Source organism: Panthera leo, chromosome B1 (assembly GCF_018350215.1).
Source record: "Panthera leo isolate Ple1 chromosome B1, P.leo_Ple1_pat1.1, whole genome shotgun sequence".
Taxonomy (NCBI): domain Eukaryota; kingdom Metazoa; phylum Chordata; class Mammalia; order Carnivora; family Felidae; genus Panthera; species Panthera leo.
The window spans coordinates 36357085-36429173 of record NC_056682.1 but is presented as its reverse complement, the minus strand read 5'-3'; the positions used below and the strand labels follow the sequence as shown (position 1 = coordinate 36429173).

General features: G+C 42.1%; 2 long non-coding RNA genes across 2 annotated transcripts in view; both read left to right on the top strand.

The window, feature by feature from the left end:
* LOC122216889 overlaps positions 1-11099 on the top strand; it is a 16468-nt gene extending 5369 nt beyond the window's left edge. The window contains exons 3-4 of the long non-coding RNA XR_006201171.1: positions 6740-6960; positions 10868-11099. This is a non-coding gene — a long non-coding RNA (uncharacterized LOC122216889). The remainder of the gene's footprint in view (positions 1-6739; positions 6961-10867) is intronic.
* Positions 11100-14992: 3893 nt separating this feature from the next.
* LOC122216888 lies at positions 14993-35037 on the top strand. The gene is made up of 3 exons (XR_006201169.1): positions 14993-15076; positions 15973-16125; positions 33912-35037. It is a non-coding gene; the product is annotated as an uncharacterized LOC122216888 (long non-coding RNA).
* Positions 35038-72089: the final 37052 nt, after the last annotated feature.

Here is a 72089-nt window from a genome sequence, read left to right as displayed (position 1 = left end):
CTTTGTCTTTCTCTGTTAGCTGCACTTGCTTGTGTCCCCTGATCTTTCTGCTCCTCTTTCTCTTTCTTTTTCATCCTCTTTTCCCTCCCCTTTTTTTTTTCTTTCTGTCCCCCTCTAGTACAGTTATCCCATCCTGCTAAGTCTGCCTTTTTAAAACTCCTGGTTCTGCCCTAGCATTTGCTTGAACCTCAAGGAGATGTCTGCTAGACCTTTGCTTCTCCAGAGCCCTGGCTATGACCTCACCATCCCGTGGCTGCCCCTGCCAGAACTGAGCACAGCCAGGGAGGGAGGGGCATTAGCAGTCAGTGTTGCCTGGGAGCAGTTTATGCAGCCTGGTCTCCTTGTTTCATCTAGTGGAACTGGCCATGTAATTAACTCCTCTCAATGGAGCCCACTGGTCCCCAAGCTCCCCTTATACTCACAATTTTACATTTCAAGGAAGTTCCAGGGCCCACATCTGCTCCAGCAGCATGTTCAGGCTACATTCTTGCCACCCCTCAGAGGGACTAGGGTTTGGAATCAGTATCTGTTCTTTGCAGCCCAGAGTTTCCTGCCCCAGGGGCTAGAAATACTTCCCCATGAGTATTTTAGGGAGCAACTTCTCCCCAGTCTATATCCAGGGCCTCTACCCAGTTCTTATCCCACATGAAGACAGAGGAAGCAGCCAAATGCAGCATAGTGCAGTGGAGGGCAGGAAAACAAAGGACTTCAATTCACAGAGCTCCCTCCCTCAGCAGTGCAACCCCTTCACATCACAGAAATGGATTTCTTTGGAGGCTTATATTTTCCATCTTGCAGAGCTCTCAAGAAGACCGATTCCCTCCTTTTGGTCTCACTTTCTAGATCAGGAATATTTCTTGGTTCTTTTTAGCCTTAAAGACCCAATATGAATTTGTAGGAACTAACAATGGGGAAATACCCAAGCAAAGAAGTTTGGGGAAAGGGGAGAGCCATGAAGGGCTATGATTGCTCCTGGTTTAAATTATGTGGCTTTGTGGGGTGCCTGGGTGGCTCAGTTGGTTGTGTCTGACTTCAGTTCAGGTCATGATCTCATGGTTCCTGGGTTCAAGCCCTGCATCGGGCTCTGTGCTGACTGCTCGAAGCCTGGACCCTGCTTCAGATTCTGTGTCACCCTCTCTGTCTGCCCCTTCCCCACTGACACTCTCTCTCTCTTAAAACTAGATGAACGTTAAAATTTTTTTAAAACTTACGTAGCTTTGTTCTCTGCATTATTTTTTTATTGGAATAATGCTTTGTTATCCTGCCCTTAGAGGGATGAAACAGGAGGGCATACTGTGCCCTATGCATAATAGCAGTGAGTTTAAAGATGTCAAACTTAACCCCTCAAAAGGACCCATTTTGTGGCAGAAAAACTGTGCTCTCCTAATCATGTAGGATGAGAGTAGGATTCTGACCTTGAATGTGAACATGGTGGGTCTTCTTATTTGTGTTGTTTTCCTCTTTGTTTTGACTGCTGAGACTCTCTCAGACAAGCCTGCAGTTCACCTCTAGCAATGTCCAGGATGCTGTGGCCCCCTCAGCCAGGCACTAACTTTACCCCGCCCTCATCTCATCACAGGATCCTTGCTTCCCCTCATTCCCACTGGCTTCTCTACAAACATAGATGGAGAATGTGGCAGAGTCATAGCTGCCGTGCCTGCAGGAAATCCTGGGCTGGGGTCTCACAAGACCATTCTTGATATTCACTGGCTTTCTAGAAGGATCCCTTTCTCGTCCACTCTACCACATCCCCCAGGCAAAGGAGGGCAGTGGGCAAAGAGGTCACAGAAAGCCTGCTCAGCCCATCAACTTGCCTGCATGGGCTTCAGACCTCCTTCCTCATTTATTTTCCTCTTCCCTTCTCCAAACTTTTATGACATAGTAAATTCTTTAAGGGCCAAATAGTCCTTGAAAATACCCCAAAGGTGGATAACTAAGCCAGTCCCAGCCCTAGGGCCCTGCAGGCCACCTTTGGTCCACATTTGTCAAACTTCTGAACCCCTAGAAAATCTATGGCAGGGAGGCTTCCACGGCCAACCAGAGAAAACATTTACCCATCTCAGTGCAGTGACAGCAACATCCATCACCCTGTCATTCCAGGCCCATCTATGGAAATGACTGTGAGTCATGCTTCAAGACTGAGAAGGGCTTCTGGGTTCTGAGCCACAGCACTCAGGAGGAAACACTGAGGGCAGAGGAAGAAGGTAGAGATCAGGCCCCTTCCTACCTCTATTTTGGAGTATGTATTTTGAAAACCAATTGCAGGGGAGGAGGATACAAAGAATCTTTTTAGTTGTTATTTGCTTATTCCACATTTACATATAATAACATCTTGCAACTCTATTTTTATATATATGTGTATGTGTTTAAATACATATATAAAATAAAAAATATATACATATATAATAAATTTACACACACATATATGCATACACATACAGGTAAAATATACATGGTCTTTATTTGGCTGTGTATATTCTGAAGCTCTAGAATGAAGATAATATATATCTTTATCATTTTACAGAAGAAAGAGACAAAGATGGTAAGCATGGTTTACCAGAGTAACAGATTTACCTGGTGTACAAACTGAAACTATAACCCAGGTTTCCTGACCTCCACTTCAGATACACACATACCCTCAACACCTCCTCACCTGATGAAAGCAACATGCACCTTCCAGTCTATAGCTCTTCTGGGCAGCCCACGGGAGAATATGTAAGAAGATTTGGTAATAGTTTCAGGATCTAGAAACACAGAGGCAAGAGAAAATAGACAGGTAAAAGTCATAGAGAAATACAGAAGTACAGAAAAGAAAGTAGGAAGCCAGGACTTGGATATCAGAGACAAATTTCTACGCAGTTATTAATAATGAATTATACTACCCCTCCCAGGGGTATTGGCTTCTAATCAGCAAGTCAATTTTCTATGTCATTGTTCATTGAACATCCATCATACACCAGGCACAGAGTTGATCAATATGGAGAAAACATGCATGAATGGGGTATATTTTCTAGTCTCAAAGGTCATCCTAATGAAAAAGACAGATAGCACTTAAACACCACTAATTGACCCCTGATATTAATCATCTCCCTTTTTCTTAGAAGTGCAATTTAGGTTTTAGCTGGGATTAAAGACCATATTTCTCAGCTTCATCTCAAGCTTGAGCCAAAGGCATAAGCAGAAGAGATGTGTGCAAATTTTAAAGAATATGCTGAAAGGGAAAGAATGTGCCCTTCCTCCTTCCAGCTGGCTGGAATATGGAAGTGAATGCTGGACCTTCAGTAGCTACCTTTGACCTTGAGGTAAACTTTGGGTGAAACATATTGCACAGGAGAGCACAAAAACCAACAAGTCTAGGCCTTGATGGGGGCATGGGGAGGGATGGATAGCTACCAGCCCTGGGTCCCACTACCTCCAGGCTTCCTATATGAGTGGGGGAGCTCTACCTGCTTAATATACTTACTTTGGAGCTTTCTGTCATGCTCAGTTAAATGTAAGCCTAACTAGTCAAGCACCCAACAGATAAGTCAGACTACAGTAAGAGCTAATAGCATTGCACAGTGGGAGCAGAGCAAGGATCTATTGACTCTGCCCAGCCAGGTTAAAAAAAGCATCACAGAGAAGATGTGTGAGAGAGTCTTTAAAATGAAGTAGGATTCTCTCTGGTAGACAAGAGGGATGGAGCATTCCAGGTAGAGGAACCGGATCAGGCAAGCATGGAGACAGGAAAGCATGGGGTTTACTTAAGGAATGGGAAGTACCTAAATGCTGGTGAATTCCCTAAGTGGGGAGAGGCCTCCCCATGGCCACCCTATCCCTCCCAGGTACAGCTTGTGGGTGCAGCCCTGGCCCCCAACACCCCTGCTCACTTCTAAGTAATTACACCCCCAGTGCCTTTCTGTCTTGCAGCTGTTCCCACCAGCTGTTGTGACTGCTCTCACTACACCCCTCAAGTCCACGGGGAACAGGCTGCTGGGAAGGGAGGGCTGGGGGACTCCAGGGAGAGCTATTAAACACCTGCTGGGTCCCAGCAGAAAGGTTTAGGAAGGTAATTTCTGGGCTTCCAGGTAATTTGGGTCTTGCAAAGAAAACTGCTACTTTCACAAGCACTGAGAGAACAGAGACTCTGAAATCCAGAACACAAGGCCTCCACCCCTGTGTCAGTGATCCAACACCGCATAACAAACTACTCCAAAACCCAAAGGATTGAAACAACAATCTGATATTTCTCATGATGCTGTAAGCTGTCTGGACTCAGCTGGGCATCCTGCTTCCTGAGCTGCTGGCTGGAGTTATTCACATGGCTACAGTCTTAGGGCAGCTCGACGAGGGCTGGACGACTTGAGGTGGCCTCATGCACTTGCTTGGTGGTTAACTCTGCTGGCAGGCAGGGCCTCTGTCTCTACACTATTTTCTCAGAAGGATAGTCAGACTTCTTTTCAAGGTAGTTTATGCCCCCAAGAGGGGGTTTAGGCAGGATGTGGTCTGCAAGTTCTCTTCCACCTTAGTCTATTGGTCCAAGCAAGATAAAGGGCTAGCTTAGATTCAAGGAGAGGGGAAAGAGATTCCACCTCTTTATGAAAGAAATGGAAAAGTCACATTGCAAGACAATAAGAAACCATGCACAGTGGAAGGATTTTTGTGGCCATCTTTAGAAACAATCTACCCTTTGACCACAATGATTCATATCCCTTGAACGTACTCATAAAACTCTGACCCCCAAAAGGGCCTAATCCCATTACAGTACCTGCTTGAAGTTCAGAACCCTATCATCATCAGAATCAGATCCAGATATGGATGAGAATCCTTGCATGCAATTTCTTAGATGTGAACTAAAAGACCACTTACCTGCTTCTACGCTGCCAACATACAACATGCCCAGGGATGGCAGCCTCCAGTGCTAACTTCCTTCCTCTCTTCCAGCCTCTACTAACAATCTCCTTGCTATCCTTCCAGCCTTTGCCAGTCACATGTTTTAACATTAGTTATGGTAACTATCCATTCCAGGTACCAATTTCTAGAGGCTGAAAAATGGGTGATTCATGTTATGTAGAAGTAGAATGCTTGGCAAAACTGTGTACTATGGTGCCGTGGAATGTAGAAATGATTCCTAACTGTATTAGTAAGTGTTCCCAGAGAAACATAAACAAAGGAAAGATGCCCCTATATTTGAATAGATTTATTAGAAGGAATTGGCTGATGCAACTATGGAGGCTGAGAACTCTGACAACTCACTGTCTGCAAGATGGAGACCGAGGAAAGCCCATGGTATAATTCTAGTCCAAGGCTGCAGGCTTGTGAACCAGGGAAGCCAATGGTATCAATCCCAGTCCAAGGGCAGAAGGTTGATGTAGCAGCTCATGTAGGCATACAGAAAACAAAAAGGGGTGAATTCTTCCTCCCTCCACCTTTTTGTTCTATTCACACCCTCGATGGATTGGATGAGGTCTGCCCATACTGGGGAGGACTATATGCTTTACTGGATTCACCAATTAATTTTTAATCTCATCCAGAAACATCCTTACAAATGTATCCAGAAATAACGTTTAATCCGGGCACCACTTGGCCTAGTCAAGTTGATACAAAATACTGACCATCACGTTAATGAACTTGTAGATCTAGCTGAAGAGATTTCCAGGCAGAGTGTAGAAAGTGCCATTTAACTTTAACTGCATGAAGTACCTGAAGAGAGAAATGAGCTAAATAAGGAACCACTTTCAGTTTTCAAGGAGAATTTAGATAAAGTGTAGACAGCTTAAGGTAGTATCTCCAGCCAGCCAAAGACTTTTGAAGTAAGAAATGGCTGCGGATAAAAGGTCAAATCAAGAGCATGGCCTTTAAACCCTTTGTTAAGAACTCAGGAAGATTTAAGACCATGCATCATAGGCCCTTTCAGCATGACTAAAGGCTAAGAATTCACAGTTCCATGACTCACAGCTCAAGATGGAGACAGGCCTGCCTCAGAAGAAATGTCAACTCTGGCATTATCAAATGGACTGGACAATAATCTCATACATAGAAAACTCATGAAGCCTTTAGAGGAACTGTATCAGTTCTTCCAAAAATAAAGGACACTTCAGAATGAAAAGAGACCTCTGCCCCCATTCTAACTTTCTATATGCAGGAAGCAGATTTAAAAAGCTTCTCAACTAAAAGTATGGGCCATGCTTTCCAGAAAAGGAAGGACATCTCAGAACACAGAGCCAATAATCCAAAGGACAGAACCAAAATGCAAAGGACGGAGACAAGAGCTAAGAACTTTAAGGGATGAAGAGACCACCCCAAGGAAGCAAAATTGGGCTCAAGTTAAAGAAAATTATGGGCTCCTCGAACTGGGGGGACAGGCAACATATGTGTGACTGGATTTCAGAGTTTCTGGAAACAAGCATACACATCCTGCCCTCCACCTTTTGTCTGGGTATGTCTGCCTACTGGGACTGTCCTTTCTTTGCCTCTCTATTGTTTATTGGTACATTGTAAATGGGGTGTGTAAGTAGTAGATAACTTGCCTTTTTAATTTTCAGTTCTTAATCATTAGTCACCCGATGGATTCAGCAATACACAAGGGAACTCATCTATATCTGGACCTGATGCAAAACACAAGATCAAGGACATAACTCTTATACTATGGTGGACTAAGGCTTTAGAAGTTTTCTGAATGGAATGTGGTAGAAGTGACATTTGGGAACTTCTGAGTAGGCCTTAAAACATCTTAAAGCTTCTTATTTTATCCTCTTAGAACCCCAAGTCATCATGTAAAGAAGTCCAGGCTACCCTAATAGAGAAGCCAAGAAGAGAGAATCAAGATGCCCCAGCCAAAAACCAGCACCAACAGGTTAAAAGGAACCCTCCACTGTCTTAAAGGTTGAATGCAGCTACCTGAGTGAGTCTAGGCAAGACCATCAGACCTGCCGGCCAATCCACAGGATCACAAGGAATAATAAATAGTTATTGTTTCATGTAAGCCACCAAGTTTTGGGAGGTGGTTTATCACACAGGATTCTGATACCTACATAATCTTCCCGCCCATTTTGTAGTGTAACTCTGCTGGATTAGATGGAAAATGGTAGATATAGAATGCCATTGGTGGAAAGGGACTCAGGGTTACTGAGAAAAAAAGATTTCACAATTTATTTCTTCCTGCAGGACTGAGAAGACTCCATGTAATCTTAGCGAAGTCAGAAATGACCCAACGCTCTCATTTTACAGATAAGGACACAGATACAGAAAATGATTTGTTCATTTTCTGCAGGATGTTTGGATCTAAGAGTTTATGGGTCCAAGTTTATAGCAAATACAGGACTAAAATCCTGACTTCTAATCTAAGACCCTTCTTGGTAACTACAGGGTCTTAGACAAGAAATTCTTTCATGGGAAAAGTGGAGTGTTGAAAATTTTTCCATATATCCTTCACCATTTCAAAATATATTTGACTGAGGCTCATATAAATCCAACAAACATTAGTTTAAAGAAGTAGGGTTCGTTTCCTCAGGTAATAAGATATTCAGAGAAAGCAGTGCAGGGGAAGTTCAGCTTCTCAAAACTTTCACCAGGGAGCTAAGATTCTCCTATCTTTTCACTCTGTCATCCTTAATGTGGAGCTTTCGTTCCCATTCTCTGAAAAAATGGCACACCTTCAGGCACTGTTTTCCCATCATAAAGCAGGAATTAGAGAGATAGGCTAAAATATAAGACACAATCTTTCTTCTTAAAGACCTGGTGTATCCAGGAATGGAAGCTCTCCCTGGGACTTCTGCAAATACCCAGTTTTTCAGAATGATGTCACATGGCAATCAGATGACAAGAGAGGCTAGAAATGTAGGGTTTTGCTTTCTAGAGTCTATCAGACAAGGAAGAAAGAAGTGAAATAGGTCTTAAATGAATCAACCAGTAGTATTTGTCATATATCTTCCAAAAGAGGGAGCCCAAACAAACCGGGGAGAAAAGCTGTTATGGCACTACCATCCTAGTCCTCTACATCTTCATTCCTCATTATTAAACCCACCTGTGGATGGCTAGGCTCTTTGGATGAGTAGCATGGTCAGCCTTCAAAAGGGAAGGGAGGGTGCACATAGAAACATCCAGAGGCACAGAGATCTTCTGAGAAAGGCCTCTAGGATGCACAATATTAATGCTCTTGTGGATTCATGGAATGCCATGCATTATGCATATGCCAATAAATCATCTTTATGTTGGGAGTAAGCAAAGAGAACCCTAAATTTAGAATAAATTTAAAATTAACCTAAATTATACATGCCTGGCAAATGGGACCCTTTTGTGAAGCAAGAAGCTGTATCTATCTGGAACATTCAGCCCAGGTCTCTGGGGCAGAATACAATTTAAAAGGAATACCCCATCGTCAGAGCTTTGTTTCTCACATCATTCTCTAACAATCTTCATTCAGCATCCAGTGGCCTAACTGGATCCAATCCCCCATCAGTGCCATTTAGGAGAAGCTCAGAAACTTCTGTTCCTTGGCATATGGTTAACATGTGTGAATATAGAGATGAAGTGTTACCAGAGGGACAGATAGAAGCTCAAGAAAGATCTACTATAAAAACAAAAAAGGAGGAAGACAGACGGCTGGGGAGCCAGCCATCATCATTGTATAGTTAATGAGGCCAACAATGAAAAAGCACTGAGCTCTAGAGGAAGGCAAGAAATCATCCATGTTCCAGCCCAGGGAGCTCAGGCCTAACTTGGAGGCCAATTCTGGGGCAGAGACTCAGGTCCAGGGAAAAAAAGAACCACAAATACCTTCTGATAACCCTTTCCTGGTCCTTAGAGTTGGCAAATCGCAGTCACCTGGAAACTCTGGCCGTGTGGGGAGTATTACTTCTAAATTATAAACTTGGAAGAATTGATGCATGCAGGTGTCCAGCCTCTGAATTCCCTCAGTACCTCAGCTCCCAGGAAGCTGCCACAACCTGCAATCAACTAAATGGTACTACTTCCCCAGCCACCAGCCAGGTAACAGACCAGCAGGGGTACCAGAAAGGCTTCAGGCCTCCTCTCCCCTCCAGGAGCCAGCAGTCCAGCTGGGGCAGCCAGACATGTAGTGTGCAAAGATAATTAACAGTGAGCCAGTGGAAGGAACACTGTCCAGGTCAGGAGACATGACTTCTCATCTCAGCTCTCTTGCTAATTGGCCATATGATCTTGGAAAGGTCAGAACCTCCACCTCCCTGGACCTCAGTTTCATTATTTATAAAGTGTAATGGCTGAACTAGAATCAGTGGTTTTGAGACTTTGTTTAAAAGTGGGAACCAATTTTTTTTCCAGAGGCATGTTTTCTAGGAAACCAATATCAAAACCAGAAAAAAAGTGAAGCTGATCTGCTTGAAGTAGCAGAAGGAATCCAGAGCTCCCCAGAATACAGTTTAGAAAACACTGAAATAGGGTACCTCTCAGCTCTGAATGGTCTGGAGGTCCACCAAGCTTGCTAATGCAAAATGCATGAGCTGAGTGCATGGAATAAACTGAGGGCACTGCATGAGGTCAGAAACCTAACCTGCAAATGAGCTGAGCAGAACAGTATTCTGCTCCAGGTCCAAAGGTTTAGAATGACACTAATCAATTACCAATAGATGCAGTGTCCAGCTTCACCCAGCTTAGTTCATAAGTCTGTGAGTGAAAGATTCCTCATTCTGGAAGACTTTCCAGCAATCCGGTCCTTGCCTGCTCCCGTGTCTGGTTCTGAGTACCCTAGAGCAGTGCCGTACAATATAACTTTCTGTGGTGAAGGAAATGTTCTGATTCTATGTTGTGGAATATGACACATTAGCCATCCTTCACCACATACGGCTATTGAGCACTTAAAATATGGCTGTTTTGACTTAGTAATTTGATTTCTTATCTCATTTCATTTAAATTTAAATAGCCATATGAAGCTAATAGCCACCATATTGGACAGTGCATCCCTGCAGGATCTGTATTTCCTTTCCAATTCCACCTTCTCCCCACCTAATCTAAGGTGAACTATCACTGAGAACCCCACTTGGAAAGTAGTAGTTTGAGGGCCCTTGGCCCTCACCCTTGGCCCATTATTTACTCCCAGGGCCAACAGAGTCTCCTAGGCTCTGGCTACACCAACTATGGTCCCCGGAACATAGCAGCATGGGCATCACCTGGAGCTTGTGAGAAACACAGAGCTCAGACCACACCCAATACCTACTGTACCATAATCTGTATTTTAACAAGAACTCCAAGCGACTTTTACATTAGGCAGAGCACATGAGGAAACTGAGGTCCAGAAAATGCTCACAACCCAGTCGAGAATGGGCTGAAATAGCGGCTTAACCCACATTGCCTGATTTAGATTCACAGGACAGCTTACAGCCTCTCTTTATTTATCTGTCCTTTGTGCCTGCCCAGGAAGAGCCATTATCAATTTTTTAACAGGAGTCATTTAGTCTCCCAAACTGCCTGCTTACCCATTACTACTAAACTGTTAACACTTCAGTCCAGCCATTAACAAAGCTATTTAGCATAAACAGAAGGCAGCATCCTGGCCTCCAACCTGGAGTTAGTAAAGCTAGACCAGCGGTTTCCAACCTCAAAGGTACTTCAGAGCCTTTGCAAACATTTGATTCTTGTTATAAACATATATACATATATATTAATATGTTAGAAAGCATAATTCAAAATAGCAAGAGCATGAAAAACGTGCAAAACAATAAATTATAGCACACAGTAAACCTCCACCAAAGTAAATTGGCGATGCCAGCTTAAATCATCTTTGTTTAGACCGCAGAATAATTTCTGCCATCTGTGGCAAATATTTAAACTTCTGGTGAATGTGTCATTGATTAGGAATGTGGTTTGCTCTGGGGTCTTTTCTCATGTTATTTTTTGTTTTTTAACTTAGATGTCCACATGTGTCATTGTGTGAGGTTGTTGGAGAAAACATGTCGCAGCTGGGTACATTCATGATGACCAGTTCAACATGGGGCAAGGCTCGGTGTCTGCTGCTGGAGGCATCCTCTGCTTTCATAGCATAATCTTCATGCAATCACCAATGAAGAGGGACTTGCAGCATCATATGGTGATAGTTTAAGTGCTTAAGATAATTTATGTGTGATTCTTAATTGGTATTTTGGGTCGTTTTTATGGAGGTGAAATTTGCATATAATGAAATGCACAGATCTTAACAGTATAATTGATTATTTTGACAAATGTACACAGGCCTGTGGAAACAATCCCCAAATTAAGCAGAGAACATTTCTGTCACCCTAGAAATTTCGCTCATGCCCTCCTCCAATCACGCCATACCTCCACAGTCCTGATTTCTATTATGGTAAATTAGGTGGGTTTTTTTTTTCTTTTCTTGAACTACATTTAGATGGAATCATACAATATATACTTGTTTGTGTCTGCCTTCTTTCACTCAACATGTTTTTGAGACCCACCTATGTTCTTACATAGATCCATATACATCCTTTTTCATTGCTGAGTAGTATTCCATTACGTGAATATGTCATATTTTGTGTATCTATTCACTTGTAGATGGCCTTAAGCCTCCAGTTTGGGGCTACTATGAAAAAAAGCTATTACTCATTTACAAGTCATTGTATAGATATATGTTTTCATTTCTTTTGGGTTAAATGCCTAGGAATGGATTTTCTGGGTCATAGGTAAGATGAATGTTTAATCTTATAAGAAACTTCCAAACATTTTCCAAACCAGCCGGAACACTGCCACTGGCAAAGTATGAGAGTTCCAGCATTTGATATTGTCAAATGTCTCTTTTATCCCTTAACCTAGGTATAAAGAGGCTAGAAGGTACATTTGGTAGTTTGGGTTTTGCTTGTGGAGTATCTTTTTTCTCTGCTTATTTGTCATTTGCATATCTTCTTTTGTAAAGTCTTGGTTAGAGTCTTTTATTCATTTCTTGGAGTCTTGCTTGTCTTTTTACTCCTGATCTACTAGAGTTCTTTTTTATATTCTGGATGTAAGTTCTTTGCCACATATGGGTTTAATAAAAAATTTCTCCCAGCCTGTGTCTTGCCTTTTAAATTTCTTAATGGAATGTTTAGTTTTTCTTTATGTTTTGAATATGCAAATAGTTTTATACAATGTTAATATTTCACTTTGATATAACAACTTCCTACTCTCCACTTTCTAAGTCTCTCAGAGCTTTTAAAAATAAATAAATAAATCAGGGGTTGCGTAGGGAGAGGGGGATGAATAGGCAGAGCACAGAGGAGTTTTAGGGCAGTGAAACTACTCTGTATGATGTGGATAATGGTGGATACATGTAATTAAACATGTCAAAACCCATAGAATGTACAACTCCAGGAGTGAATCCTACTGTAAACTATGGGCTATGGGCAGTAAAATGTGTCAGCTTAGGTTCATGGATTGTAACAAATGCACCCCTCTCGTGGGGTTATTGATAATGGGGTAGGTTTCAGGGATGGGACCAGGGGATATATGGGAACTCCCTGTACCTTAACTCAGTTTTGTTGTGAACCTGATCCTATTGCTAAAAAATAATATCTATATTAATAAATAAATTAAATAAAGGAAACTTACCATTTGCAACCACGTATTCATGTAAATCTAGATTTTTAAAACTATTCTCATTTACTGACTTTATAATAAGTAAATGGTAAACATTCTTTAATAAAGCAATACTTAAACTTTTATATATCACAACTGCCTACTATACTTTATTTATATTAAAGCTTCTATTCAAACAAAACAATTTTTTAGAAATCCAAAAATTGTAGGTATGCAGAGGCCACTGTGTTATTCAGTCCACTCTGATTAACTGTAAAAAGGTATTCCTTCTCTTCATGCTTGCAATTCTCTGGTCAACCATCAACCAAATAAAAACATTTCTACACTTATGCACACTCTACCTCACCATGTAATTCAATTATAGAATACGAAGTGGCAAATGCTCCAGGAGGCCCATGGAATCCCAATCAGTTTGTATGGTTCTTGTATTCTTGGATCCATTATTAAGTTACTCAATACCAGTCATTTACAACCTCAGGAGTCTCTTTATGCCTCCACGAGGGCAACTACTGGGTCCCAGGGTTCAGAACTTCTTACCAGGATAGGCTGAGACTTCCTGGCTGAGAAAGCCAGTTTCAGCACTAATTCAGTGCTTTTGGAATGCATTGATCAAAAAGGGGTAAAAGCATTCCTCAACTGCACTTTTGGGTTTCTTCTCTCAGAAATCTTCCATGACCTATCAAAACTTTAATTTTGCAGACAGGGGAGCTGTTGTTGCTGTTGTTTTTATGTAAGAGGTATATTCTAAAATCAAAGGATGGGACACCTGGGTGGCTCAGTCAGATAAGGCACCGACTCTTGATTTTAGCTCACAGTCGTGAGATTGAGCCCCACGTCAGGCTCCATGCTGTGTGAAGCCTGCTTGAGATTCTCTCTCTGTCCCTCTCTCTCTCTCTCTCTCCCCCCACCTCCTTCTGTCCCTCTCTACAGGTCACACACACTCTGTCTCTAAAATAATAAAATAAATAAATAAATACATAAATAAATAAATAAATAAATAAAGCAGAAATTGAATATGGGCAATATTGTTATTGCAAATTCCTTAAATTTTCTACACTACACGATGTTTGAAGAATGCAGCTCTGTACATTGTTATATAATTGCAAATGGATAATATATCTACACATTGTTTATGTATATGTATATATATACAGTTATATTTGTATATAAATTACTTATATATGCAACACAAGGTGATGATGCAGAGGATGTGGACCAACAGAAATCCTCACACCTAACTGATGACAGTATAAATTGGTACCACCACTTTGACAGTGTGCTGTTACCTAGTAAAGTTGATCAGCACATATCCTACATCCCAGAAACACCACTCATAAGTACAAACCCTAGATAAACTCTTGTACTCAGACATCAGGAGCCATGAAAGAATGCTCACACCAGCATTTACCAACGTTGCTCATGCTGGTAAAAAACTGTAGAACACACAAAAGTCTGTCAACAGTAAAGTCAGTAAGGAAATGGTGAAGTACTCATGTGATGAAATAGTAGGTGGCAATATAATGAACTAAAACTCACAAACCCATTTAGAAGAAAAGAAAAAAGTATAAAAAAATACGCACAGTATGATTCCATTATATAAACTTCAAAAACACAAAACCTAATAATATAATGTTTAGCGGTATGTGAATAGTTAGAAAGACTTATAAAGAAAAACAGGGGAATGCTATCACACAAGTCAGGATAGTGTTTGCCTTGGGGGAAAGGAAGGGAATGGAAAGGGAGGCACATGGGAGGCATTCAGATGCAGGCACTGATCTGATCTTTAACCTGGGTGGAGGCTTCATGAGTTAGTTTTCTTCTTCTTTAAAGTGTGTGTGTGTGTGTGTGTGTGTGTGTGTGTGTGTGTGTGTGTGTTAACCTCTAAACTCTGACATATTTTACACTATAACTTATATATCAATACATAGTGATGCTTCCATAGAAGCTACAACTTTACGAGACTATATTCACTAGAATAACCTGCAACCAAGGTGTGGCTCACACTCTGGGATGCACAAGGATGGAAACCTGCAAACAACCAAGAAAACAGCAGTTCATGTCTCCCGTCTCTGGTTCACTCTGGGACATATGCTCCCTGTATGGGATAGCTCCTGGAATTACTAACATTATTTAAATGGTTTTCCCCTGAAAGCTCATGGCAAAATTTCTATAATTTCACTATGCATACAAGACCCTTCACAGTTACACCTGAGTCTGCACAGCCGCTTAGAGGCCACCCATGTGCTCAGGGGCCCAAGGTCTGCATGCACTGCTGGCTGGGCACAGACTCAGGACCTCTCAGTGACCTTTTCCCTCTAATGATAGGTACTGCTGGCTTAAGCCAGTCATATTATATGCATAATATTATGTATACATATATACATATTATATACAAAATAAATTCAAATATTCATTTCTTCCCTTTCCCTTTCTCTATGTTTTCTCTTTGCAGTAAGATGCCTATAGCTGACCAGAAAGCTGTTCCTTGGAAAGTAAGCTCATTGAGGGCTGGCACCATTGTCTTTCTATTTGCAGCCCTGGTCTACCACAGAAGGTATTAGCTCCACACTATGGTGCTCATCACAGCCTGTCTCGATGTGCAGCTGTCTCTTAGGCCTATTTCTGGATGACATTACCATCCTCCACTCACTTTGAAGCCTTTCTCATTCCTGCCTATTTTTTCTCTCCCTTGTGTACCCCAGGTTTCATTTTCCCACTTCCTGTAGACCTCATCAGGAATCCTCTGACCCCAAGTGGAGTCTGCTCCTCTTTGGCCTGTACCCCATTCATTTATTGAGTACTTATTCTGTGCCCGTTCTGTATTAAATGCTTTCCATACCTTAAAATTCAATTCTCACCAACCTAGAGAGCAGGCAGGCACTATTATCCACATCTTACAGAACAGGGTACTGAAATGCCAAGGGATCCAGTAATGTACCCATCCAGGGCATACTCCAACCCAGGGCTGACTGACCCTAGAATTCACCCCATTCCCCTGCTTCTCACCACTTGTACAGGAAGTGGTGCTGTGCCACCAACAATCCTGCCCTCCGCCCTTGGCTGCCAACACATCCTCTGCTAGCAAGATCTCCCCTCTGCTAGCAAGATATGCCTGGCTCACCATGAAAACCTCAAGCAAGTGGCTAGCAACATGCACTCCTTCCATGGCTCCATCTTATGCTGACATCTGCCAGTCCAAACCCCAAGTGACCTGCATCTTTCCTCGGATCTGCCAGCACCATACAGTGTCTTCCTAATGCAGACACAGTGTCTCCTAGAGCCAATGTTTCATTTCTCGAAGAAAATGAACACAGCGTTTAGCCTTGGTGCAGTCTATTCAATCACCTCAATTTCTCCCAGTGGCTTGGTCCTTTTCCTTCTGATACGGTGTCCAAAATAAATCCAATTTCTCTGCTGATCTGAAGCTCACATCAAACTCTTTTCTTCCAGGCATGTGAATTACCACAAATACGTCCCCTGGGTTCATCCCAATTGAGCTACCTGACGCTCGGCACTGACAGTTTCGTCTCTTAGAAAGAAAAGGATGTAAGAATGGAGCTGCTACTCTGGACTTAATTCTGACCAACAAGGAAGAACAAATTGGTAAAGTAGAAGTGACAGGAAACTTGGGAGAAAGGGACCGTGTCATGTTGGAGGTTATTATTTTGAATGAAAGAAGCATTAGATATAGTCAGACATGTCGTTTTTGAAATGTAGGTTTCAAAACATTCAGATTGGTGCCATAGACAGACTCTAAAAGAACAGTGACCATATTTCCAAACCAAAAATCAAGATGTGTCACAGGCCAAGAGATTTCACGTTGCATCTGGTGCAATGGGCAGTTTGAGAAAAAGAAGTCTAGATAGAAAAACAATGATTCTAGCACACATTTCAATAGCCTATGGGAATAACAGGACAGATTATCTAAAATACTGTATGTCTGAAATTTTATCACACTAGAACACTGAAAGATGTTGAGAGGCCATACTACCAGAAATTCTTGGGATGCAATTATAGTTAATACCATTTAAAAAGACATGGAGACATCTACAGAAATCAATGCATCTGCACAGGGAGTTCTTTAATGAATATAGATTTCAAAAGGATGTCAGTAGTGGGGAGTGTCAAGGAAAGGTGTTTGAAAAAGGATGACTTTGAAAAACAGAGGAAACAGCAACTCAAATTAACTTAAAGGAAAGAAACATAAAAGTTCATTAGGAGGGTGGGCTCCAGGCATAGTCTGAGAGGGACACTTTCTAGGACTTCCTCCGTCCTACCCTCCCTGTGTGCTGGCTTTACCCTCAGGCTGGATGAAATTGGATAATACAGTCATCCCTAAACCGATCACTGATGAGAATGGTTTCATATAATTATAGTCAAATAATCACCTAGGATATACTGGGTATAAAGGATATAATGGATGTTGAGGAATCAGTCAGAATAATCACTACAGATGGGCACATAGCCAGGGAGAAATGCCAGAGTGGTATATACTGATAAGAACAGCATCTAGAGGTCACAGATAATAATGAGCTGAGGTGACATTGGAAAGGACAACACCAATGTTCTCCCAGATATATTTGTATGAATAGGACAAAGAAGCAACCTGCTCGAGGCAAACAGGGCAATGTCAGACAAAGACACAAGACAGGCATTGCCACTTAGTCCCTGTGTTGCCTCTGTCTTCATCAGAAAGATGGAGAAATTATCAGCCAGAAGACACTTGCCAGAAGATAGTGTGAGATGAGAAAAGCATCCCCAGACACTCTCAATGATCTCTGGGTTTTAGATTCAGACAAGTTTCATCACAGAGCACTGAAAGAACATGTAATTGGGAGGATATGGCCTCTAATTTTATATTTAAAGGCTCAAAGAATAGAGAAACACATTGTCTGTCTTCCTTAAAAACTTCTACGGGAACCCTCTTGCACTGTTGGTGGGAATGCAAACTGGTGCAGCCGCTTTGAAAAACAGTGTGGAGGTTCCTCAAAAAATTTAAAATAGATCTACCCTATGAGCCAGCAATAGCACTGCTAGGAATTTACCCAAGGGATACAGGAGTGCTGATGCATAGGGGCACTTGGACCCCAATGTTGATAGCAGCACTTTCAACAATAGCCAAATTATGGAAAGAGCCTAAATGTCTATCAACTGATGAATGGATAAAGAAATTGTGGTTTATATACACAATGGAATACTACATGGCAATGAGAAAGAATGAAATATGGCCTTTTGTAGCAACGTGGATGGAACTGGAGAATGTTATGCTAAGTGAAATAAGTCATGCAGAGAAAGACAGATACCATATGTTTTCACTCTTATGTGGATCCTGAGAAACTTAACAGAAGTCCATGGGGGAGGGGAAGAAAAAAAAAGAGGTTATAGAGGGAGGGAGCCAAAATATAAGAGACTCTTAAAAACTGAGAACAAACTGAGGGTTGATGGGGGGTGGGAGGGAGGGGAGGGTGGGTGATGGGTATTGAGGAGGGCACCTTTTGGGATGAGCACTGGGTGTTGTATGGAATCCAACTTGAAAATAAATTTCATATATTGAAAAAATAAAAAAAAAATAAAATAAAAAAATAATAAAATAAAATAAAAACTGAGAACAAACTGAGGGTTGATGGGGGGTGGGAGGGAGGGAAGGGTGGGTGATGGGTATTGAGGAGGGTACTTTTTGGGATGAGCACTGGGTGTTGTATGGAAACCAATTTGACAATAAATTTCATATTTTAAAAAAAGTTAATATTTCTCAAAAAATAAAAACTTGAGGAAAAGACATGGCCCATTAACATGGACCACCAACTTCACTCTTGCAATTAATTCTCTCTCTTTCACCAGCAAACACTCTATCTGCATCATTTCTGATGACTTACAAAAAATGCCCTGCTATTTCCTGTTCTGTAAAAACCTTCATTTTGTCTTCTCTTTCCTCTTCTGTCCTCTCCTCTCCTGTCTCCCTCTCTTTCTCTCTTCTTCCTGTCTTTCTCTCGCTTCTCCTCCCCCCCATCTTTCCTTTCTCTTCCTTCTTTTCCCCCTCCCTCACTCCCTCTCCCTAGCTCCCTCTCCTCTGGCATCCTATATTGCCATTCTCTAGGATTCTATACTGCTCTCTACTTTTATCTCTCCAAATTCTCTTCAATCCCATGTATACAGTAAATATGCCAAAATTTATATCTCTAGCCTGAACCTCTCTTTTGGACTCCAGATCAATACATCCAATAGCCCAGTTGACACATCATTTAAATGTCTCACAAATATCTCAACCTTCATATTTATGAAGGGGTTCCATTATTTTCTCCCCTAGAATTATGTATTCTTCCTTCTCCTCATCATTGTAAATGGAACCCCATTTACCCAGTGGCTTAAGCAAGATACCTGGGCATTATGTTTGAGTTCTTCTGGCACATTATACTGACATCTAATCAATTAGTAAGTCTTATCATTTTACTTCCTAAATGTATTTGGAGTCTGTTTACTTCTCTCAATTCCCCATGTGAACTCTCTTGCTCAAGCCTCTTTCTTTCATCCAAGTTAATTCAACAGCAGCCAGCTGGTTCCCCTGCTCCAACTCAAGTCCTTATATAATCCATTCCCCACACTGCAAGCAGAGTGAGGTTTTTAAAATGTAAATCAGATTGTTTTACTTCCTTGCTCAAAACCTTTCAATGATTTCCTTTGTATCTTGAATAAAATCCAAACTCCTTATTGTGGCTTAGCAAGCCCCACATGCTCTGACTTCAGCCAACCTCTTGGTTGACAGAAGGGCTCAAACTAACCACACAGTGCAAGCCAGAACTCACAGGTAAAGACTCTGCCTCTGTGCCATGGATTACTCCAGTTGATCTACATCCTGAACAGTGCCAAGGAAAGGGACCCCACCCCCTGTGAGCTCCCCCATCCCCCGTTTTTAAAGGCTCTTGTGAAAGTAGCCTTGAAGAAGGTTGGGTCCTCAGGGAAGCTACATGCTACCACAGAGAAAGCCAGCAGCCCAGTGCCCATGGCACCCAGAGGTCCTGTGGGAAGCTGGGGTCGGCACAGCCTTCCCACTGAGAGGAGCAGAGCCACCCACTAGATGGTTGCCAGCAGCATGCAGAGTGTCCTGATAGTCACTCAGAGTTAATCTTGCCTGTTTCCCCACACTCTCCCCCCTGCAGCCTTGGAGGCTCCTCCTCCTCCTACAGCCTCAGCTCAACTAGCCTCCTTCCAGTTCTTCACACACACCAAGCTCCCCAGCAGGAGTTTCCCACGTGATGCACCCTCCCAGATTCCCACCCAGAGGATCCCTTCCTTCCCACCCCTCCATGTATAAGTTAACATGTCACTTCTTGGAAAGGCCTTTTCTGGCTACTTCTGTTGTTCTCCACTCTTGTTCCTGATTTGCTTCTGCTTACGAATCTCAGGACTTGTACTTTGTATTTCATTTTTTTGTTTCTTTGTTTAAAGTCTGGCTCTCACTAGATTGTAAACTCCACAAGGGCAGGAACTGTCCTTTATATTATGAAATGACAGTTATCAGAATTTTTTAATAATATCTTTATTTTACAAAATTACCAGTGGAAAGAACCCTGTATCAGCCCTTATATTCTGTATTAAGATTTTTGCTGATCCATTAAATTAAAATTTCCAAGAACGACAAGGCTAGATTATAGTACAATGTCAGTAGATTTACAACCTAGCTGAATGCCCTAGCACACAGCAGTAAATAAACTGATTGATATAAACCTATATGGAGAGGCATAAGGAGCTTATGGTCAGGAGGCATTTCTTGCTCATCATTATATCCCCAGTGTAACACAGGTTGCCCAGCAGATATTAGGTATTCAATAAATATTTGTTGAGTTAGTGAGACTAATGAGGCATGGTTCCTAATGGCACGCCTCAAGAACCCATCTCTACCCTTGTCCTGTTCAACAATTTTATCAACATTGACCCAGTCCTGTTTAATATTTATATCGATAAATTGAATAAAGATAATATAAAACTGGGAGGATAACACAGTGAATGAGAAATCAAGATTCAAGATCTTGTCAGCTTGGTATAATGGGCCAAAACCAACACAATAAAATTAATAGCCTTTCCTCAGGTTTCAAAGATAAGATACACAGAGCAACATGTCAGGGATATGGTTTAATGAGTTATCTGAGGAAACAACACTGGTAGACAGAGAGGCTTGAGGGTATGATGTAAGTGGTGACTATAAGGACAAGGGAATGGGTAGCTGAGTGACACTGATGTGCTAAAGAGCAATGATAGTTCTGTGTGCTTCACCACCCACTCAGGAACAAGTGTGAAAGCCAAAGGGTTTGCTTCGTGGTGTTTAAGAAAAGCCTAACTGATTGTAGCCACTGGGCAAACAGAGTGGAGAGCCAGGCTCAGGGACTCAGCAAAAGAAGGCCCTAACAGGGAAAGCATAGGACCCCAAGACCTGGGATGTGGGGTGTCTGAATATTTACATTTGATAGTTTTGAACTCCCAGATTCCCCAGAACATGCTGGGCCTGCACAAGTAGCCCACTCAGTTACATCCCAGTGAATCCCCCTTGCTTGCCCATCATGCAGAAGCTGCAAATGATACCAGGGCCATACAAGATAACACTGACCCCTCTCAGAGTCTACCACCACCCTCCCTCCTACTAAGCAGACCAGTAACAGAGATCAGATCACAGGAGTGGCAGAACACCAAAGACATCCATTCTATCAACAATGATGGAGTAGCAGGAAGCAGCAAGTACCCTGGAGGCCTTCATAGGATGCATGCATTCCACAGAGAGATACACCCTTCTGAGATTCAGTACAGTTTTTAGGGCCCAGGGATTTGGAACAGCTTGACTCCCTCAGAAGTAAAGGGCAGATTATTGTATTCCATAATGTCCCTAACTAAGAAAAACTACTTTGAGTTCGGGAGACTGCCTGTTCAACACATTTCCTGGGTGACACAGAAGCTGCCAGCTGAGTGGTGCCCAGGACAGGAAGGGATTCTCCAACATGGTCAAAGCTGCAGTGCCTGCAAACTTTGCTCTTTGTGTCACATGACCTGATGGAAGCAAGACCAACAAGAATCCTGAAGAAACTGTTCCCAGAGGAAGCAAATTTACCATGAGAAGCAAGTGGGATCTGAGCTGTGCAAGAGTTGGATCTAGTAAATTCTGTGGCTCTCCACCAGCTTCCTTGTTTAGGCCAAAGCACCTACCCCCTGGCTGCTGAGAGCTCAGAGCTACATCCCTCCCTCACTGGGACGAGCCCTCAGCCATAGGAAGCCGACTCATCCAGAGACCAACTCATGGCCAATGATGGGCTGGAATAATGAGAGAAACCAAGGCTTAGCCCTTTTCTTTCAATTTGGGACAATTTTGAAAGGCCATCCAGCTCCAGAGTACCGTGTGGAATCTGCTTAGATCTCAGCTGCACCCACATCACAGGTCAGCTTTCCTCTGCCCAATCCTTCCAGTCTCCCTGTCTTAGAGGCATTGCCTGAGAATACTCCAATAAACCTGCCTCAGTGCTCCACCTCAGAGCCTATTTACAAGGAACCCTTTCAAATACAACAGTATCTATTACCTTCTCTATAATCATGATGATATCACTTCACTTTTCCGTTGTGTTTACTATGATTTCTTCAAGCCACTATGTCATTGTTTTCAGTTAGTTTCATCCAATTTTTATTGCTTTTAATGTGGTTTTCATCTCTATAATGTTACTGTTTTATCTTCCATTTTTCTTCAGAAGCTCTACTAACTTACATGCCATTTCTTTCTGTTGTCTGATTTTCTTTTCTGCGAACCATCTACTTCCTTTGGAGCTCTATTTTAGAAAGATTATATTGCCTGTAACTTCTGTAAGAATTTGTACACCTATTCAGATTGGCCCACATGAAATTGTATTTCTGTGAGTCAGTAATGGTCAAACATCAACAATTTCATGTGGTTGGAGCTAGTATTTATCAAGTTTTTTTGTAGTTTTTGTTCATTCCTCTTGACAGGTATGTTTTTCATCCACTTTTAGCTTTTTTATCCCTCTCTACCTTACTTGATCTTTATTTATTATTCCTATGCAAAGAGCTTGTATTTGTTTTTTTAATAAAATAATAAAGTATTATGCAAATGAGGTTAATTACTTGCTAAAGAGTACTATAAGTGGAGGTGGAGAAAAGAGCTTTAAAAAATCAGTGTAATTTATACACACCAGATGCCCTCAAAGCAGAGAATAGAAAGGAAACTCTTTTTTTTTAATTTTTCTAATGTTTATTTTTAAGAGAGAGACAGAGCATGAGCATGAACAGGAGAGGGGCAGAAAGAGGGAGACACAGAATCTGAAGCAGGCTCCAGCCTCTGAGCTGTCAGCACAGAGCCCAACACGTACTTGAACCCATAAACTGTGAGATCGTGACCTGAGCCGAAGTTGGAAGCTTAACCGACCAAACCACCCAGGTGCCCCAAAAGGAAATTCTTATGCAAGGGACCTGTAAAGGAGCAGAGGAGGTTGGATAGAGCACAGGATGTAGTCTCAGCTGGAATCTTAACTCAGCCTGATCCTGAAGCAGAAATAGTACCCAGAATGGTCCAGCATAAGGGTTTCCTCACATCAATCAGTTGGTTAGGAGCTGGGAGCCCCACACCACACCAGGGTTAGGGTGTAACCTCCCAGACATCTCTGGATGAGAAATTTTCTGGAGAAGGGCAACTGTGGACCATAGCACTCAACAGTCCTAGCAGTTGCAGAATGGAAACACTGTCCCATTAATAGGAATCTGGGCTTTCTGTGCTGCCTCCTTTCCCTTTCAGCTTGCTGTGTTTTAAGCAGTCAGCTGGGACAGTCAGGTCATCAATAAGTTGGTCATGGAAATAACCTGGCATCTCCTTCTCCTTCTGCTGCACTTGCCTTGCCTTTCTGCAGAGTAATGCCACCCACTCTTCAGGGATGCTCCCCCATGTCCTAGGGCCAGGTCACAACCTGGGGTATCATTGTTCTAACCAAAGGCTCATTGTCTTTCAGACTGAAGACACTGGTCTTTGGGGAAGTCTGCACCCCACTCATGGTACAAGGTGGCTAGCATCAGCTTTCAACATACTTCCTCTGCTCAGTCCAGTGTCCATTTTTTGACCCTGACAGTTCATACTTTGTGAGGCATTGGGAAGTTTCCTACTTTGTTAAACATGGTCGAGTTTTTTTTCATATTTTCCTTTTTGTGATGTTCCCAGGAGCTTGCAGAAGGTAAATGCCAATAATTCACGATCTGAAATAGAAATCGGGGCACCTGGGAGGCTCAATTGGTTAAGTGTCCAGCTCTTGGTTTGGGCTCAGGTCATGATCTCACGGTTGGTGAGTTCAAGTTCCACATCAGGCTCTGTGCTGGTAGTGTGGTGCCTGCTTGGGATTCTCTGTCTCTCCCTCTGTCTCTGCCTTTCTCCTCTTCACATGCACTGTATCTCTCAAAATAAATAAATAAACATGAAAAAAATTGAAATAGAAAGTCTCTCTATGGACACTTTTCCTCTCTTTAAATTGGGAAATGTATCATTTACAAAGTATAGGTAAAGTGTAAAGTATAAAAATAATAAAATAACAAAATACAACCACCTTTAGTCATTACCCAGATTAAGAGACAGAGTGTAACTGGTAACATGGAGACCCTCTTGTATGCCTTTCCTCAATTCACAGTCTCCTACCTCCTTCCCAGTAGAAACTACTGCTTTGAATTATGTTCACCATTACCTTGCCTTACTTTATAGTTTTACTGGATACATCTGTAATTCCTGAACAAAATAATGTTTAGTTTTTCCTTATTTCACTCTATATAAGTAGAATTATACCCTATTTATTCTTCTGTAAATGTTTCTTGGGCTCAATATTATCATTTTGAGATTCTTGCATAGGGAACACTGAGCTGTAATTCACTCATTCCCATCACTGTATAGTATTCCTTTTATGAGCATATCAAAATTTATTTATTCATCTTGCTGTCGATGCACATTTGGGTAGTTTCCAGTTTTGTAAAATTAAGAACAATGCTGCTGTTAACATTCTTGTACCTTTGTCCTAATGCACATTTGTAAGAATTTCTCTAGATAATATATGTATGAGTGGAATTGCTGGCTATTCGTATTTTCACCTTACTAGGTAATGACAAGTTGTTTCCCAAAGTGATTGTAGCCATTTATACTCCCACCAGCAGTGTAGGAAAGTCGGGATTTTCAGACATTCTGATTGTTGTTTATTTCGATGGTAAGAAATTATATCACAATATGATTTTAATGTGTATTCCTTGATTCCTATAGAGGTTGAGCATCTTTTTATATGCTTATTGGATAGTCACACTCTATGGTGAAATTTCTGCTCAGATCTTTTGTTCCACTTTCCTTTGAGCTGTTAGTCTTTTTCTTATTTATTTACAGTTCTTTATTATATTCTGGACCCTGAACCAATGTCAGTTATGCATACTGCCAATCTCCTGTCTCACTTTGTTGCTTTCCTTTCTTGTCTCTGTTGCTTTCCATAATTAGAAGTTATTAATTTCAATGTACCCTGCCTTTGCCATCTTTTTATTCATCATTAGGGGTTTTTTGTGCTGTTTTTAACAAATACCACCTTAAGATCATAAAGATATTTTTTCATATTTCCTTCTAAAAGTCTTCAAGTTTTGCCTTTGACATTTAAGACCTTAATCCATCTGGAATTAATTTTTGTGTATAGTGTGAAGTAAGAATCCATTTTCATTGTTTTCCATCTAGATAAACAGTACCACATATTGAAGAGCCCATCTTTTCCCCTGTCTGATTCCCTCTGTCACCTATCACTCTCCACACATGCATGGATGAATTTACAAGATTTTTTTATTATGCCTTTCCCTATGCCAAAAGCACATTTTTATTTTTATAGTATTTTTATAGTATTAACCTTTTATGTTGTTATCTGATAAGGCAAATATCCTTCTCCTCCCTTGTTCTTACTTTTTGGGAATGCACTGACTCTTCTTGACCCTTTGTGCATCCATATAAATTTTATAATGAACTGATCAAGTTCCATGAAAATCCTATTAGGATTTTGATTGGAATTTCATTGAATATATAGATCAATTTTGGAATAATTGGTATCTATATAATATTGTTATCTTATCCATAAGCATGGTATGCCTTTCTTTTTATTTAAGTCTTTTTTGATGTCTTTCAATTAAGTTTTGCAATTCTCTCCAAAAAGGAAATTGTAGGATAGTAGTTAAGAGCACATATTCTGAAAACAGATGTTTCATTAAAAAAAAATGAATTCCTACTCTGAAGTTTACTAACCACACAATATGGACAACTTACATACTCTCTTTGGTTATCAGTTTCCACAGCTGTAAAATGAGAGTAATTTATAACACCTACATCATAGTGTTGTTATAAGGATTACATAGGTTAATATAAAAGGAATGTGTAGAATAGTGCATGGTCCATGATAAATACTATATGCCTCTGCTTTTATTATCCCTGAGTACATTATATTTTGTTTTCCTACCATGAATAGCATTTTTAATTGCATTGTATGATTCTTTCCATAGTATACAGATACAATTGATGTTGATATTAATCAAAACCTGACAATCTGCTAAATTCCCTTATTAATTCTAATCATTTTTGTAGATTATTTTGAGATTTTTGTCATTTTATCTGCTAATAATACTGCCTCTTTTTTTCTAGTCCTTATGCATTTTTTTCTTGATTCATTAAATTGGCTAGGGCTTCCAGTATATTGTGGAAGTATATTGTGGCAGTAGTAGTGGCAAGAATCCTTTATTTTTCTAACTTTAAAGGGAACGCTTTTAATATTTAGCTACTAAAGAGGAAGGGAGGGAAGGAGGGAGGAAGGAAGGAAGGAAGGAAGGAAGGAAGGGAGGAAAGAAAGAAGGGAGGGAAGGAGGGAGGGAGGAAGGAAGGAAGGAAGGAAGGAGGGGAGGGAGGGAGGGAGGGAGAGAGGGAGGGTGGAAGGAAGGAGGGAGGGAATGAGAAAGATCAAGCCTGTCTAGCCCTTCTGTTCTCCCCTGGTTCTTGATTTCTCAGCCTGGTCATCTGACCACCTATTGGCCACCGGGGCCAATCTTCTGCTCTTTTCAACCAACAATCCTGGTGGACACACCCCAAATAACTCTGGGCCCTGCACACAGCAGAGGGAAAGTATGTCCTCAAGAACAACAACAAAAATATTTAGCCACTGAATATAATGTTGGCTATAAACTTCAGGTTGATATAGTGTATCTGGCTAAGGAATGTTCCTTCTATTCTGAGTTTGCTAAGACTTTTACCATGAGTGGTTATTTTTATCAGATGCTTCAGTTTGCTACCATGGTAAATTAAATCTACATATTTTTTTAATGTCAAACTAGCCTTGTATTCCTGGACCAGTATAAACTTGGTCATAAGGTGTTATTTTTGGTCTTAGATTCACTTTTCTAGTATTTTGTTTAGGATGTTTGCAGAAAAAGCCATGATTTAAATTGTCCTATAACTTTCCTTTCTTATACTGGTCTGTCGGGATTTCATATTGAGGCTATCCTGGACTCTTTTTGACTCTCTAAAACATTATGTAGGGTTAGAATTACTTGTTCCTTGAAAGCTTTGTACAGCTTACCTTACTTATACAACTGTCTGTGACTGGTGCCTTCTTTGAAGAAATGTTTCTAAATGTTGAATTAATGCCCTTCATGGCTATAGAATCATTTCTTCTTGAGTCAATTTTAGTATTTTTTAAAATTTTCTGCAGAATTTATGCAATTTCTATGAGTTTTGAAATTATTAGCATAAATATTTTAATCTCTGTTGCCTCAATCCAGAGTTATGCTCTTTTTCATTCCTAATGCTGTTTATTTGTTTCTTTTTACTGTCATACATGATCAGTCTTGCAGAGGTGTGTCAATTTTATTAGGATAGTCAAAGAAAAAAATGTCTACCCCTTTTGCTCCTTTCTATTGAATCTTTTCCATTTCCTTAATTTCTGACTTTTCCTTTACTATTTCCTTACTTCCTTCTTTGGGTTTTTTCTACTATTATTTTCTACCTTTTAAGGTTGGATGTATAGCTGCTAATTTTCAGCTTCTCTTTCTTTTTTTTTTAATGTTTATTTATTTTGAGAGAGAGAGAGATCATGCATGCACACATGCACAAGCTGAGGAGGGAAAGAGACAGACAGACAGACAGACAGACAGACAGAAGGGAATCCCAAGCAGGATCCACCCTGTCAGCACAGAGCCTGACTTGGGGCTAGATTTCACAAACTGTGAGATCATGACCTGAGCTGAAATCAGAGTCAGACGCTTAACCGAGTGAGCCACCCAGGTACCCCCAGTTCTCTTTCTTTATAATATTTGAAGTATTTGGAGCCATTATTTCATCTGTAGGGACAAATTAACCTGCATCCCACAAGCTTTGATTTATAATATTTTCACTGTTGTTTTTCCACGATACATTCATTATAGAATTTCTTTAATTTCTGATATATTTTCTTTTTTTATTTTAATGTAATTTCATTGTTGTCTATCTATTAGATGTAGATTCTTTGAAATGTGTTCAACCTAGTACTTGATCATTTTTATAAATAGTTCTCTGTGTGTTTGGAAGGAATGTGTATTCTCCATTTATTGGTGCAGTGTTCTACATATATCCTTTAAATCATGCTTATTAAATGTGTTGTTCAGATTGTCTCTGTTATTATTGATTTTCATCTGTTTGACCTATCAGTCTCTGAAAACAGGATGTTAAAATCTCCCACTTAGATGGTGAATTTGTCAATTTGTCCTTATAGCTGGATCAATTTTTGTTGTATATATTCTGAAGTTACACTATTAGATATATTCAGATTTAGAATAGTAAATTGAAGCTTTTATCAATGGATAGTGAAGGTTTTTTTAATGTCTAAAAATTTTTTGTCCTTAAAGGCTATTATATCTGATATAGATACAGATATAGATACAGATGTAGATGTAGACATAGATGTAGACATAGACATAGATACAGATATAGATATGTGTGTATATGCTTTTATTATCCCTGTGTATATTATACTTTGTTTTCCAACCATGAATAGCATTTTTAATTGCATTTTCTGATTCCAAAGTATATAGATATATATATATATAAAATCCTAAATTTCCTTTAGCATTTGCCTGGTGTATGACTTTTTCCCCATCCTTTGATTTCAGCCTTTCTAGATCTTTGGATTTTTGTACGCATCTTATAAGTAGCATATATCTGGACTTTGCTTTGTTTTGCTATGCTTTTGTTTTTGTTTTGTTTTGGGTTTTGTGGGGTTTTTTAAGTTTTTAAATTCCAATCAGTTAACATACAGTAATATTAGTTTGAAGTGTATGATTTAGTGATTCAACACTTCATTACAACACCCAGTGCTCATCACAACCTTAATCCCTGTCACCTGTTTCATCCATCCCCCCACCCCACCCATCTCTCTTCTGGTAACAGTTTGCTCTCTATAGTTAAGAGTCTGTTTCTTGGCTTGTCTCTCTCTTTTTCTTCTCTCTGTACTGTGCTTTTAAATGCAGTTGGTGATCTTTATCTTTTAACTGGAGCATTTAGCCCATTTACATTGATTGTGATTTCTCATACATTTGGGTTCATTATTACCATCTTATTTTAAACTTAAAAAATATATTTCTTCCTTCTTTTAGATTAGCTGAGTTTCACTTCCATTCCATTTTTCCTTATATTGGTTTTAGGAGTTATTCACTCTATTTTTATTCTTTTAATAGTTGTTAAATTTGTTAAATTAAGTTTAACAAATTAAATTAAATTAAATTAGATATTAAATTAAAGTGAAAAGTTAATTGTTTTAGTTTAAGCTCCTAGATTCACAGAATCTAAGACAAGTCCTTGGAGGCAGATAGCATATTTTGCAGGCAACCTAAGGAAGCAGGAATAAGAGAATGGGGAGATTGGGAAGAAAGAAAGCCCCTATCAGTGTCTTTATCAAGGTCATTGCCATGGCAAATGGGGGATTGATTCTACCAGGTTTTCTGAGGAGCATGAGAAATGAATTCTATAATTATCCACCTGCATGATGGGAAATGTGGGTAGCTATCTATAACCTTCCATTATTCATTGGTTTGGAGTTGCCCCAGGGGTAATAATTCACCCAAACCCCTGTACTTCTCTTGCACATGGGCCTGCTGGTCACCCATGGCTTTGGAGAAGTCCTCACAACACAGAGAGAAAAGGAACATGGTGCATCAGAGGTGGGATACTGTTAGCATGAGTTTGAAGTCACTGATGACTATGAACTATAACTGCAGTGTCTACTACATAAAGTATTATCTTTACTAATTCTCTCAAGAAAACAAGGATCTTAGAAGGCTTTCAATTACTTCAATCCTGACTTATATGTAATTGTTCAGGATTTTTACTGATTTTTTTTATTCCACAGATTAGGCATAGTTAATATTGTTTTATACAGTCAATGTTCATTTAGATTTACCCACATATTATTTCCTGTGTTCACCAATTCTTGTAATATTTTAAGCCCTCCCTTTGAAATCTTTTTTCTCCTTCCTAAGAACTCTCAGAAATTCCCTTAGTAAAACCCATTGTCAATAAACACGCCCAGGTTTTCGTTGTCTGAAAATTTCTTTTCATTCTCCTTCTCCTCATTCATAAAAGAAGTTTTGTTAGATGTAGCCTTCTGTGTTGACACTCATGTTCTTTCCAAAATTTAAGAGTTCCTTCCCCTAGTTTCTGCATTTGATTGCTAGCACAGAGAAATTATCTGTCAGCCTAATTTTCATTCCTTTGCAGTAATTTGTCCTTTGTTCCTGGCTGTTGTTAAGATCTCTTTTTCTTGGTGTCCTGCAGTTGCAAGTGGTGTACCTGGATGTGGACTTAAGGAACTTAAGCCTGGGTGTCTCTTATCAAATTTGCAAACTTCTCAGTCATTATTTAGCACATATATAATGCAGCCTCTCCCTTCTTCTGTCTTTTGTCTATTTTTTAAAATTCCAATAATAGAAACACTGGATCTTCTCACTGTGTCATCCATGACTCTCAAACTCTCTCAAAGATCTACCTTTCTGTTCACTAACCTTCTCTTTGACTACCCACTACATTTTAACTTTATTTATAAAGGTTTTTCATTTTTAGAATATCTGCCTGACTTCTTTTTAAACTGTCTTTTTAAATTTTTAAAACTGCCTATTTAAACTAAATAGGTCTGTCTGACCTATTTTTACAATCTCATGATTTGTTTTTTTAACATACTTTTATTTATTTCCAAGGAAGTATTAAACATTCTGGCTTTAAATTCTCTATCTGCCTATTCCAATATCTGCAGTCTTTGTGGTTCTAATTTTGTAGTTGGTTGTTTCTGCTGACTCTTGCTAATGGTGGTTTGTGAACCCATGTGTTTATTGATTTCTCATTGTGAGTTCATGTTCCTAAGATCTTTATCTGAAAGAATTCTCCAGTCCTGCATTTAGAGTTTTTCTCCAGAGACTGTTTATATTTGTTTCTTCCAAATGCCTGGGGGCATTACTAACCTAGGACTACTTAGAACTAAATTTTCAGAATACACTTTTTTAGGTCACATGTAATATAAATTCAGACACCAAGCCCACATGAGGGAGGGTTTGTGGATAAGAGTTCTCAGGGTAAATATGTTCTTTTATTCTGTAACATCCAGAGCTGAAGGCATATTTTCTCATCATCTCCCTTTGTGGGGTGGGTAATTTTTTAGATCACCCATTGAGGGACCCCAGCTTTATGTATGGGTATTCCCACTTTGTTTAGACCCCAGCCCCCTTTCTCTTATTTCCTACATGTTTAATCTAAAAGGACACATGCCTGCTCCAGAGTTTAGATTAATTCAGACTTTCTTACACGTGCTCTCTGAGGAATTCCCTTACTTTCCTACCAGCTCATTCATGCATTTGAAAGACACTTTTTAAATCCAGCATATTTAGGTAAGCTACACTAATGGGAGTTCTTCCGAACATATTTTCTCCATTCTTGCCCTCCACAGACTTCATTTGCCAGGTCTCTTAACATACCAACAAGTTTCCTACACATAGAAAAAAAAGGTAATATCCTTTTTAAAGTGCTATGGAGAATCATAGGACCCACATGCACTCATGTTGTCCCGCATTCTTGAAGGTCTTACCATCAGAGACATTCCTCTTTAGATCCAGGCACTACTCTCCAGAAGGCCTACATAAATTGGGGTTTCCTGGGAGGAGCAATGTCTGAGCTGTTGATACCTGTTCACCTAGCAGACATTAGCTAGCTCTCACTAGCCAGACCTCCACACAATATTTAGGTTAGGGCAGGTAAGGAGAAGGCAGGAGAGCTCTGGAGGCTAATGTGGTGAGTGCCTAGAGAGCAAACAAAGGTTGGAGATTAAGGACAGAGGCATATGTTAGTGTTGGGAGTGGGAGGCCAGATAGCTAAGGGGTATCATGAGTTTCTCCTAGGGAAACTAAGAGAAGACTGGGGAAAGTAGCAAGAAGAGATCAGTTAGATGCTAAATATAAACCACAGAGGTCTTTACTAAGTTGCTAAAACCCATCGCTACCCCTAGAAGAAATAAAAGCGAAAGAAATGAATAAAATTTGCATGTTACACATTTAAGCCATAGAATTAACTAGTCTGATTCCATCAGATGAAGAAACAGAGCCCAGACAGGTAATGATGTTTGTCTAAGCTCACACTGTGAGAGCTCAGACCTGGGTCTTCAGATTCCTAATTTCAGCATTTATTTTTTTTGTCTCCCAACATATCCTATGGTGTGTTCTGTACAACACTAGTTCCAGAAGATACTGTAAGGGCTACCTAAGGAAAACAGACAGTAGCCAGATGTAACTAGAGACACTGAGGTTAACAGTGTTAGATACATTTCAGAGGATTTTTTGGAGGATTTTTTAATCCCTTTTATTATACAATTCTGCTCTGTGATGCTCAAAGACAAGGGTGTAGAATACAGAGTTTCCTAAACTTGACTATGGAGTTGGTTTTCTAATTGAACATCCCAAGGGATTAATGTGCTGCAGAAAACAATTTGGAAGATGCTAGGCTATGTCATACTGCTCTTCTAATTCTGTAACTCTTCTACAATGTTGGTTGAATTTATGACAACAAGCATGTATTACACAGGCCATCTGCCCAGCACTATACTAAAGCAGTGGAGGACTCCAGGATGAATAATGTCCTCAGCACCAGGATGCTTGTATTGTCCCAACAACATTCAGATACATGCAAAATTAATTGTAATCCCACACAGAATATGATCAAGTTGCTTTTGAAAATTACGATAGGGGTGTCTGGGTGTCTCAGTCAGTTAAGCATCCAACTTCAGCTCAGATCATGATCTTACAGTTCATGACTTTGACCCTTGCGTTGGGCTTTGTGCTGACAGCTCAGAGCCTGGAGCCTGCTTAGGATTCTTTGTCTCCCTTTCTCTCTGCCCTCCCTCACTCGCACTCTGTCTCTCTTTCTCTCTCTCAAAAATAAGTAAACGTTAAAAAAAAAAGAAAAGAAAAAGAAAATTACGATAGTGTTTTGGGGGACAAGAGGTTGTAAATATCACAAGTGGACAGAATTATCACATTACTTCATTGCTTGGACATCTGACGGATACCTAAAAGTAACTTCTCCAAAACGGAGTTTCTAATATCCCTCCATCCAGTTTCTTTCAGTATTCTCCACCTTGGTGAATGACATCTTTGTTTGCTCAGGCTAAAAACTGCATAAGCAACCTTGACAACTCTTTTATTGTCATACCTCACAACTAATCCTTCAGCAAATTTTGTTGGCTTTACCCTCAAAAACATTCAGAATGTGAACACTCAGCAGCACACAGGTGTAAGCTCTCATCATGTCTCACCTAGATTACTGCCATAGCACACTCTCCCTGCTTCTGCTTCCACTTGTGCACTCCTATGTCTTTCTGCAAAACTGCAGCAGGTGTAATCCCTTCAAAATCCAAATCAGCTCATGTTCAAACCATTACAATGGTCCTTACGATGACCTGTGAGGTCATATGATTTGGTCCTATTACCTCTTTGGCTTCCTATTACTGGTCTCCCCTTGAATCTCTTATTTTAGAAACACTGGCCCCTTCACATGACTCTCTAGATATAGTCTTACCTCTGTACCATTGTATGAACTGTTTCCTCTCCCTGGGCCATCTTCAATCGTATGCTCACATGTTCTTTCCTCACACCCCCTTCAAGTCAGCATTTAAATGTCATCTTCCAGTGAAAGAACACCTGTTTCAAATCGTAATCCCCACCTCATCCATAGCATTCTCCCCCCCATTTATCTAATTATTCATGTGTTTATTTTCTTCTCTCTCCCCACTAGAATATAAGCTTCAGGAAAGCAAAGATTTTCTCATATTTTGTCTCCTGTTCTTCCCTAGAACATGAAGCAATGCCTCACACACCAGAGGAGCTCAGCAAATACTTGTTGAGTGAAAAATGAACAAAGCAAATTGTAAGTGGCCAGAGAGAGCCTTAATGAAGGAGGCGGTATTTGGGAAGAGTCTTGGAAGGAGCTGAGTGAAAAGAATACTGACAGAGCCCTCAGAGTAATTGCATCCTGGTCCGGCTCCACCAATGACTAGCATCTCATCTTGAGCAAGTCACATCCTTTCTCAGCTGGGCTTTGCTCGGTCATGGATTTCAGGCTGGGGCTTACAGAGCCCTGGAGCTCCTGAGAGGGGCTTCTGGGTCTGGGGAGAAGAGGGAGCACGTGGCACCACCTCTGTTCCCTTCAGCGTAGCTTTGCTCTTCTCTCTTGGACGTTTAGCATCTGCACAAAATTTCCTTTGAAACAATTACACTGTTAAAAATTAAAGGCTTGAAAGCCATAGCCCTTGGTGATCTCTGAGGCCCCTAGTCCTCCTAGGATGTGAGGAAATCATGCGGACAACCTCTAAGGCAAAAGGATGAGGGTGGTAAAGCTGCCCTGCCTGAAGAAGAGCCCTCTGGATCCATCTAATCCAGAGGGCAAGAGGTGAGGCACCTGCGGTAAGAAACCTCTGTCCCGAATCCAGAATTCTGGCATAGCCAACTAGTCTCCCCACAGGCTGCTGTGGGGAGATCTGCGAAGCCAACATCCCACCATTGAGTTTAGTGAGTGAAGAATAGAGCAGACAGCCCAGCTTGGAGAATTCAGCAGGTGTCAAAATTCTGTCCGTGCAGCTTCCTGGATAAATTCAGAGCCCAGGATTCCAGCCTCACACTAATTAAATCATAAGAGAAAATGATAGAGTGAAGAAAGAAGACACTGGAGTAGCTGAGAGCTGCTGAAAGTCTGTGTTAATGATAGCTGATTCTACATTAGCATGAATGCCTTCGGTTAACAGGAGAAATGTGCTGAAGCAAAAGCTTTTGCCAGGCCAAACACATCTGTGAATAATTGAACAATATTCATGTTGAAGGAGTCAGCAATTTATCACCGGCTTGGCCTCTACTTTTAGAAGGAGTGAATAACTTTTTGAGTGAGGAGATTAAAAACATGTACACACAACTCTCTCTCTCTCTCTCTCTCTCTCTCTCTCTCTCCTCTTGTCGCAAAAGTTCAGAAGCCAACAACATTTGTATGTGACGATTTGAAATCATCTGAATTGTATCTTTGCAGGATTTGGAATTAGATGCAACTAACTTGAACACTCTCTGCCCTCCTCCACTCGGCCCTACCCCACTCACCCGTGGGGCCCTCAGGTTCCCGGGTCATTGCACAGGCCCTTAAAGGCCCTTCTTATGGTGGGGCACTATCAGCTGTGCTACTCGCACCTCAGGCCTCACAGGAGGCCATTCCGTCCCCAGCCCTGAGGTGGCCAGAAGAGCTGTGAGGAGCCAGCTATGAAAGTCAAATCGGTAGCAAGAGAAGAGGCCAGGTTCAGAGCTGAGAACTTTAAAGATGGGCAGGAGCACAAAGAAGAGCCAGCATTTGTCTCTTCTGGCACCAGAAAAAGGACATGACGTTCCCAAGGTACAGTGGTGACAACAGAGCAGGGCTGCAGCTGGACTTCCTGGGACCTTGCAGACAGATGGACTCATGCACGCTTTGCAAGACAGAGGCCCAAATACCTCAGAAGCACCAACGGACCAGCAAGGAGCCAGAGGCTCAGAAGCACTGAGGGGAACAGCATCACTGACCTCTTGAGCACAATAGTCCCCCTCATCTGTGGGAGGTATATCTTGAGACCCCAGCAGATGCCTGACATCATGATGGGCCCACACCCTATATATACTGTTTATTCCTAGATGTACATAACACGTGATGAAGTTTAATTTCTAAATTAGTACAATAAGAGACTAACAACTAATACTAAAATAGAACACTTTTAACAATACACTGTGATAAAAGGTGAATGTGGTTGCTTCTTCTTCCAAAATATCCTATTACACTGTACACATGCTTCTTGTGATCACGTGAAATGATAAAACGCCCACATGAGGAGACAGAGCAGTAGGATACAGGTGCTATGACCTGGCCCAGGCTGCTACTGACTTTCTGACCATACATCACTTGCTTCTGGACCTCGGTTGGCAGTGGGTAACTGAAACTGCAGAAAGCAAAACCACGAATAAGTGGGGGCACCACTGAAGGTTGGGGAACCCCAATGGTAGGCTATGTGGTCTGTCCACAACTCCCTTCTATGGGAGGAAGTGGACCTAGACTTTCACTCCAGAGGGAGAGGAGAAAGAAAGGCAGCCACACTCTATATGTATGTGTATGTGTATGTCTACATGTATGTATGTATGTATGTGTGTGTGTTTATATATGTATGTGTCTATGTCTGTGTGTAAGTATGTATGTATCTGTGTGTGCATGTGTGTACATGTGTGTCCATGTAATTCTGTGTGTATGTATGTATATGCATTACATGTCTGTGTATATGCACTATGTACATATGTATATGCTTGCATGTGTGTGCATGTGTGTTCATATGTACACATGGGGGGTGGATGCATGTGCGTGTGTGTGTATTCGTATCTTTCGTCATTTCTTTCAGAAGGTCAGAGACAACTAACTTAGACCTCAGGGGGCAGAAACTGCCTTCCCCCAAGAGTGATTCTGAGTGAAGGACCATGGATTGATCTTCATGAATGCCCATTTTTGCCATCTGGGGGTTGGAGTCTACCCTGAGCGGAGCCTCTCTGTTGTTGCATGGCTACCATCTTACAGCCAGTTTCCTTCCAGACCCACTACCGGGGCCATCCTCACATCCAGCCACCAATGCTCTGCTTCATTCAGAGGGAAGAACAAGAAGCCATGAGGAGGCAGTGAGCTCCACATAAAGTCAGGCAGCAATGTGAGGGGATAAAAGGAGAGCTGGCAGTGGCTTGCTTTAAAAGTGAATCCCAGAGGTGCCTGGGTGGCTCAGTTGGTTAAGCACTCAGCTCGACTTCAGCTCAGGTCATGATCTTACAGTTCATAAGTTCAAGCCCCACATCTGGCTCTCTGCTGTTAGCATAGAGTCTGCTTCAGATCCTCTGAGCCCCTCTCTCTCTGCCCCTCTTCTGTTCTCTCTCTCTCTCAAAAAATAAATAAACATTAAAAAAAGAAAAGTGAATCCCAGGAGGGCACACAGTTCTGACTGGGTAGGACCCTGAAGACCCTGAGTCCTTCCTTTAAATGCTGCACCCCTGAGCCCAACCCCAGTTCCAGGTCTGTCTGCTGCTCTATAAGAAATGCACCGACATAGTGAGTTTCCCAACCTCAACACCCTAACAACTCCATGCCCTGGAAAAATTAAAGAATTCATCACTAACACACTGTGTGGTCTTGGACAATCCATGCTTTTTTTCCTGGGTCTCTAGTTCCCCAGACATAAAATGGGATGGACAGTCTCCAAGGTTCTTGCCAGTTTTTACACTCTCCCCTCCTCTACTCATCAATAGTATTGATGTGTGCACAGGGAGGGGCCAATCCCATGCTCCATCCCCTGCCCTCTCTGCCCCTTCTCAGCAGATATGCAGCTTTCTGAACAATCATCCAGGAGCAGCCTCCGGTCAGCAGGCTTGGTTCTCTCTTCCAGGCCTCGTCTTATGCCACCTTCTCCCCCAACTCAGCTGTTCAATTCACCAAACTGTGGTCAGCACATATGCATATGCATATGTGTCATTTAGGGCATATGCAAGTAACATGAACTATGAAAAAAAAAGAGAAAAATAGAATCTATTACCTTCCCCACCTGAGAAGCCTGAGAATTGACTAGCTTCATGCCCAGACTCATCCAGGGGTTCCAGTGATGTTACCAGGACCCTGTTCATCATCTGCCAACCTAACCTTCCCTTGTTTGGGGCCCATCTGCACACAGGCTTTTCTGTCAGGGAGACTGGTCATTACAGACCCTCTGTACTGGCTCAGTTCCAGAAGGATATATAGGGTTTCTCTTCCAGAAGCTCCCACAAAGGCCCTAGATTTGTGCGGAGCAGATGGGCTGAGGTCAGGAGTCCAGCCCTGTGAGGGGGATTCTGGGGGTGGGGCAAAGTTTGGGTAGAGGTAGATGTTGTGCTTCCTGGTGCCTCAGGAGAGCTCAGAACCCAGGGTAAACAAGCAACTGCTTAAGGGAGAGATGGATACCCTCATTCTGGGATTATATCAACATAAAGTGAAATGTCCTGCCTCTACTTTCTCTCTCTTCTTTGTCTTCCCTATCAGGGGAAGGTGTCATCGCTACCACATGAGGCTCAGAAAATGAGAGCTTTACTTGGTATCTGCTGGAGAAGGCAGGTCCAAATCTCTCAGGAAGCAACACAGAAGTAGGCATACATGGCATCCCCAAAGAGCATACATGTGCATGCACGCACACACACACACACACACACATGCATGCGTGTGCGTGTGCGCGCACACACACACACACACACACACTGCAGAGTGCATGCTGCATTTTGGCCCAGGCTCACCAACAGGAGCATTGCCACTGCTCATCACTGTTCATTATTGCAACCAGATGGTGTGCTTCTGATCTGGGAAGGCTGGATCCTATGAACACCACACTAAAGCTTCACTGCCCACCCTCTGCCTTCTGGGTACCCCCATCCTTCACCCCTGTCCCTCACAGCCTTCCCTCCTCCAAAGATATCTGCAACTGCAGGTTGTGAAGTGAATCAGAATATCAGATGCCTCCTCTTTGCCCAGAAATCTCCATTTATTTTCCCGCTGAACATTACAGTTTGTAAATGACATAAAATAAAATATATATGTTACTGTTTTACACTTAATACCATGACAGCTGAAGAAAGCTGGAAATGGCAGTCTGCACCAGGCAGGTGGCTTGCATTTGGAAAGGCAGAGACAAGAGCAGAAAATACATTGTAGCAAGTCTATGGTGAGGTTAGAGAGGGGTCACTGTCACTCACCCTGTTAGCCCCTGCCAGGCCAGGACTCCTCCTCACCACCTCAGCTCAGATCCCCTAAATAAGAGTCTGCACATCTCAGACCTTCTGCCAACAAAATTCCAGAAGACAGATTGGATGGATTTCACCCTTGTCCCTTCCTCGTGGGTCAGCACATATAAACTCTCTCCCCCTGTCTCCCACCTCAAACAACATCCGTGACATTTCCATTCTTTCTGCCTAAAATGTCCTGTCTCCTTCACCCCTTTGAATCCTATCCCTCCATGGAGACCCAAATCCAGTGCTACTCTCCCCAAGAAGTTTCTCTGCCCTCCCAAGCCTTGGAGAACCTTTTCCTTCAGAACACCAGCTGCACCCCATGTGTACCACCCACACATGCCTTGCCATGTTAGTTCTTCCAGGACCATAGTAGGACAGGGAAGAAGCAGGGAAGCCCAGACAGGCAACATGTAGTTCCAGTGGCTGAGTTTGAGTCTTGGTTCTGCCATTTGATAGCTTTGTACGCTTGGGCAATTACCTCCCTGTGCCTCCATTTCCTCGTCTGTAAAATGCTGAGGATGATGCTGTCATGACCCAGCTATTCAGGTTGCAATGAGGATTCAGTGAGTGACTGCCTGTCAGGCACTCAGCACAGCGGCTGGCATATAAACCCAACTGGCATGTGCCCCACAATTCATGCTCAGTACATGTTTGTTGGATGAGTACCTGCTGTATACCAAGAAGCCATGGATGTGGGAGTTGCTGTAGTGTGGGGGCCCTTGCAGACCTGGGCCCGAGGGAACCAGCCTGTCTCCCCTTGCCCTCAAGGACCTGTGCACCTTCCTTTCTGCCTGGTATCCCCAGCCCCACTGTGCCTGAGAGGAAGGATGGCCCTCATGATATTCATCTTATAAATTGTTTTCTCCCTGTACACCTGGGCTGTTCCAGCCCAAGCCCACTGAATAGCAAATAAACCTTTAAAAATAAGCAGGCTATCAGTGGAAACAATATTCATGACATTCAGTAGGGAAGGCAGGAGGTAAATGATGAAATTAAAGGCATTCATGGTGAGAGCTAAGGAGCAGCAAAAGTGTGGAACAGTGCACACAGGCTGTGGTGGGGCTCGCGGGACCAGTCTTCCCGGCTCTCCAGCAAATACATGGTGCGGAGGCAATCCAGGGGGTCAGGCGGATATGCTGGGGACATAAAGTGAGGGAAAAAGGCAAGCAGGTAGAGACAGGAAAAGAGGGGAGGTAAGCAATAATTCTCAAGCAGAAATTTTTGTTTCAGATTAAGGGTCAGAGGGGAAGAACCTTCCCCCTCCTTTGTTTTCCCTGCAATTAGGTCTTGATAAGATAGAGTCACGGTATCACCTGACTGTGAGGAAATGGTGGGCAGGTGACAAACTGGGGAGCAATAAACCCAAGTTCCTGTGGGATTATTATGAAGACTAAATGAATTGTGATATTTAAAACACCCAGGGCACATGGTCAGTGTTATGTACACATTCTTATCATCATCATTATCATTGCACTTATAAAGCTGACCATGTCACCCTGGGGACATGCAGGTGAACAGAGAAAGCAACCCCCCCCCCACCCCTCCATGACAGAGGAAGACCACTGTGGAGAAGAATCAATCAGGCACTGTCAGACAGGTGAGGTGGCAGGTCGGAGCCGGAGCCAGGGGGCCCCGAACTCTGCAGAGGCCACAACATGTGAGCTGGTCTTAGAGATCAGTGTACTTCCTCTCCTGTGCCCCCCCTCCCAGGGCTGGGCTGGATGAGCAGCTGAGGCTCCCAGCTAGGGCACTCTGTGCCACTTAGACCCGCAGGGGCAGAGGTGGGGCCACAGGGACAGCACACTGCAGCCCCTGCATCATGGCCTCACACTCAAAGCTGGCCTGATTTGCCCTCGACCTTGGGTGAGGCTTCCTCTTACAAAATCGCTTTGGAAACTCTGCCTTCAAATTGTTTCCCAGGTTCAATCAACTTTCACATTCATAATACAACAGAGATCTACAGGGCCACTGAACAGAAAGCGTCTGTGGCTTTTCATTTCCTGGCATGATTAGGGGAATAATCACGGTGCCTGGAAAAATAATAAAGCCGGAGTCTGATGTGGGATCAAAGCAGAGAGTCCAGCCACACACACAGGCCTGGAGCCGCTGTGACACATGGGCGCAAGCCTTCCCCAAGGAGAGGAGCAGCAGAGGGGAGAGGCCCTAGCATCCAGCCCACACTTGCCTGTTCAGCATCAGCACCAACTGGACGGCAGGGAAAATGTCTTCTGTGTTGGCCCTCAGGCCCTTGATCTGGGGAAGCAGAGAGCTGAGGGCTAGCTGGAGGGGAAATGCAGGCACATCTCCAGAGGGCAGAGGGAGTGGACCTGGGAGCTGCTGACTGTCACATGCTCCTCACAACTGCCCCTGCCACACAGAGGCAACCACCCTGTCCATGGAGCTGGGGACACACATGGCTAATGGGTGCTGGGAAGCAGGGCTCAGTCTGGCCACACCAAGGGGTTCTTAGGAAACAAACCCTTTGCAAAAGAGCAAGCTCGGGAATAGAACCAAAATAGAAGGCGGCTGTAAGCTCTGACCCTAACTGACCAAGAGCCTGTGTCAGATCCCTGTTTCCCCATCTGCCTGATGGAAGGAGCAGTTCCAGCCCTGCTTCCGGGACATGCAGGATATGAGAAGGCAGACACAAAGGTGAACTATTCATCCTGAAGGATTCCAGCTGAGCTGCCTGGCAGCACTGCTCCCCAGAGAAGGAATTAGAAGGGTAGAGCTCCCAGGTAAGTGGCCCCTGAGACACTGCACCGGACCTTGCAGCTATAGGAGACCACTGGAGGCCCTGCAGGGAGAAGCCCCAGGGAAAAACACAGTCTGCTCCAAGCCCCACCGGGGCTGCAATCTGGTCCCTGCTTTGTCCCACACAGAGCCACTCCCCACTGGTTACTGTGCAAGCAAGAGCCCAGCACAGTGCCAGCCACACCAGCTTGCCAGGTGTGAGTTTCCTTCTTTCCTCCCTTCTCTGGACCTAGGACATAGAAGTTTTAAAATGAAGGGATTATACTTTTCTATGTCTGGGCCTCTCCAGAATGCTCATCCTGAGGTTCACTGAGGAAGGTGGTATTCTCAAAGGACAAAACTATGAGTTTTTTATCGAAATTACTAACTTACATGTTTCTCATCCCCAATATAATTTCCAGGAAAGGATTTTGTCTATCTTAATACTGCCACCACTTAGAACATCATCTGGCAACCATCGTACAAAAGTGCTGCAGTGTGGATTGACAAACAAGTACCCCCTGCATGCCAGGATTTTAAAATCTACCACCATGGGGCTCCTGCATGCCTCAGTCAGTTAAGCATCCGACTCTCGGTTTCAGCTCAGGTCATGATCTCGCATTTCGTGGGTTTGAGCCTCATGTCGGGTTCTGTGCTGACAGCTCAGAGCCTGGAACCTGCTTCTGACTCTCTGTCTCCCTCTCTCTCTCTCTCTGCCCTCCCCCCACTTGTGTGCTCTCTGTCTCAAAAATAAAACATTAAAAAATATTTAAAATTTTTAAAAATTTAAAATTAAATTTAATTTTTTAATTTTAATCTAAAATTAAACTTAAATAAAGTAAAAAGCTACCACCAAGTCAAAACTCACCCATATTCATACTGCATGCTAGACATCCCTTCAAAATACATGGGCAAGAAAGGATGTGGTATTAGAAACGGAAAGCCTGGTTTCCATATAGTATATACAGAATAGTATATGCCCCAGTATAGTAACAGATTTCTAGATAAAGTATATCTGGGGGTGTGCACTGAAATCTCTGCCCCTGCTATCAGGAGAGAAATCTGGAAATCAGAGAAAAACTCTGCACATGATGCCATTCACCCCAGATGGCCCAGGGTTCGTAAGAGAACATTTTGTAATGGAAACCGGATCAGTATGAAAGGAGAATGTGCCTCTAGCAAAACAAGGTTGCGGTTATTATTTTTCAAGGAGTAGGGACACATTAGCTGGTTTTCCCCTAGTCTAGAGGGAGAATTCCTCACATAGCCTAGACCACGGGGTCTATCAAGAGGATTTATCTTCAAGTTCCATCTGCCTTTAGGAATCCCAGGAAGGACACAGGCAGTGGCTCTGCAGTGGAGACTCAGGGCTGAAGCTGAAGACGCAGAGGCTTCCCTCCAGCTTCTGCCCCCTCACCCCTTCTAACATAAAAAAGGCTGAGCCAGGTAAGACCCGCTGGTGTTCACCAGAGCCTGCAGGAGCAGCACATACAAGACACAGGGCTTGGCGCTGGGTTCTGGTTTGGTGGTGGTAGGTAAGGGTGGGGATGGTGGGAGAGAAGGCCGGGACCCAGATGGGAAGGCTCAAAGAGAGAATGTTTGAGGAATAGATGACCCTAAAATTGGGGTGACTGGGGAAAAGGAGAGCTTTCTAGAACAAGGACGGTTTTGTAAGAAAATCCCACCTTTTACGAAATGAGGGAGCAAGTTATATCCTAAATGCCACCATAGTAAAATAACTGCCTAGGTTTCCACTGGAGGCCAGGGCATGCCCTGCTTGGGGAGGCCAGATGGGGCAGAATTTGGACAGGAGTAGCCTGCTCCATGGTCATGTGATGGACGCGGGCCTGACCCATTGTTGATCTCCAGGCAGAAGGTGTTCCTACAAGCAATCCTCCCAGCTGAGCAGGCAGGGGTCCTCAAAGGAACGTCTCTGAACTTAGGTTTCCTCCTTCATAAACTGGATGATATGGATCATCCATATCATGATAAATCCATATCATGTGGATGATAAATAACACACTCCATGCACACAAAGTGTGGGGTACGTGCAATAAGGTACAGGGAAGAACTTTATAAACATAGAGGCACTAACAACTGGAGCGACCACACTTAATTGCCATTGTCTTTCTATGCCCAGCAGAGGAGAGCACTCTGTGATGGCATCATCCACTTAGCACAGGCCTGCATGTAGAGATCAATCATGCCTTCCGTGAATAGCCTGGACTGTGTTTTCGGACTCTGTGCTAGATTTTGTGGAGAAAAAGGAGTCTGAGAAGTCTAGTTCCTTCATTCTCTTCTCCATTAACATGTTCTCCCTGTGAGATTTCGTCCACCCCTCTGGTTCCTGACACCTTCTGCACGTTCTGGCTCCCAAATCGCCCTGGGATAAGGACTGTCTAGTGAACACAGCTACCTTAAGGCCTGTATTAGTCAGCTCAGGCTGCCATAACAAAGTGCCACAGATGGGGGACTTCAACAGCAGGGAGTCTGTGATCACAGTTCTGGAGGCTAAAGTCCAAAGTCAAGGTTCTGCAGCATTGGTTTTCCTGAGGCCTCTCTCCTTGGCTTGCCGATGGCTGTCTCCTCCCTGGGTCCTGACATGGCCTCCCCTCTGTGTCTCTGTCTTAATGTCCTCTTCCTGCAAGGACACCAGCCACATGAATCAGGGCCCACCCTAGTGAACTCATTTTACCTTAATCACATCCTTAAAGACTTTATCTCCAAATACAGTCACATTCTGACACTGGAATTTGAACCCAGGTTTGGGGGAGCACACAGTTCAGCCCACAACAGGGTGGGTCTCTGCTGCCAGTAACTTCGAGAAGTCTTTCCTGAGCTCAGCTTTCTGCATCAAACCGGGTGAGGAGCTCCTCTGTGCCACCTTACAGCTCACCTTAGCTCCCCTCTCTCACCACCGAGGCCCACCCAACCTCACCCCTCAGAAAGGCAGGACCCTGACTCTTCATCTCTGGGGTCCCAGCACCTTTCATAGTACCTGAGCAAAAAAAGCAGAGCCCAGTAACATTCCAGGGCATAAATTAATGATTAAAGATCCACCAGGCTTTGCCTTGGTCAAAAAGGAAAGTCATGTTCCAGCTTAGTTTAGAGAAGGACGATTCCAACACATGCCATTTTACAGACGAGTAAAGGCCAGGTTTGATTTCTTGCTCTCTTTTATTGTGTGATCGATAACTCCTAAAAATCCTTAAAAACAAGCTGCAGGGCAAGGCTAAGGATCAGAAGAGTGGAGAAGAGAACAAGTCTGAGGAGCCTATGAGAAGCACTATAATATGATGTTGGCATTACAAGGGATATCAATATTAATAGCAATATTAGTGCCAAAAAGCATCAGCCTCAATATTTTGCAGCTTCTTACAAATGCCTTTAATGGGTAATGACAGATGGACGATTTCGGGGTGAATTGAAATGGGCTGCTAAGGGGGCTGAGAGACCAGAGGCCGCACATGTGCTTCTCCTTGGGAGAATGGGCCTTCTGCCACCCCCACTGTGGGCTGGCGCCAAAGCTCAGGGTGTGCCCTGGATGCCCCCACCCACCACATTTGCGGGGCCAGGGGTTCCCTTCAGAGGCTGGAGGGTAGAAGAAAAAACTATCTGTAAATGATTAATCTTATGAAGGCTGTCCCTGCATGTGAGCGAGGTGCTGATTGCAGGCTTGAGATGTGAATGTTGGCCCATACCACTTTAAGCAGGAAATGTGCTCCTAGAAAAAGTGATGTGGAATTTGAAATTGCATCCTGCTGTAAATACACCAGGGGGCTTACCCTTTAAAGAGATCCTTTGGCATAATCATTTCTATAGCCAAGAATCCTTTGTGAAATGAATACAGGTGTGTTCTCCCTTAAGAAAATCTAACTTACAAATTCAATTTAATTCAACAAATGTTTATTGATTACTTTTTATGTATGCAGGGCATCATGCCAGTGCAGGTGATAAGATATTTAAGACATGATCCCTGCCCTTAGGAAACTCATATTCAAACAGAGGGAGACAGATGAGTAAACAAATACCTCTAAGTGCTGCAATAAAGATGTGCTTAAAACTTTCTGGGGATCTAGATAAACCTAACAATTCATTAATAATGGTATAGTCAAGGAAAGCTACAGAAAGGAGGGAACAATTCAATTGGGCTTTGAAGTTTGAGTAGGAGTTCACCAGCTTGGACTATGGCTGGGCATCATGCCCAGCATTATGAGGAACTAATGTTCCTACATATATACAGGACTGGTGAGGGAAGGATCATGAAGGAGAAATGGAGGGAAATATTTTGGACAGATATCATGCTCTACCCTGAAGGATCTGATTAGGCCAGACTCCAACATTTATTCCTCACCCACTTAGCTATTGTACCTAAGAGGTCACCATGAGATTCATGTAGCTAGCAAGCTCTCTTATCACATTGATAATATGACTCAATTCATAAAAATTTAAGGGAATCATTCATTTTGTGGAGAAAGGTGCATGTGTACGGGGAGAATTGTCATGTCTGGGTGTTCACACAGAATAAGAAAGAGACAATGCCCTGTTGGAGTCCAGTACTCTGCTGCCATGGGCAGATTTGGGAAAGGGAGGCTTGGCATTGAATGCCTCCAGCCACTCAGACAAGATTTGGGTTAGGAAGCAAAAATCCACTTGAACTGAGCCTCTTTCTGAATACATCAGAGCAAAGCATACGAAGGAGGTACTGGGTCCACCCAAGAGAACAACAGTGTTGCATTAAGGACAGCGCCATCCACGGCTCTCTGAATGCTCCTCTCAGCTGCATTGGCATCTTCCCCCCTCATAAGTTCACACCTCAGGGTTCACAGATTCGCCACATGTTCAGTGACTTTCTTCCACCCACCTGCCACCCTCACCACTGTTTGTTATTTTTAGAATTCTATTGATGGCCAGATGGAGCAAACTCATCTTTGTCACCATCACGACCACAATCATCATCACCTTCATCATGGTCTTACTCCATTTGGGCTGCTATAACAGAAATCCTGCAGACTAGAGGACTTATAAACAACAGAAGTTTATTTCTCACAGTTCTTTCTCTGTGTCCTCACGTGGTACAGGGGTCAAGGAGCTCACTGGGGTCTCTTTTAGAAGGTCACTAAGCCCATTCTTGAGGGTGGAGCCCTCACAACCTAATCACCTCCCAAAGGCCCCGCATCCTAATATCACCACATTAGGGGTTGCGCTCCAAAATATGAATTTGGTGGGGATACAAAATCGCAATCCATAGCAATCACCATCATCTTCCTGCCATATAGTTGAAAACATACACTCTGTCATTTGATGCAGGCAAGCACCATAAGAGGAATGCAGGCTATTATCCCCATGTTCCAGAAGGGGCATCTGTTGCTCAGAGAGGTTATTTAAATTTCCCAGGGTCAAACAGCCAACTATTTGCAGAGACAAAACTAGGTCTTCTGGAAAACCAATGCAAGGTAGCTATCCCTACAGCATACTGCCTCGAGTGAAGTCAGAGTCAGCCTCACACATGAGCAAAGCAGCTGGTCAGCTATATGGTGTGAATCCAGAGACCTTAGCAAGACCTCCTATGTCCCAATTTTTCCCCGGCTAACCAGTCACAAGGCATGAAATTGCACCATTTGATACCTGGGAATGTGTGTATGGTAAAGATAAATGGCTTCAATTTATAGAGTGTTTAACTTTCAGAAAGTCCTCCTGAGTGTTTTGCCACAAAACTCATCTTGTGAGACGGCAGAAGCCACACGTATCTGAGATGTTTTTCACTGCCAAGTGCAGCTGACACAGGTGGAAGTGTTCACCACCCTCATGCGAAGGGGTCTCAGGATAGAGATGCAGCGGCTCCAGGACTGTCAATAATGTCACACAAAGAGCTCACCAAGCCCCAAGTTCTTTCCAGCTTTCTGCTCTGCATTCTCAGCAAGCCAGAAGCTCCCCTCTCTGTCACAAAATAGCTCCAGCTGGCAGCTCCAGGTGTTAGAAGAGAAAAAGTGTCTCTCCATTTTATAAGACAGAGGTAAACGTCTCAGACACCTCCCGGTAAATGTCCCCTTACACCCCAGTAGGGCCACAAGCCCATGCCTAGCCAGTCCTGACTGAAGAAATGCAATTTTTCTGATGGACTTTGTCTGCTGAGGATTTTTCCCCTGGAGGCGGGGAGGGTCCAGAAAACACCTTATCACAGTGCTTGAGAAAAACCTGGGTTCTGTTGGCAGGAGGAGGGGGCAACGACTCCTGTATGAGCAACTAACGGTGCCTGCCACATATCCTTTCAAAAGGGAAAACAAAGATTTAGAACCTTGTAGAGCCAACACCTCTCCCAGCAGCACCACATTAAACTAGTATCAGCTTATACAAATGCAACAGTTAAGCTTTACAATACCCTCAGCTCTGAACACCTATGCTCCTGCATCTGCTGCCATTAACCCTATCAGATGTCTGGTTATGAACAGCCTTGTTGTAATTAATTCCAAGTTCTAAATTGTATTTCTAAACAATTATGAAACAAAGCATAAAGCTAGGACGGGCCTGCACAGAACAGGAACAGAGACCAAAATAGGGCCAGAAGAGGTCCCAGCGGTGAGTAGTACAGTACTGGAAGGGAAGAAGGGGCCCAGCCAGTGGCCCTTCACGCATCCCCCAGCACTGATCCCAGGTGTCCCTGGCAGGGTTGTGAGGTTGAGAAAGAAAGCAAAATGGGTACACAATCAATAGAAAACAAGTAGCCATCAGACCAGAGGAAGTCAGACCCCATGGCCTTATCCAAGTCTTAAATTCCCCTGTCAGGCAGGTCTTGTTCATGGTGAATGTTTCCACTAGCAGCACCTGCAAGACTTGGCTTGTGTCCACTCCTTCACCTGTGTGCTCCTCTGATGTTGTACTTGCAAAGGGTGGTTTCAGTCAGGGCCAGCACAGAAAGGAGGGACACACAGGTGTAAGGGCCCCATCCTCACAGGTTGGGTGGTTCTTAATCCCATTAGATATTGATCTTCAGGATCTAGGAACAAGAAATAAGAATTTCTGGTAATTACTGGGAACCCCCAAATCAGAAGTTATTGTGCATTTTTAAAAGCACTTTATTTGTGTGTTTTAAAATAATAATGAGTGGCTATAATAATAAACAATTGTTTGGGGAATCAGGATTATCACAGAGGCTTTCTGTTAGAAATACATAATCAACGCATGGTTGATCTTTATTATGAGCCAATACATTCTATCAAGATTATATACTTCAGTAAATTGTAAAAATGGTGTCTCCCTGATATAGACATTGGATAATCAAAAACATTAAAAGAAGGAGATAATGACAGAAATAAATGCCAAATAAAAATCACTTAAAAATTAAAAGATAATACCACAATATTTAATTGTTAATACTTAAAAGCTATCCTTCTTAAAGAAATTTTAAAACCACAAAGCATTAACTGCCATATCCAAAAGTTTTGATGTCTTTTTCTGTGACAAATAGTCCAGACAGAGAATTTATTCCATCTTGCATTGACCTTTATCGAATTGGCAAGAGCATGGCCAAAAGCAACTTCAAGCTGGGTGTTAGCACAACTGTTGCTTTCTATAAACTCATTCCCTTTTGTAATGATGAAAACACTTTACTCAGTCTGACTTTGGTTTTTGTCTTCAAATTTGTTATTGTTTTTGCTAATTCAGATTTTAAAATCCATTTCTGATTTAATGTTATAGTATTCCTACAATGACGTTTGTGTCTTCTCTCTGCCTTTCTCTGTTCTAGTACTTGCAAAGAACTGTCCCCAACAGTGAATATTTGAGCCATAAACATTTTGAGTAGTGATGGAACAAGATAACATCTGGATCTCCTACAAATGCTCCTCACAGCACCACACAGGATCACATGTCAAAATCGCAATTTAAGGACATAGTTCACTTCCAAAACTTATTATTTCTGGGAACACCACCCATAAAGTATTCCATAGCTATAAATATTACTAATATTTACTTTATTTGCAACAGTGGCTCACCATTAGCAGCAGACAGGGCAATGGATACTTTTCTCCGTGGCAAGACTGCAAGCAAGACCAATTGATGAGGCTCTGACGCTGCTGGCCTACCTGCTCTTGTCCAGGTTCCTGGGCACTTTGACCTTCACCTTCCAACTCCGTGGTTCAGCATTTCCTGCTCTGATTTTCTATTTGATGTCAGTGAATTATTTCAAAGAAGTAATGTTTCTATGTTGATTGTTACCCTTAAATTCTCACAGGAGACTTGTAATACTTTTTACAGTGTTCCCATTTTCTCAACTGATTTTTCTCTGCATTTGGAAAAACATACACAATTCCTGTGAAATGCTGGAAAAGAATTTCCACCCAGAGGGGTGCCTGGGTGGCTCAGTTGGTTAAGCGTCTGACTTCGGCTCAGGTCATGATCTCACAGTTTGTGGGTTTGAGCCCCACGCTGGGCTCTGTGCTGACAGCTCCGAGCCTGGAGCCTGCTTTGGATTCTGTATCTCCCTCTGTCTCTGCTCTTTCCCCACTCATTCATTCTCTCTCTCTCTGTCTCTGTCTCCCTTTCTGCCTCTCTCTCTTTCTCTCTCTCTCAAAAATAAATAAACATTTAAAAAATTTTTTAAAAAAAGAATTCCAACCTAGAATAAACCCACCAGGCACAGGCTGGTCAGTCCAAGTCAGACCCTGGACAAGAATGTCTTGAGACCTTTTCCCAGAGCTCATGGCAGGAGGGCATGAGGACCCAGTGCACCCACTTTTCACTCAGTATCTCTCCCCTGGCTGCCATCCATGGTTTCATGATTCCTGCCCCATCTGTCCAGTCCATTCACACCCAAACTCACCCAGACCTGTCTACTGCTCCCCTACCTCTTCTGCTCAAATTTACCCTCTGGCTTCTCTCTATAATCCCAGCCCACACACATAAAACCTCCTCTTCTCACATTCCAATTTTCTGAGCAAAATCAGTATCAGCCATGAGTTTGGTCTGATCGCCACTGTGACAATTTAATTAAAGCAATTCAGACTATAAGGTATAAATGATACATAAATGTCCACTTACTTTCATTATGATGCTGAAAAGATCACTTCATCATACTCAGCCTCAATTTTTTCATCTATAAAATGGAGATAAAAATTCCTAGCTCACAATATTTTTGAGAAGATGAAGTAATACAGGTAAAGCAAAGAGCTAAGTGCCTCCCTCTCCAAAGAGGACAGTATTAAATTTTAAAGGAAGAGCTTTTGAGTACAAAAGAGTTTTGTATCAGCTACTGGAGCCCCCAGGAACAGAATTAGCTGTATTTGCAAATCCAAACACAATGGGGGTGTCTGCGGAGGCTTCTCCTCTCCTTCCCCAAAAGGCCCAAATTCACTAGCCAAACATCAATTCCAGTAACTTCTCCCTCTGCAGGTTTCCAAAGTAAGAACTGGATGGGGAGGTTCAGCCCACCAACCCAAAGCCTAGCCCACCACTGCTGCCTCCAGCCTGGCCTGAAGTAAATGCTCAATAAATGTTTGCCAAATTGAATTTCCTTCTCCCTGGATTAATCATGGCAGCAGCAAGGAACTGGCCCCCTCTGGGGTGGCTCCAGTGCCCACAAGCTTCATGAGTCATGTCTTGGAAGGCCTTGCTGCAGCCACCCCCCTTCCTTTGCCTCTGACCTCTCCTGCTTCTTCAGCATGTTTATGGACATAATTACAGCATGCTATTGATTTCCTGACAGCCGCCTTGATGTAACTATTTTAGAGAATCAAGCTAATTTCATACATTGAGGTTTTTATGGTCTCTGGCAGACTCAACCCTAGAAGTCATTTTGTCTCCTCCTAGGGCACTCCTGCCGCTTCTCAGAAACTGCTTCTCCTTGCCCTGCCTTCCCTGAAGCCCAGCTGGGCTGCCTTACATCCACACCCAGTCTTCTCCTTGCCTCTACATTCCCATGGTCACACGACTTGGCCATGCCAGGGGGAAACAGGGAGATGTGGAGGCCTCAGGAAGTCAGAGTGGTGGGTAAATTCAGGGGAAAAGATGGGACCCAATTATACCTCTAACTTTAACAGCCTGTGTCTGCCCCCTTAGTTCCCTGTTACACTCTGAATGCATTCCCGGGCCCCTTCTTCCCTACCTGCCATTTAGTAATTTATAGTTTACAGGATCTTTTAAGAGATATAATCTTATCTAATTTTCATATCAATCCTCTGTGCTATTATGTCCATTTTACAGATGTAAACCTACAGAAAATGAGAGTAGAAAAGTAAAACAGCTTGGTAATATAAAATGTTAACAAGGAGCATATGAACACCCTTCACAAGAAGGATCCCCATGGCTATTTCTTCTTCTTTTGGAGATACAGAGTTTCAAAGCCAAGATTTAAACAACGAGACTTCTCCTGCCAGGCCCTTTCCTCCACAGAGAGTCCTCCTCGCTGCCCTTTTTCATTTCTGTATGTTCACTTCCCCTTTACACAGCCTGGTCTTGGCCCTATTCTTACACACCTGAATATGGTCCTCCCCTGTCCACCCACCCAGCTCACACCTATCCTCAAAGGACCTCCTTGAGTCTGCCTCCACCAGGAAGCCTTCCCTTATGAATCCATCTTTTGGTGACTCTCCTTAATATGAACATAGTGGACACATTGTCTATAATATTAGATAACAAATGTACATAAGTAGACATTTAATAAAGTTGTTTCATTCTCAGAAGTCCCATAGTATAGTGTGTGTGGGTTGACTGAATCGCCACCATCCATTTGCTGATCGATGTAAATGTTCCAATTTCCCACAAGCTTCCATCCTCTTATTTGGGGAGATAGGACACCAGGGAAGTTGAGTTCACCCCTGGTTCCAAAAGTAGAACCCAAGGCTAAGGCCAGGCCAATCAGTCACCATGTGATGTAAGGTGGTCCAATCAAACGGAACATGTAGACTGTTACCAGATGCTCTGAGAGAGACTTCCTCTTTCCTGTGGGATACAAAAGAGAGGAGAGAGTCAGAGCCAATACCAAAGAAGAAGTCAAGAAATGGAGAGAGAAAGTAAGTCAAGGTCAAGCCATGTTGAGCTGCAAGATCAAGGCTTACCTGAAGCTGACAAGCTCTTTCTCATACTTTTCAGTTGGATGTGCCAATTCATTTCTCTTTGCTTAAACCAGTTTCAGTCAGAACCTATAGCTCCAAAGGGATGCTAGTGCATGTACCTAAATAGTGATGTTTGTTCTACAACAGTGTATATCAACCTAGAGGCAGCATAACTCTCCATTCAGAGCTCTTAGTTTTTATTTATTTTTTAATATGAAATTTATTGTCAAGTTGGTTTCCATACAACACCCAATGCTCATCCCAACAGGTGCCCTCCTCAATACCCATCACCCACCCTCCCCGCCCTCCCACCCCCCATCAACCCTCAGTTTGTTCTCAATTTTTAAGAGTCTTTTATGGTTTGGCTCCCTCCCTCTCTAACTTTTTTTTTCTCCTTCCCCTCCCCCATGGTCTTCTGTTAAGTTTCTCAGGATCCACATAAGAGTGAAAACATATGGTATCTATCTTTCTCTGTATGGCTTATTTCACTTAGCATAACACTCTCCAGTTCCATCCATGTTGCTACAAAAGGCCATATTTCATTCTTTCTTATTGCCACATAATATTCCATTGTGTATATAAACCACAGTTTCTTTATCAATTCATCAGTTGATGGACAGTGCTGATGCATAGGGGCACTTCCCCAATGTTTATAGCAGCACTTTCAACAATAACCAAATTATGGAAGGAGCTCTTAGTTTTTAAAAGAGGATACCAAAACTACATTTAGCTCTATTGATCCTTTTATATGACTAATTAGATTTTTTGGGTTTTCTCATTACAAAATAATACATGTCCATTAAAGACACTAGAGAAATCCCACTACCATTCATTAACAACCAAAATGTATTTACTTTTGTTTTAATATTTCAATATATATAATATTTCATAAAATTGGGATGATCATTATGCTGTGTGTGTAACTTTAAATCCTATTTCTCTCACTTAGTAACAGAAAGTTACCTCAGTGTGAGGGACAAAGTGGCCAGATTGCCTGGTTCAAACCCTGTCTCTGTTATTAATATCTGTGTGACTTTACAATTCCTGCCATGTCTTAATGGCCTCATATGTGAAAAGAGTGTAATGATAGCACCTGAATTATAGGTATTTTGTGACAATTAAATAAAGTATTTCATGTGACACCTGACATACAGAAAGAACTCAGTTTGGGACCAGGTGGGTTTGAGATGCTTATGGCTATTCAGGAGAATGAAACAGTGGGCATTCTCGGCTGTGGGAGTCCATCCTGTACAGGGACACAGGATGTAGAGTAGCATTCCTGGCCTCTACACACTAAATGCCAGTAGCACCCTCACCCCACTTGTCTTTACAACAAAAACTGCTTCCAGACATTTCCAAATGTCCCCAGGGGGATAAGATCACCCCCATCAAGAATCACTGACTCACAGTATTTCATTATTGTTATGTAGCTAGAATGTACAGAACACTATTATATGATGCTAGTCTCCCGTATCTTTCCACTGTTGAAACTTTAATGGGAATTTCTTTTGTATTTCACCATCACATTTAATACTGAACTATTAGTTTGATTTGTTTTACTTAATTTATATTTTTAATTTATACTTTTAAATTTTAATTTAATTTAATTTTAATTTTAATTTTTAATTTATATTTTTAATTTACATCCAAGTTAGCATACAGTATAACAATGATTTCAGGAGTAGATTCCTTAATGCCCCTTACCCATTTAGCCCATTCCCTCCTCCCACAACCCCTCCAGCAACCCTCTGATTGTTCTCCATATTTAAGAGTCTCTTATGTTTTTGTCCCCCCCCATGTTTTTATATTATATTTGTTTCTCTTCCCTTATGTTCATCTGTTTTGTATCTTAAAGTCCTCATATGAGTGAAGTCATATGATATTTGTCTTTCTCTGACTAATTTCACTTAGCATAATACCCTCCAGTTCCATCCACATAGTTGCAAATGGCAAGATTTCATTCTTTTTGATTGCCGAGTAATACTCCGTTGTGTGTGTGTGTGTGTGTGTGTGTGTGTGTGTGTATATATATATATATACCACATCTTCTTTATCCATTCATCCATCAATGGACATTCGGGCTCTTTCCATACTTCAGCTATTGTTGACAGTTGACAGCAGCTATTGCTGCTATAAACATAGGGGTGCATGTGCCCCTTCGAAACAGCATACCTGTATCCCTTAGATAAATACCTAGAAGTTCAATTGCTGGGTCATATGGTAGCTCTATTTCTAATTTTTTGAGGAACCTCCATACTGTTTTCAGAGTGGCTGCACCAGTTTGCATTCCCACCAGCAGTGCAAAAGAGATCTTTCTCTGCATCCTCGCCAACATCTGTTGTTGTCTGAGTTGTTGATGTTAGCCATTCTGACAGGTGTGAGGTGGTATCTCATTGTGGTTTTAATTTGCATTTCCCTGATGATGAGTGATGTTGAGCATTTTTTGCTCAACATTTTGTAAGTGATCTTACATTAATATTTATTAAATTTTTCCCAAGAGATTTTTTAAATGGTTATTTTATCAAATGTGTTTAGGGAATCAACTGAAGTTTTTTCTATCTCACTGATCCCTGGATTGTATTACTAGATTTCATAACATTAAATTATCCTTCCATTCCTCAGATAATGATTAACTAGACAAGTTATAGTATTCATTTCTTAATATTGCAGTAGTTGTGATTTGATGACAGTTTATTTAAGGAAAGTCATTTCCATTCCATAAAATAAACTTGTGTTTAGTATTATGTTTTACTTGTGTTTCATTATTAAGGTTATGTTGGTTTCGTAAAATAATTTTGAAAGTTTTCTGTCTTTTTATATAATTACAAATGGTTAATTTCCTCCTAAAAATTACATATTTCTGGAGATTTGATCAACTAAGCTGATCAACAACATTAAGTGAAGAGCATTTGGGGGTAATTAATTCTACAGTAACTTTCTTTTTTTACAATTTCTTTAAGTTCTCTTTTTTTGAGTCAATTTTGGTGATTAATATCTTGCTATAAAATTATGTCTTGTAATCAACATTTAAAAATAGTATAGAATACAATATATTAATCTCATGAAAAGCTTTATAACATCAGTATCTGTAGGTCCATCCACTTTCTAATATCTAACTTTGCACATTTCCTTTTTTCCTGTTAGGCTTTCTGGATTTACACACTACTATTCTAATTCAAGAAAGATTTCTCTGTTCTATGTTAAATCTCTGTGTGTTGTTTATTTAAATATTTAATTAAATATTCCATTTTTATTTAAATGTGTTAATAAAACCATTTAGCCTATGAATTTACCCCTTTGTACAGCTTTGACTTTACCCCATAAACTTTTACATTAAGTGTCTATTTTTTGTTGCTTTATAGATTGTCAGTATTTCTTCTTTGACCCAAAATTGTTAAGCACAGCAGTTTTTAGTTTCCAAGATCTCATATGTGCCTTTTTAAAACCTTTATTTTTTTTTATCTATTCTTCATGTATGATGTTCTACATAAACATGGATTTTCAGTATTTAATGAGCTTTTCTTTTAATTTTTGTCACTGTTCCAAGAATGGCTAAAAGAAAAGTTTATTATCTGTTCGTGGATTAAAGTTTGTTATATATTTTTATTAAATAAAATTTATATATCTCATTTTCCATGTACTCTGCACCCACATTTATTTTTCACTTGCCTTATCTGCATTGTTCTGAGCAAAATACATGGTCTTCCACAAATATTTTTTGTTATTTTCTCATATTTTCTAATGATTTTGCTATAAATAGTCTGATATTAAATGATTTGGCATCATCTAATATTTGCTTTATGACTGCTACATTTTTATGCTGGATTTTATTTTCCAATTCAGTTGTTATTATATTGATATTGTCATTCTTGCATTTTTATATATTTTCCCGGTATCTTTTACCAAGCCTTTTATTTCTAATCTTTCCCTGTCAATCATTTTGTATTAGATTTGTGTCTTGTAAACAGCATATAGTTGACATTAATTATGTGGCCTAATCTGAGAGTCTATGTATTTTAATGGGAGGGTTGACCCTTTTATTTATTGCCATAATTGTATATCTGGATTTATTACTGTCATTACATTTTATTATTTCTGTCTATGGAACTTCCTGGCTTTTTCTTATTATGCTTGTTTTTTGCCTTGTAATTCTCCATTTTTAAAATTTCTATTTACTGGGGCACCTGGGTGGCTCAGTCAAACATGTGACTTCAGCTCAGGTCATGATCTCACGGTTTGTGAGTTCAATCCCCGTGTCTGGCTGCTGACAGCTCAGAGACTAAAGCCTGCTTCTGATTCTGTGTTTCCCTCTCTCTCTGCCTCCCATCCTACTCACACTCTGTCTCTCTCTCAAAAATAAAATAAATATTTTTTTAAAAAGCATTTTAAAAATTTCTATTTACTAAAGAGACTATGAATTATTCTCTTTGACTTTTTTTTCTCAAATAGTTTGGGGGATGGTCAAAAATATATTTTTAGCTCTTGGGAGTTTTAGAAAATAATTTTGAGCTTTATTTTTCCAATAGTCAATATCAAAAATAAAATAGTTTCTATCCACTTTTCCCTTGAAGATGAGGAAACTAGGATGCTTTTTACTACTTTCTACTCCTCTTTCACCCAATTTCTTTGTTTATTCTGGAATAAAATGGGGTATTAGAGCCCAATTCTGTTGAGGGTTTTTTTTCCCCACTTTTGAGAATAACTTATTATTTTCCATTCCTCTTTATAGCCATGTTAACAAGAATTATTTAGACTTTACCCCATGGTTAACTGATTCAGTGTTTCAACCAGGCTTTTTATTTGATAACCTCCTCATGCTTAAGTCTTTATTTTGATACATCTCTATATTGACTGAAATATATTCTTAAATACTTTTTTCAGGAAGGAAATGGACCTTTTACACCTTATGAGCTCTTTTATTTCTGGTTACGTTTCTCTATGTTCACACCTAAATGACAGTTTGACTAAATAAAAAAATACTTGAGTCATGACTGTGTTCCCTCAAAACTCTCTAGCCCTTTATATTAGAGCAAGTTAAATACTATAATAAGACACTGCACTTCTGAGGTTGACATTTACAGAGCCCATTGTAGGGGCCAGAGGGAGCCTTCCATGAGGTGAATCAGGAACTCAGGCCCTTTCCACTGTCTCCTGGGGTTCTCTGCCAGACTCTGTGAATCTGGCTGACTAAGGAGCAGAGAAAGGAAGAAAGAGGAGACTAACAGCTCTCATGGCAGATTTTAGGATCCAGAGCAGAAGTAGCATATGTCACTTCTATCCACAACTCATCAGCAAAAACTGGTCCCTGGCTCACCTATATTGGAGAAAACTGGGAAATTCTGTCTTCCTCTGTTTCCAGGAGAAAAGAGAAATGATTTGATAAACACAGAGCCCTGTCTGTGCCTCATGGCTGCCCTATTGCTCTGGGGCATTTGCAGAGACCTTGAGGGATATTTTAGTCTTAATTTTTGCAACTATATATTCAACATGGTTGGGTTTTTTCTCCTTCCAGCGTGTTCATAATACTTTATCTTTTCAATTTGAAAATGTAGCCAGTATGTATGTAGATGCAGTTCCCTTTAAATTTATTTTGCCTGCACATTTAGGACATTTTGCAAGACACATTTTCCTCAGTTATGACTTTGATTTTGTTTCTGAAGAAATTATTCTGGTTTATTCTTCAGCAATACCTGTAATTCCTAGATTGGATCTCCTCTCTTCTCTACACCTATGATCTCCTCATCACCCACATCTCCTTATTCTTTTTCCTCTGAATAGAAGCAGATTTTGTTCTTCTCACCAGTGATTTGCATTTTACCAGTGTTAACTCCTGCCTTCACTACCTCCACCTGCATTTTATTTATTCTATTGGAGCTAAGTATCCTTCAACTGCATTTTATTTTAGCCATCTTCTCTGCAGGCTGCTTTCACCTCAATTTGCTTTTCTTCTTATTGTTTTTTTTTTATTTTATTTTTAAAATTTTTTATTTTAGAGAAAGAGATAGAGCACATGAGCAAGGGAGAGGGGCAGAGGGAGGGAGAGAGAGAATCTTAAGCAGGCTCCACTCTCAGCCCAGAGCCAGTATCGGGCTTGATCCCATGACCATGAGATCAAGACCTAAGACAAAATCAAGACTCCGATGCCTAACTGACTTAGCCACCCAGGTTCCCCTTATTATTTCTTTTTCTGTTGTCTTTTTTCTTGGATCTTTTTGTAGCATTTCTGTTTATTCATTTCCAAACAGGACATAATCCACCCAGAACAGTGGTTGCCACTGGGCAGGACATGTGGTTTGCCCTTGGCCTTGCACACTGTTTAGCTGAGTAGGGTTGCAGAGTTTCAACACAAACACCAGATGGTAAGGCTCATCCTTCGTGTCCTAGAAATACTAACCACAGAAGCACACAGGTCAAGCCTAGACAGAGATCAAGAACTTTCTGACAAAAGTCATACATTATCATGAACTGGTATCCTGAACAGAAACACAAACTCTACACTAAGTAAAGGCTACATGTCAGCCAATCCACACTTGGACATTTGCAGATATAGTGCTTGTGTTCAAAACATGCACAAAGCACCTAACCCCATGCAGGGCCCCAAGACCAGTGAGGTTGGGGCTTCCCTGAGTCTCACCAGAAAACCAAGGGTATTTCCCCTGACAACCACCTCCTGCAAAGACAGCAGAGAATAAAGGAATGGCTCCTCTGGAGAACAACACACAGCTGCAAACCAAAGCCAACCTTAGCTGGGTCTTAAATGTGCTGCTCCTGTAGTACTACACATGCTTCGTATTGATTGTGTATTGACATATTTCTTGATCTCACAGGGAGAAATTAATGTTATCAAAATCTGTGTTAGCCACCCCCCAGTTAAGGTTTTCTAGCCTTCATTTTGACTCTCCAAATGAAGCCAAAATTATTGTTTTCTTTTCTCTTTTTTTTAATGTTTATTTATTTTTGAGAGAGAGAGAAACAGGGCATGAATGGGGGAGGAGCAGAGAGAGGGAGACAGAATCTGAAGCAGGATCCAGACTCTGAGCTGTCAGCACAGAGCCCAAGACAGGGCTTGAACTCATGAACCGCGAGATCATGACCTGAGCATAAGTTGGATGCTTAACCAACTGAGCCACCCAGATGCCCCCCAAATATTTTTTTTCTGATTCCCAGGTGCAAAACTAGTGCTTTATTAATTAGTAGTTAGGCACTGTTGAATGAATGAATGAATGAATGAATGAATGAATGAATTCAGGAAATAAACCAACATCTAAACCAGGTCTGCCTGAGTATAATGATCAGAATTGATTATCCCTATTTTTTTTCTTTCTTGGGAGGAATTAGGTACTTTTAAATTTCTCTTGTTGTAAATGTTAGGACAGCTACTCATGGGAGACATGTGAGCCCTACCTAACTGGAGCATGCAGGAAGCCCAACCAGCCACCACCTGCCTGCTGTTCCAGCCCCTTTCCCAGCCATGTCTGCTGTCACCTGTCAGGCTCCACTGCCATCCAGGATCTATGGCCACCCCTGCTCCTCATAGCTCTTCCCTATTCAGCTTCCTGGGAGAGGCTCCTTGTTGTCCCCAACCTTGTTACAGCTAAAGATCTTCCTCCTGGGTCCTGTCTCTCTCTCTCTAACTCTGGGGAAATGGGAGGGGTGAGACCTGCTGCAGATATAGACACTCCCAGGTGTAGAGACATGAAGACCAGAAGAAAGATTGGGGTCAGGTTCAGAGACTCACAGTGAAGAATAGTGTGTTCTGTAAAAATGGCAGACTACAGCCCCCAAGCTTCCACATCTGACAGCTAAATATGTGATCAAGGTGACATGGTGACATGATGACAGGCATCTCTGACATAAATACAAGCCAGAATGTAATGAGGATGTTGCCTACCCACCAGCAAAGTCCCAGGCAGGATACCCTACATGATGCAAACTGAAGATCAGACAGGCAGCCCTGGTTCCTGATCAAGGTCGCCCTGTGTAGGGCCAGGTAATGAGTCCAGAGGGCTGGGGATGGCAGCAGGTTTTGGAGCCGGTATGAGCAGCATCGACAAGGGAGCAGCAGAACTGACACGTAGCCCCAGGTCTTCCACTAACTAGCTGTGCAATCTCAGACAAGGGTTACCTCCCTAGGCCTTGATATGTTTTCCTATGAAAGTGAATAATAACACTTGCTTATTTCTCTCATTAAGACCCACCTAGTTCCTGTCCTGTATTCCCCTCACCCATCTCTTGGAGCTATTTAACCACAGTCCACAGGTGGAGCCCTGCTGGGACCAGCAGCCAACGGTGTCTTCCTTGAGTGCCACTTTAAGCTGTAAATTAACAAGATTTGTGATAACAAGGACTGTGATATCTGCCTTACATATATTGAATAATTTAATCCTCAGAGGTAAGTACTATCATTATTCCCACTGTCATTGGTTTAGATGAGGAAACTGAGAAACAGAGGACATAAATTACAGCCCAGGGTCATATGCTAGCAAGTAGTAGAGCCAGTCTTGACCTTGCTGACTCACTGCCACAAAACTCAGTCAAAGCCAGATTTTCTGCAAACCCAGCCCTCACCTTGTACCTGCGCTGTAGTTCCTAGGCCTCTGAATTCTTTCTGCCAACCATGTTTCTGCATTACATTCTACAGGCAGTACTTCAATTCCATCCTTATTTCCTACAGCTAGAACTCTTATCTTTGTAACATGCTCAGGATTTCTATTCCTACAAAATAGGACTGGAGTCCTGGCCAACGGGGGCTATTACCTGTGGTCAGTCATTCTTGTACTGATGCCCCCGGCCCCAAGCTGGAAGCTGCTCCAGGCAGGCACTGGGTCTAATCCATTCATCTTCCCTTGAAGGTGTCACTTCAGCACAGCCCAGAGCAGGTGCTCAGGTAAGGCAGCTCAGGTGGCTTCTGCCTTGGTGGCTCCTCCACCTATGAGCATGCCCTAATGGTAGGGGTTCACCTGGAACACCAGCTGTGACTGACTGAATATGGAGGCAGTTAATCCCAAACATCAGACACAGCAGGGCATGGGGGTCAGACACCCCTAATGGTAAATCCCTTCTCTTCTATTTCATCTGCTCTTTTGTGCTTTCTCTTTTTTGGAGGTAAAATTTACATATGAAATACATAGGTCTTTAAGTATACAATTCAACGAGTGTTGCCATATGTATACAGCCACATGGCCAGCACCCCAGTCAAGATATAGAACATCTCCACCCCAGAAATTTCCCTCGTGTCCTCTTCCAGTCAATCCCCATAGGCAACCACAGTTCTGAATTTTATCACTGTAAATTTGTTTGACCATACTCCTGGACTCCATATAAATGTACTCCTTTTGTCAGGATTCTTTCCCTCAACATATTGGTTTCTTTTTAGTTATCTTTGTTATTTATTTCTTCTTGATCGCTGACTGATAATCCATTGCATATGGGGAGATCAGGCATCATTCATTTTGTGATCCTGAGAATGTTACAGGACTCTCCCATTTATTCATTCATTCGTTCACTCATTCACTTAACCAGAAGTTACCCTCTGCCTCGTGTTATGTTTTCTAAGATCACGCTGATAACACCTGCTGTTGTCTGAGTGTTTAACCAAGATTAGAGAGACAGTAAACACAGGGGTGGACTCAGTAGCCAAGCAGCTTACATACGAATTCTGGTTTCAGCCCTTACTCGCTGTATGACCTTGGACAAAGTACTTAACCTCTCTGTGCTCTGTTCTCTCCTCTGTAAAGGGATTGACTGAGGATCAACTAACCTAGTTAATTTTCATAAAGTTCTTACAATAGTGCCTGGCATGGGGTAAGTACCATGTAAGAGATTGCTATTATTACCAAATATCTACCAAGCCTTAGTACACGGCAAGTATTCATTAAATCATAGCTGTTTTCATCCTTTTTATATTAGCCTTCACAGACACACAGGAAAGTGGGTGCACTATCAGTTACCTGGAGCAGTTCAGGGTGGTGGGAAAAAGGAACCCAGTCCCTCGGCCACTATGACAAATCAGCAAACCTCTACCTAAACTCAGATGACCAGCTTGCTCTGGGACTTGTCTGGCTGGCACTGAAAATCCCAGGAACATCCCTCAGTCTTGGGAAAACTGGGACAGTTGGTCACCTAATCCAAAGCTCAGTCTTCTTATCTGTTAAATGGGCATGATAAACTGTGTTGTCTTCCTCACAGAATTGCTGAATAAGCCAATGAGAAGCCTGTAGACGCGCCATCTGAAAGTAGAGAGTGGTGCTTGTTTTGTTTCTGGGAGCGCTAGAAAGCATACTAACTCTTGATCTCAACTTTGAATTCAAACCTTAAATTCAATCTTGAATTCGAGTCATAGCTTCTCAGCTTCCAAGTCGAGTAGCACTGAGCCCTGTACCTCCCCTGGGTTTGCAGCTTCCTCGTTTATAAAATGGGAATGGTCATATTCAGCCCCCAGGGCTGGTGTGAGGCCTCATATGGAAAAGTACTGTCCATACGGAAATGGTACAAGTTAAATGGCAGTTAATGTGGTATGGGGGCCCTATGTCCCAGGAACTCACTCCCAGTTCTAGTCCTGTTGCCCTGATGCCTGACCCCAGGCCTCCCCGGAGCCACCCTCCTGTCAGCCCAGGAGTATCTCACCCCTGTGTCTGACTTCCTGGTGTCTGACCAGACCCTGGACCCTGATGGCCTGCCTGAGGTGCACAACACAGGGCTCAGCCTGGCAACCCTCCCACACGCTCTTCCACCAAACCCTGAAGTCAGGCAAATGACTGCTGGAATCATAAGGCCTCAGCGGTAATCAGCACGCCAGGCCTGAGGTAATGGAATAACCCTGATGCAATTATATATTGATTGCAAGTATTATGGCTGTTGCTGATTGCTTCTTATTGATACAAATCCACTGGGCTGCCTATTTGGATAAAGTCAAGTGAGAATGAGGAGAGAAGGGGGAAGCAAGAGGAAGAGGGAGAGAGCGGCAGGAGGGAAGAGGAGGAAGAGGAGGAGGAAGGAACACATCACAGTGGCTACCCATCAGTTGAGCAGCAGAACCACAAGGTAGCCCTCAGCCTCAGCCCCTACCCTACTATACGCAGGGCCACCATTCCATTTTTACCCCATTCCCTACAACTCCTGGACACCTCCCTGCCTAACAAGCACACCCACAAAGAGGCCTTGACACCACGTTTCATAGTGCCAGAGAGGAAGGTCAGGAATGATAGGTATTCCTGTTCCACAGCCATGGCGAGTCCAACGGAAAAAAACACCAAAGGCAGCCAGTCACCGGGATGTAGCCAAACCGGGATCTGGGAGGCAGGAGGGTTAGGATTCAGGGGTCAGCTAACACCCTGCTTCCAGCAGAGGGTCAACAGGCCACCACATAGCCTTCTTGTTTCAGCTACTATACTGTAAGCAAGTGTCCTCTTCCAAGTCTCTGTGGTACCACAGTGTTTGCTCTGCTGTGCTTTCTGGTGATGATTTCTGTCTCTCACGGTCCCTGAGTGTAGTGCTGGCATGCTGTCTAGCATTTCCAAGTGCAAGAAGGCTGGGATGTGCCTCATGGAGAAGTTCTGGGTGTTAGAGAAGCTCCATTCAGGCACAATTTTTAGTGCTGTTGGCAGGGAGTTTGATGTTAATGAGTCAACAATATATAATTCTTAAAGTGTTTTTCAACAGAAACACACCGAAAAGGGGGTGCCTGGGTGGTTCAGTCAGTTGAGCATCTGACTTCGGCTCAGGTCATGATCTCACATTCATGAGTTTGAGCTCAGAGCCTGGAACCTACTTCATATTCTGTGTCTCCTCTCTCTCTCCCCCTGCTCGTTCTCTCTCTCTTTCTCTATCAAAAATAAATAAACATTAAAAAAATATAAATGGAAACACACCTAAAATAGCATTATGTAGTGATCCAATGATTTAAATGTTGTGATGGAAGGTTGGCAGGAACCTAGCCCTGAGTGTCCTGTAGAAGCAGCAGTCAGCAGCCACAAACTCAGTGTCCACAGCCACTCTGTGGGACACAACCACCAAACCTAGCATGTCAGCTGCACATGCACACATCACAAAACAAAGTAAATCCAGGGTCCCCTGTCTAACTCTAGTTTCCAACATAAAGGAAGTCTTGAGTCTTCTGGTAGGTTACTGACTCTGGAATATGAACAACTTCATCCCTGACTGTTCAAAGCTATAACTGAAGATTTGTCATCATCTTGTGCAATAGGATAATCATGGAAGAAAACTGTTGTGTGTCCGTGGGGAACAGACTACCTATAAACTTAATAACTTTGGAAAATCTTGTCTTTTTTCCCTTTAAATAGGTGTCATAATTTGCATTTGACAAGTCAGTCCTTTTCAGACATTCTCTGCAAGGGTTCTTTTAAACTTCCTTTCTTTGCCAAATGCTTTAAATGCTGTGTCTCCTTGTCTTCCTTCGATTCTGACTAGCCAACAGGAGGTGAGACTGAGTTGGAGGGAAGTCCACATCAGTGATGTCTGAACAGGTCCCAGACAGTAGTCAACAAGCACACATGTGTTCAGAGGGTCACAGGCTGGCATGCTCTTCATTTTTCTCTACACAACACCCAGGTAATGTCTTGCACCAGGTAGGGACTTACTATGCAGAAGCATGTCCTAGTCATGGGGTACCTGGGTGGTTCAGTTGGTTAAGTGTCAAACTTTGGCTTAGATCATGATCTTATGATTCATGAGTTCGAGCCCCACATTGGGCCCTGTGCTGACAGCTCAGAGCCTGGAGCCTGCTTTGAATTCTTTGTCTCCCTCTCTCTCTGCCCCTCCCCCACTCATATTCTGTCTCTCTCTTTCTCTCAAAAATGAATAAACATTAAAAAAAAATTAGCTCAGTCGATTAAGCATCCAACTTCAGCTCAGATCATGATCTCACAGTTCATAAGCTTGAGCCCCACATTGGGCTCTGTGCTGACAGCTCAGATTCCTCAGCTTCAGATTCTGTCTCCCTCTCTCTCTACCCCTCCCCTGTTCACACTCTCTCTCTCTTTCTTTCTCTTTCTCTTTCTCTTTCTCTTTCTCTTTCTCTTTCTCTCTCTCTCTCTCAAAAATAAACAGACATTCAATGCAATCCAATCAAAATTGCACCAGCATTCTTCTCGAAACTAGAACAAGCAATCTTAAAATTTGTACGGAACCACAAAAGACCCCGAATAGCCAAAGGAATATTTAAGAAGAAGACCAAAGAGGGAAGCATCACAATCCCAGACTATAGCCTCTACTACAAAGCTGTAATCATCAAGGCAGCATGGTATTGGCACAAAAACAGACACATAGACCAATGGAATAGAATAGAGACTCCAGAATTGGACCCACAAAAGTATGGCCAACTAATCTTTGACAAAGCAGGAAAGAATATCTAATGGAAAAAAAGACAGTCTCTTTAACAAATGGTGCTGGGAGAACTGGACAGCAACATGCAGAAGAATGAAACTAGACCACTTTCTTACACCATTCACAAAAATAAACTCAAAATGGATAAAGGACCTGAATGTGAGACAGGAAGCCATCAAAACCCTAGAGGAGACAGCAGGAAAATACCTCTCTGACCTCAGCCGCAGCAATTTCTTACTTGACACATCTCCAAAGGCAAGGGGATTAAAAGCAAAAATGAACTATTGGGACCTCATGAAGATGAAAAGCTTCTGCACTGCAAAGGAAACAATCAACAAAACTAAAAAGCAACCAACGGAATGGGAAAAGATATTTGCAAATGACATATCGGACAAAGGGCTAGTATCCAAAATCTATAAAGAACTCACCAAACTCCACACCCAAAAAAACAAATAATCCAGTGAAGAAATGGGCAGAAAACATGAATAGACACTTCTATAAAGACATCCAGATGGCCAACAGGCACATGAAAAGATGCTCAACGTCACTCCTCATCAGGGAAATACAAATCAAAACCACACTGAGATATCACCTCATGCCAGTCAGAATGGCTAAAATGAACAAATCAGGAGACTATAGATGCTGGAGAGGATGTGGAGAAATGGGAACCCTCTTGCACTGTTGGTGGGAATGCAAACTGGTGCAGCCACTCTGGGAAACAGTGTGGAGGTTCCTCAAAAAATTAAAAATAGATCTACCCTATGAGCCAGCAATAGCACTGCTAGGAATTTACCCAAGGGATACAGGAGTGCTGACGCATAGGGGCACTTGGACCCCAATGTTGATAGCAGCACTTTCAACAATAGCCAAATGATGGAAAGAGCGTAAACGTCCATCAACTGATGAATGGATAAAGAAATTGTGGGTTATATGCACAATGGAATACTACTTGGCAATGAGAAAGAATGAAATATGGCCTTTTGTAGCAACGTGGATGGAACTGGAGAATGTTATGCTAAGTGAAATAAGTCATGCAGAGAAAGACAGATACCATATGTTTTCACTCTTATGTGGATCCTGAGAAACTTAACAGAAGACCATGGGGGAGGGGAAGGGAAAAAAAGAGAGGGAGAGAGCCAAATCATAACAGACTCTTAAGAACTGGGAATAAACTGAGGGTTGATGGGGAGTGGGAGGAAGGGGAGTGTGGGTGAAGGGCATTGAGGAGGGCACCTGTTGGGAAGAGCACTGGGTGTTGTATGGAAACCAGTTTGACAATAAATTTCATAAAAAAAGAAAATAAAGGTACTTGAGAGAACCAAAAAAAAAAATTTTTAATTAAAAAAAGGAAGCATATCCTAGTCAGGGTCCTTGGTTGCAAGCTACAGATACTAAACCCGTTAACTTAAACATTGTGAGATTGCCTGGATGTGGAGAGCAGTATGGATCATCAGGATTGAGGATGGTGGCAAGGCCTGAACAACACAAGAAGGGAACAGCAAAGAAAATAAAGAAAATAGCCCAGTTTGGACAAGGTGCATTTGAGATGCCTGTACCTGTTCAGCGGGCACTCTGTAAACTCCAACACTCCATGTATTTGGAAACGATTCTATTAATACTATTGATGCTATCACTATTATTAAATATTAATGAAATTTCCATCCTTGAAGAACCTAAGACAGAATCACTTCAGTGGACTGAGAACACTCTGCCTTTGTCAATTGAAAAGAAAGCGAAGATCCCATTTTTAATCCTCTTTACCTTCTTTTGCCTTGGCTATCAGTTGCAAAGAGAATGGCCAGGCATTCAGGGCAAGGCTGCCCAAGACAGAAAGGGTAACCACCACCAATTTTCAAGTAGGTAGCTGGAAGCCAGTCATGCATGTAAATCAATAGCCAAAATACAACTTCAAAGCTATTGTATTTTAAGGCTTCATCTACATTGGGGGACCATCTGGTGACCAAAGAGAAGGAGTAGCATTTGTTTGGATGATGGTGGGGGTTAAGGAAGCAGGAGTCCCAAGAATCTGTGCCTACTTTGACTTCTCTACATGTCAACCTAGAGCTCTTCCCTACCTTTTGTGTGCAAGGTTTCCATGGCTCACATTTGGTGGGCTCCAGCCCAGTGATGTGGTATCATTGTGAAGATGCACTTTAATTTGCCAGGATCACTCTGAGACAAATAGTGTAATACTCAGTCTGTGCCTGGAGCTCTGGTTCAGAACACATGCTGTCCCAGTCACTGAGGAGAGGGTGTTAGGAGTCAGAAGATCTCTGATCAGAGTTCTGGTTTCACTACTCCCTGACCTTTAGCACATTTTAAAATTGTTCTTAAACTGAGCCTTGTTTTCCACATCTGTAAAATGAGGCTAGTACCATCTACCTGTATTAGAGGAGGATTGTAAGAATTAAATGGGGGTCAGGGTGCCTGGGTGGCTCAGTCGGTTGAGCATCCGACTTCATCTCAGGTCATGGTCTCATGGTTAGTGGGTTCGAGCTCTGCATCAGGCTCTGTGCTGACAGCTCTGAGCCTGGAGTCTGCTTCGGATTCTGTGTCTCCCTCTCTCTCTCTGCTCCTCCCCCACTTATGCTCTCTCTCTCAAAAATAAAAAAAAAATAATAAACATAAAAAAAGAATTAAATGTGGGTAGAGATATATGTAATAAAATACAATATGTATATCAATTACCTCAGACAGTGATTGTTCATACCTAACACCCTCTTTGTCCAGAGAACACACCCAAGCTCCCCATAAAATTAATCCCTTCAGTAGTAAGAAATACATGTACAATCATCACTGGAGTAAGCTGGGAAAACAGTATGGCAATATTATAAATGAGGAGGGAAATGAGAAGAGCTAATGTCCCACATCCACTGCCCCCAAAGAGAGAAGACCCAGGGGATAATCAGTGGCAAGAGGAGAGACTCTGTCATGTCCTTGCCACTTTTTTTTGGAGAAGATGCATCCCATTTTACAGAGCTGTTTTCAGGACAAAAGAACTTATTACTTGCCTGTAGTTTTCTTTTTCTTTTAATTCTGTGAGTGTAGCCTGTAGCCTAATAGTAAGCAGAGTGTGTCTTTAATGAAACCAGTAAATAAATGTTTAAAAAAAGGGGTCTGACTTACTGGGGAAGCACAATGATGCTCTATAAGTTCAAGATGTTGCTTTTCAGTGTCCTGCCTGCTGTGGCCCATACTTCCTTGCTGAAAGGTCATTTCATACATCAGGCCATCAGTGACTTACTGAAGGACAAAGGCAACTCCCCAACTTTTAACTCAGGCCAGGTCCAGCAGCATTTACTGAGTACCTACCACATATGCGAGGGGGAAGTTCCAAGATTAATGAAAACTTACATGCATGAAAGGACTCAGTACACAGTAGGCACCCAATAAAGGCTTGTTTTCATCCTTCTTAGCTGTCTTTTATCTCCTGGACCAAGAGTCACATCTACACAAGAGAGTGAGCATTTCATGGGGTTTGTACACACTCTCTCCATAGCTAAATACTGAAAAAAATCAGCTTTAGAAAAAATTACTTCCATCTATTTTGCAAAAGACTTGCTGACAACACACCCAGCAGCATCTGAAATTTCATCTCAACAAAGAGGGCAGGGACAAGGCAGCTAGGAGCTCTATTTTCTGACTCTGGGCTCCCCACCACATCCCTCCCACACCACACAGGCACACACATCGGAGCACATGTGCACCACTGCGATAAGGAGACATTCAAATGCCGTAATTCATCACCCTGGCCCCGGACGGAAGAGAGTGTGCATGTGAGCGTGCGTGCGTGCACGTGTGTCACACTCCCACATGCACATGCACCTGGAGGGCCTTTGTAGCTGGCCTGACAATGAAGCAAAGGCACAGAGCTAACAAAGGGGGAGGAAAAGGCAGGCAAGTAAAGAAAGGGGCCCCTTTGGCTGCCTCCCTTCGGTTTTGGCTGCACGAATAGGGCCAGTTAACCAGTTAATATGATAAAGGACTGCAGAAAAGGAGAGAAGCTCCCAGCCCGTAGCCCTAATGCAGAAGGAGAAAAACATTAATCATCACAATCCTTGTGGGAGCTGGGGTTGTTCCCTAATGTGTTTGGGGGGAGAATTCATGAAGTCAGTGGATGGGGATGGGGATGGGGATGCTCAAGTCCCTTCCCAGAGTCCTCAGGGACCTTCATGCTAACCTTGACTGATCAGAGTCAACCCCACTAGGCACACGTGTGTTCACACACACAGACACACACTCTCCAGCTCCACCTTGGCTCTACTCCCATAGCCAACCACTCCTCTTTTGGGGCATTCTTGGGAAAAATGGAAATGAAATGAATCCACATTTATGGAGACCCACTTGGGCCAGGCACTTCCTTTTGGTTATTTAGTGTTAAGTCTCACAAGAGTACTAGGAAAACATTTTTCTGGCTATTACCCCATTTGTACAGATGCAGAAAACCAAGATGCAGAGAGGTTATATGGTTTTGATTTTGGTTTTGAGGCACACACAGCTGGTAAGTGGTGGATAGAGAATTCAAATCTAGATATTTTTTTTTGATGATCAAGTAGTATATTTTGCTTTCACAGCACAACCAGTATCATCTTTCTACCCCAGATTCCTGAGTCCCATATGATACAGTAGTTCAGGAGTGGGGTCCCAGAATCTACATTTCATTACAGACTTTTTTTGCTTTTTCTTGTTTTAGTGGTTCTGTTGAGGTGTAAATGAATTACAATAAACTACATATGTTTGTGGTGAACACTTTGACAAGTTTTGACATGCTTAAATACCCATGAAACCATAGCACCATCAAGAGAGTGGCTATACCCAGCACCCAATATCCAGTCTCCTTATCCCCCTCGTAATCCTTCTTCTCACCCTTCCCTACCTTTTTTCTCCCATCTTAGGCCACCACAGACCTACTTTCTATCACTATAGGTCAGTTTGCATTTTCTGGAATTTTACATTTATGGATCATACAGTATGTACTATATTTTGTCTGACTTCTGTTACTCAGCATGTTTATTTTTTGATTAATTCATGTTGTGTGTATCAGTACATCCTTTATATTGCCAAGTAGATTCCATCCTGAGGATATGCCATGATTTGTTCACCCTTCCACCTCTTAGTGAATATTTGGGTTGTTTCCAGTTTGAGGCTCTTACAAATAAAGCTCCTATGTGCATTCACATTCAAACTCTCAAACTATAATAAGAAAATACATATAAACTTGTCAAATCACTATGTGGTGCACCTGAAACTGATGTAACAATACAACATTGTGAGTCATCTATATTTTGATCAAAAAGAAAAAGAAGAAGAAAAAAAATTTTAAAACAAAGAAAAAGAAAATAAACCACCAAATCTAAAAATTGGGAAAATGTTTGAATAGACACTTCATCAAAGAAGACAGACAGATGACAAATAATTACATGATGCTCAACGCCATCAGTCATTAGAGAAATCTGAATTGAAACCACAAAGAAATATCACCACACACTTAGTAGAATGGCTGGAATTAAGAAGATCCATCATTCCAAGTGTTGGTGAGGGTGTGGAGCAACTGGAACGTTCATCCACTGATGGTGGGAACATAAACTTACACAGCCACTTTGTAAAACAGGTGGGTAGGCTCTCAAAACGTTAAATATATACCTACCACATGACCGAAGCACTTTGCTCTTAGGTACTCACCCAAGAGACACGTGTTCATACACATACCCATTCGCGAGTGTTCATAGCAGCTTTACTTGCAATAACAATCTGTGTTTTTATTTATTTATTTTTAATATGAAATTTATTGTCAAATTGGTTCCCATACAACACCCAGTGCTCATCCCAACAGGTGCCCTCCTCAACGCTCATCACCCACTTTCCCCTCCCTCCCACCCCCCATCAACCCTCAGTTTATTCTCAGTTTTTAAGAGTCTCTTATGATTTGTCTCCCTCCCTCTCTAACTTTTTTCCCCCTCCCCCATGGTCTTCTGTTAGGTTTCTCAGTTTCCACATAAGTGTGAAAACATATGGTATCTGTCTTTCTCTGTAACAATCTGTGTTTTTATTTTT